The sequence below is a fragment of the Glycine soja genome, chromosome 16, assembly GCF_004193775.1.
Source record: "Glycine soja cultivar W05 chromosome 16, ASM419377v2, whole genome shotgun sequence".
NCBI classification, from domain to species: domain Eukaryota; kingdom Viridiplantae; phylum Streptophyta; class Magnoliopsida; order Fabales; family Fabaceae; genus Glycine; species Glycine soja.
The window spans coordinates 6,404,842-6,476,930 of NC_041017.1; the positions used below are offsets into that span (position 1 = coordinate 6,404,842).

At 30.9% G+C, this 72,089-nt stretch overlaps 5 protein-coding genes and 1 long non-coding RNA gene across 12 annotated transcripts; 1 reads left to right on the plus strand and 5 right to left on the minus strand.

The window, feature by feature from the left end:
* Positions 1 to 7,968: 7,968 nt before the first annotated feature.
* Positions 7,969 to 12,725, plus strand: LOC114391021. Of its 5 annotated transcripts, none has more exons than XR_003662048.1 (7): positions 7,969 to 8,062; positions 9,522 to 9,611; positions 10,867 to 11,036; positions 11,297 to 11,443; positions 11,641 to 11,729; positions 11,873 to 11,925; positions 12,548 to 12,725. It is a non-coding gene; the product is annotated as an uncharacterized LOC114391021 (long non-coding RNA). The 5 variants fall into 5 exon arrangements; XR_003662049.1 differs by having other exon boundaries at positions 11,318 to 11,443; XR_003662046.1 differs by having other exon boundaries at positions 10,867 to 11,032.
* A 268-nt stretch (positions 12,726 to 12,993) lies between these two features.
* On the minus strand, positions 12,994 to 15,067 carry LOC114391115 (cystinosin homolog). The gene is made up of 5 exons (XM_028352107.1): positions 14,932 to 15,067; positions 14,707 to 14,831; positions 13,928 to 13,970; positions 13,146 to 13,263; positions 12,994 to 13,055 (listed from the first exon to the last, which is right to left on the minus strand). Exons 1-5 carry the CDS (start codon positions 15,019 to 15,021, stop codon positions 12,994 to 12,996), a joined length of 438 nt encoding a protein of 145 aa, XP_028207908.1. The 5' UTR covers positions 15,022 to 15,067.
* A 1,087-nt stretch (positions 15,068 to 16,154) lies between these two features.
* Positions 16,155 to 21,168, minus strand: LOC114391018 (MDIS1-interacting receptor like kinase 2-like). 2 transcript variants are annotated; one of them, XM_028352008.1, is made up of 3 exons: positions 20,802 to 21,168; positions 16,818 to 17,744; positions 16,155 to 16,682 (listed from the first exon to the last, which is right to left on the minus strand). In XM_028352008.1, the coding sequence occupies exons 1-3, from the start codon at positions 21,064 to 21,066 to the stop codon at positions 16,348 to 16,350; spliced, it is 1,527 nt and encodes a 508-aa protein (XP_028207809.1). In that variant the 5' UTR covers positions 21,067 to 21,168; the 3' UTR covers positions 16,155 to 16,347. The 2 variants fall into 2 exon arrangements, with proteins under 2 accessions (XP_028207809.1, XP_028207808.1); XM_028352007.1 differs by lacking the exon at positions 20,802 to 21,168 and having other exon boundaries at positions 16,818 to 18,944.
* Positions 21,169 to 30,826: 9,658 nt separating this feature from the next.
* On the minus strand, positions 30,827 to 32,030 carry LOC114391116 (cystinosin homolog). Its single transcript, XM_028352108.1, has 3 exons — positions 31,912 to 32,030; positions 31,687 to 31,811; positions 30,827 to 30,950 (listed from the first exon to the last, which is right to left on the minus strand). Exons 1-3 carry the CDS (start codon positions 31,999 to 32,001, stop codon positions 30,827 to 30,829), a joined length of 339 nt encoding a protein of 112 aa, XP_028207909.1. The 5' UTR covers positions 32,002 to 32,030.
* Positions 32,031 to 33,097: 1,067 nt separating this feature from the next.
* LOC114391012 (MDIS1-interacting receptor like kinase 2-like) lies at positions 33,098 to 36,857 on the minus strand. The gene is made up of 2 exons (XM_028351998.1): positions 33,780 to 36,857; positions 33,098 to 33,644 (listed from the first exon to the last, which is right to left on the minus strand). Exons 1-2 carry the CDS (start codon positions 36,808 to 36,810, stop codon positions 33,310 to 33,312), a joined length of 3,366 nt encoding a protein of 1,121 aa, XP_028207799.1. The 5' UTR covers positions 36,811 to 36,857; the 3' UTR covers positions 33,098 to 33,309.
* Positions 36,858 to 59,039: 22,182 nt separating this feature from the next.
* Positions 59,040 to 62,890, minus strand: LOC114391011 (MDIS1-interacting receptor like kinase 2-like). 2 transcript variants are annotated; one of them, XM_028351997.1, is made up of 3 exons: positions 61,860 to 62,890; positions 59,741 to 61,715; positions 59,040 to 59,605 (listed from the first exon to the last, which is right to left on the minus strand). In XM_028351997.1, exons 1-3 carry the CDS (start codon positions 62,841 to 62,843, stop codon positions 59,271 to 59,273), a joined length of 3,294 nt encoding a protein of 1,097 aa, XP_028207798.1. In that variant the 5' UTR covers positions 62,844 to 62,890; the 3' UTR covers positions 59,040 to 59,270. The 2 variants fall into 2 exon arrangements, with proteins under 2 accessions (XP_028207798.1, XP_028207797.1); XM_028351996.1 differs by having other exon boundaries at positions 59,741 to 62,890.
* Between the last annotated feature and the right edge of the window lie 9,199 nt (positions 62,891 to 72,089).

Below are 72,089 nucleotides of genomic sequence, written 5' to 3' on the forward strand. Positions count from 1 at the left end.
GGTACTTTCTCTCTCCTTTTTGTTTTTTAATTTAAAATATTATAAAATATAAATATTATATTATATAATTTTTTAATTAGTTTTAAAATTATATATTTATTAAATTAAATTTTATATATTTTTAATTTTTTTAAAAGAAAATGATATTATTAAATATAATTATTTTTGTTTTATTATTTAATTTACTTAACATATTTTTTAGGTGACTATTTTTATTTAAAATCTAAATTTTCTAATATAATTATTTTTATTATTATTATATTATTAAATATAATTAGTTTGTTTATATCATTAGATTTAATTAAAAAATGAGAAGACTTTTATCCATAGAAGAATATTATATTGCATTATCAATAAAATACTTAAATAATTACATTTGACTAAGGAAAAACTAAAAAATAGAGATATATTAAGATAATTATTTCTATTATAATCATGTTGCCTTAAAATTCACATTTTTTTCTACTTTGAGTTCATATCAGACTATCCTTTGTCATCATCTTTCTTTTATTTTTCATATTTTAATCTTTTGTAAGCCATAAATAATAAAAATATTAAATTTTATCACTTAAGTCAAATATATCTACTAAATAAATATATTTATAGATATTTTTAATATATTTTGATTTAAAGATATTTTCAATAATTTTTTTAAAGATATTTTCAATATAGCAGTTATTATTCTTTTAAATTTTATGTCTATAGCATAAGATAGATGTATCAATTATTGTTTTACTGTGTTTTTTAGTTTATTTTAATACTACTAACTAATTTTCTTACTTTTTTAATTGGCAAACATAACAAAAAAAATATCAGTAACACATAAATTTAACTATAAAAGTACATATAAAGTAACTAAATGACACTTTATTTATTTTTAATTTTGCGTTAAAATTCTGTTTGTTTCCATTAAAATAAACTACATTATTAAAATATTATTTACAATACCACCTCCTGATCAAATGTGCAAAGATTTCACTGCACTCCCTTCTTGTGTTAAAATACATACTTCATCCCTTAACTAATGAGCGCATATATATATATATATATATATATATATATATATTATTTTTTTGGATATTTCGTTTTAAAATGTTTGATAATTAATTTTTTAAAACAATTATAAAATTTTAATGTCTGTATACACACAATTACACACATTTATTTGTTTGTGTTAGTACTGAATTTTGTTATAATTAAATTTTATTTAATAATAGATTTTTGCATGAATATATTCAGGTGAAAAGTTATACGTTACATTTATTAAAATTAATAAATATAGTATTTAAATTTAATAATAGAGGATATTATGAAAATTAATTATAAATTATTTTTTATTACAAATTTTTAACCATTGCCGAAGTACTAAATTTCCACCCTTAATTACAGTACACGCGTATAAATTAGTTCAAAATACTCCAATTGAAAATTTGAGTCATAACATTTCATTCACAAATTAACATAATATTGTTTGCATAATTAAGTCACTTTATTAGCTTATTTGTTTCGTGTTTTTAGTTTTACACCACGCTCTATTAAATGTTTGTAACCTAAAAAATTATCTATTTAAAGTGAGTTTTTTTTTATATAAGCAAATGTTAAGACAAAATCAAACCCGCGATTTTACAATCGTTCCTTCCTCTCTTTCCTTTTATTTAAAGTGAATGTGCTTGTAATTATAGCACATAAAACAAACATATACTATTTAGTGGGTTAAAGTTGTAATTTTTTTATTTGAAAAGAAAAAAAACAATTACTAATAATAAGTAATGTATATACATCTTTCAATTTGACAAACATTAAATTAAACTTAAAGTGAATTACTTTTGCACTTTAATTTCAAGAAATTGAGCTCAATTTCAATGAAATTTAATAATTTGATACTTTATCTTTTTAAGAGAAAATGTCCAGTATACTGACACAAACCTGAGTTGCAAATTGAGTTAGAAAAACTTTATTTTCGTTGAGTACTTAAAAAAAAAGGTGAAATATATACCGTAGTATGACTTTATACGAGTCGAGAATATGTATAATAGTTAAATCAATACTAAGGTTAGGCAGATTTCTTGTGAATGAAATCCTGCAAACATATCATTATCATCGCGAGTCGTGTTAGAATAGCCTCAAGAAGCAGAGAGATATGACACTAACCTCAGCTATCCAATGTAAGTGTTGCTGGCTGAGAGAAATCATCAACAAATGATATTAAAAATTTTGTATATGGCAGGAGCACAAAAAGAACATTAAATTTTAGTTAAACATATCCCTAAAATAATAATAAAAAAACATTTCACAATGAAAGTAATACCCCTTAGTTTGACAAAAAAAACCAATAAAATCTATAGACCTATTAATAATAAACTAACATGTCAGAAAATGGATTTAAATTTAAGTCAATCCTAAAAGTTTGACTTGTAAGATAAAGATTAATCATTACTTATATAGTTTATCTCGATAATATAAAAATACCATATCTAGTCATTCTACATCGGTTGAACTATAACCGATGTAGAAACCTTTCATTTTCTACATCGGTTGATTGATAACCGATATAGAAACTTACCCATTCAACATCGGTTTCAGTCTTAGAACCGCTGTAGAAAGTTACCCATTCTACATCGGTTGTAGCTAGACAACCGATGTAGAAAAGCTGGCCTTCAAAGACAGTCATAAAACCGATGTTGTGATTCAACGATCCCGGGTTACCACCACGCGTCATAATCGATGTAGAAAGGTCATTAGAATCGATGTAGAAGACCTTTTTTTTAGTAGTGCATTTTTCTCGTGACTATCCATCATATCAGAGTTTCATCAGGATCATGTTAATTGGGAGATTTTAAAAGAAAATTCCTTGATGTAGGACAACCTAAAGTGGACATAAAAGTTAATGGTGGGAGTAGGCCCATGTTGCAACAACTTAACAAGGAAGGACCTAAGGCAGGACCATCAAGGAAACCACAGCCTCGTGTACGTGACCCCACTATAGGGAAGAATACTCAAAAAACTACCAATAGGAAGGTTCAGAAAACCTTTATGTCAAATAATAGCAAAGGGAAGGATAAGGCTCAAGAGAGTCTGATTAAGGGCATGAATAATAAGGAAGTAGGCAACAACAGGATGACGGGCAACAGTAATGATGAAGAAAATAAAAAGAAGGATGGTAGCATGAAAAAAACGGTTCCAACAAACTATGATCCAAAAGGAAGCACGGACGAGGCGTTATTAGCGGTGATGAGAAACATGGAAGCTCTCATCTCTATGTTTGCAACTCGTTTCCATTATGATAAAATGGATATGGTTTTTAATGCAAATAAGCCTGCAAATTTGGTGGATAAGGAATCCTTGAGTAATAATACTTTTAATACTCCTAGAGAAGAAGCTATGAGTGGTGTTATACAGGAGGTTGTGAGTCCTTAGGAGATCGTGGGATAAGACCCAACACAACCAAAATTGTCTCCCAATAATATGTGTTGGAATTGTAGAGGAGTGAGGGGCAAGGGATTTCCCATTCTTATCAATGAAATAATAAGAGAGTACAATTTATCTCTTTGCTTTCTTTTAGAAACTTGTTCCTTTGTTCATACAGCGGAAAGGGTGATTGAAAGAATTGGCTTTGATACTCATTTTGTGGTACCTTCGAATGGGCAATCAGGGGGGCTTTATTGTCTTTGGAATACCATTGTTGTATACCTTTTCTATTCCAGGTGCTCAATTTGTTTACCACCACAATCTTACTGAGGTAATCCATAAATAGTTATTTGGTTGTATTTGGAACCTAATTTTTGTTCCATTTTATCTTGTTTTTACTTTATTTTGTTTGTAAAACTTAAAGGATATGTGTTAAGTGTGTACTGTTGAGCAAAGCAACTAATAAAGAGAAAAGAGCACCAAAGGAGATAAGAAAAGGAAAATTCTGAAATTTTTTATTGAGCACGGCCTATACTGAACCTATAGGCCATATTGATCCAACATAACCTATGGCGATAGAAGGTCATGCTCACCCAACACTACCCATGCAAACCCCAGCAGGACCCGTGTTGGCCTTTACATTGTAGCCTATTTTAAACATTATAAATAAAAGTGTAAAAGGTCCTTTTAGGTTTTGCTTTATTTTTATTTACGAATAGCAAGAGCTTTTGAGAAGAGAACTACATCGAAAAGAATTGGGCAGTCCGAATTTGTTTAGAGTTTTCTATCTCTTTTATTTCTAATGCAATATTATATGTTGTTTAACTATTATGTAGTCATGGTTGATCAAATCCCTTAGAACTTGGATTGTGATGTAACTATACTCATTTACTTTAATTTCTCTTTTTAATAAAGTTCTTCAAAGTTATTCAATTGATTGTATCTTTCTATTGCTTTCACTTCTATATTGGAATCATTCTGATTATTAGTTAATTGTGTTTGTGATCATCTTCTCATAATTGACCGACCTATAGAATGAAATGGTTCATAAAGCTTATATGATCAAACAATCTCATTTTTACAAAGTTATATGTTATTCATCATTAAATTTCAAATGACTAATGCATGATTAATTTAGAAAAAACAGTATTCTCATGCGAAATCATAATTTGAGTCATTCCTTTTCATACATATCTTTTATTGAAATTATTGTTTGTTTTTAATTTTATTTTCTTGAACACAACTAAACTCTAGGATACCATATCCGAATTTCATTATTGTTAGTACGTAAGATTAGTGAGTCCATATTTTGTGCATTAGTAATTAAGTATGTTTTCCTTATTCCTTTTCAATTTTAAATATTGTTATTAAAATCAGAATGGACCATTTGAATCTATTCTTCTAAGGGAACTATTATTGGCCCTTACACATTGCTTTTGGCCCTACTCCCCCCTTCAAAATATTCATATGCCCATATTAGGCATGAACTACTTTTTTTTTAATTATTATTCAATTTGATCCCTCTGTTTTGAGATATTCATTCAATATGATCTTTTCGTTTGACATCATTTGTGTCAATTTAGACAAAGGGGTAATATGAGCATTTTTTGTTTTAGAAATCAAATTCAACATTTTTAAAATAGAGAGATCAATTTGAATAATATAAATAAAAAAGACCAAAAGAATAATTTAAACTAAAAATAAGGATAAAAAGAAAGAAAGAAAAAGAATTGAAAAGAATGAAATGGACCATGCGTAAAGTTAAACATATGAATATTTACTTAAATCACATTAGTCAACATTTTAACAAAAATTTAGATAATCTAATTTGAATTCAAACACTCACATCGTGGGAAAATTTCAAACGGCCACAAACACCAGTAGGTAATTGAGTAGCTTGATAATACATGCCAGTCACTTGGTCATATACAAATTTGTAATACAAAATAGTATAAAAGAATGCTGGCCTAAAATTCTTAAAACTTATACAATATTTATTGAAGCTCCCATCAAAATGGTGCCCCTGATGTATGGGATAAGAAAAACATCCTAATTGGATTTTGATACAAATAACATACAATGGGAAGTTTAATATACATTATGAAGTAAGTCATATCTTACACATTCTCTGGTGATGATTGATCATAATGTCTGACAAGGTGCTCTCTGATTTGATCTTCTTGCTCTGTAGTGATCTCCAATTTGGAGGATTTTTTACCACGATACAGAACATAATGTTGAATAATGAAAATAATGTCAAAGAATACAAATACCTGCAGTTGTGTATTACATAAAAAACAATGTCACAAAAGCATCAAGCAGCAGTGTCTGACTAACCTAATAAACAAACCTAATTTACCAGGCACAAACTCCATCCTAGATCTATGCAAAATGCAAAATTGGATTCTCAGTAGTGCTTCTACTACTCAGTTTGAGTAGTAAGCCATCACTCTTAAATAAAACAATTCATTTTCTCGACCAAAAAACAGTAGTAAATTCTAAGATTAAAATAATGATTAAAAAATAAAACCAGAATCAGTAGTCACTACTAGAATCACAACAGCATGCAAAATATACGGAAAAGAAAAATAAGAAACAACTATTAACGTAAGAAAGAAGTAAAATATTCCTCAAGAGAGCTTCCCATTCCAAAGATACACTACAAGAAAAATAACCTATGCCTACGGACGCTTTTTTGCTACAGACATAAATTAGTGTAGGTAAATCTCAAAAATACTTTTACCTACAACTGACTAATGTAGGTAAAACTCAACCATTTGTACCAACCATTATTTGGTATAGACAAATTTATTAAAACTAAAAAAATACTTCTACCTACAATTATGTTATGTAGGTAAAACTCCAAAAAACTTGTGCCTATAGTTGATTAGTGTAGGTAAAACTCAAAAGAATTACTACCTACAGAAGCAGAGTGTAGGCAAAATTTAAAAAAATTTATACCTACAACTACGTGATGTAGATAAAACTTCACAAATTCTATGCCTATAATTGGTTGGTGTAGGTATAACCTCAAAAGTCTTATACCTACGATTGTTGGTGTAGGTAAAACTCTTTAAGACTATTTGAATTTGAATACTAGTCTCTTGTTTTTTTAGTAAATACTCAATCTCAAAAAATAATCATTCAATTTAAATTAATTTTTAGTTAATAATTATTCAAAATTTTCATTGACATTCGTCAGGACACGTGACACGTGTGTGACCAAATTTCCCATTTGAACTTTGAACCTGAGCGTTGTTTTCTCAAATCCACTTTAATCTAACCCAACACAACTTTTTCTTTATTTTGTGATTGAAGAAGAATAACAAAAATCGTGAATTGTTCGCCAAAGAGAAAAGTGTAGAAGAAGAAGTAAAACATTAATCTTTCTCAATTTTTTAAAATTCATAAACAAATATTTGATAGGTCATGATCCTTAAACTATTCTCTGATTAAGTTTTTAGTCCCATACCATATTAAGTATCACATATACTCAAACCAAATTGGATTGTATATGACTACACAAGTCTTTTCTAAGTCACAACAAGAAATGAGAAAAAAAATAAAACATAAAAAAAAGGTTAAAATATTTCTGAAGTGACGCCTACCTATAAAGCATAAAACCCAAGCGCGTTGCTTCCTCTGATCCGAAACGAACCTCAACAACGCTGAACGCAGAAAGGGGAAAAAGGAGATTAGGGTTTAGGAAGCAGCGACAACAATGGATTTCACAGCGGAGAAGAAGGAATCAGAGAGCAAAACCGAAAATGCTCATCCAACAACGTTAGATTCTTCTTCTCAATTGGCATCGGCACTTGATTCCAACAACAAAGAAATCGAAGAACGACAAGCTCGTGAACTCAAAGCCGGTCTTCACCCCCTCAAGGTTCCTCTCTCTCTCACACACACACTTCTATTTTCATTTCATCACCACTCAATCGCTCAAACACTACCAACAATTATTAGTATTGCTGTTGTTGTTAGAATAAAATTTAGATACGTTTTTGGTGCTTTTCTCCTATTAGAACTAGAGTTTCAACTTGATAATCTATAGTGGGATATGTAAACTTTTCATTACGCAGATTACTGAGATGAAACTTCAATTTTGATTAGAGAATGGGATCAAAAGTATATGAAGAACTGTATCTAAGTTTTGTCTATTATTATGTGTTTGTTCCTTACATTAGGATAATTTTGACTTTGAGCCTGGTCTATGGTTTTGTATTTGGGACGAAGTGGTTTACAATGAGAAGTTGGTGACTGATATCTAGGATTTTTATTTTTTAATTTGTTTTTTGAATTTTGGTGTTTTTATTGGAGAATGGTGATTTAAGGGCCTGACTGATGTTTGCACTAACGCATAAACATGCTGGGGGTGATTGCAGTCCCTAACTTTTGAAAACTTTAAAATATCCCCTCTTTTTTGTATGAATTTATCAATTTTTTTTCTATTAAACTTTTCTATTTTAGCTCTCTATTTCATTTCAGTTTCTGCCATTGCTTTTTGTTTGTGTCATAATGACAATTTCAGAATTTCATAATTTTATCTGATTATGATAGGGGAGGAAAGGGTGAGGGCCAGGGTGGCTCTGGAGCAAATGGGACTATAACTGGGAAGGCTTGCCCCAAAGGGTTGTACGGTACCTTTTGTGAGGTATTTTTTCTTTCCACTTTCCCCAATTCTGTTATGTGCTCTAGCTAGGCCTTTTGATCTTCGATTTCCATATTTGTTGGATGTGTGACCTCATTCTTTGTCCTGGTAGTTTGTCTAAATTTGTTACTTTTAATGGTTAAATGTATGTGGAGGGATATTAGTTTTATCATAATGGTCATCATCACTATTTAGGTGATGTGGTATCATAAGATGATGGTTGAATTATGTTTTCTTTACTTTTTTAATTTTAAAAAAGAACTAATGAAAAACGTTCATAGAATTCGCATATGTTTGGATAAGGATTTAGGGTTATATGATATGCTGCCCTTATTATCATTGTTCCATCAAAGCATAAATTTTGAGACAAAAGACACACAAGGGCACGAGGATTCCTATAATACTTACTCCTATGAGACAAAAACTTATTCCGAGCCAACTTGTACAATAATATATATGATTTTAATATGATGTGCCAACTTGTGAAAATTCAAATCAGTGACTGCAATCTGAATCTCAGTGCACCCAACATCTGCAATCACAATTTAAAATTTTGCTACTTATGATATTAATGGGTGCTTGAAGGATGTTTCTGTTTCTGGCATGTACAAAGATTGTGCTGCTATTCTGCATTTTTTTGTTTTGTACTCTGTTTTTTTTTTTTGAAGGATTTATTATCCTCCTTCAATTGTAATAGAGTTCTTTTTTAAAGCCATTGATCTCCCTTGCCCCAATTTTTCCCTGGCTTCAACTATTGCTTGATGAGCATCAGCTCTCTAAAGATTTTTTTTATAAAATTCTTTATCTTTTTCTAAAAGATTTAGACAATTTTTTTAATTAAATTATCTAAATGAAGTCAAGGGTAGGTAGCTACAAATCTCAAATATTGGAAATTATTTTAATTTATAAAATGAATGAATTTTGAGAAAATTGTGTTATGACCGTTGCAACAATTATATATACATTTTTTTGTTATTAATGATTGATTACTATCATAATGTGATTCCTTATAATTATTGCTATATCTGGTCGATGGCAAAAAGAACAAGGTTTATGGGCAGAACCTTTGTTATTTGGCTAAGTTATTTCTTGATCACAAGGCCCTCTATTATGATGTAGACATGTTTCTGTTCTATGTTTTGTGTGAATGTGATGAACGAGGATGTCACATGGTTGGCTATTTCTCCAAGGTAAAATATCACAGTGTTGTCATTAAACTCTTTAGAGTACTTGTTTTCCTGTTTTGGTAACCTTCAGAATAATTATCTCATCTACACAACTCTTTATATGAAAACCCGAGCCTGGACAAAATTGTAGTTAAGATATTTTTTGGTTCTTGCATCTGAATTAGTCTTGTGTGGAGGTGGCAATTGCCGCTATCCTTTACCAGCAAGCAACTTGTTATCCTTTTTTGTTTGATTGAATATAACTTTGAAGCAAGTGTGTTTTTCGTCTTTTTCAGTAGTACACTCTGTTTTGAAGTATTAACTCTGTAAAGCTAGTGAAGCAATTAGAGACATCTAAAGAAGCAAAAGCTAGAGGAGCTAACTCAGTAAGTTTTCTCATCCTTGCAGTTGTCTTGCCTACCTAGGTTCAGAAGGTTCATGTACATGTTTTCAAAATTTGGTTGTGCTTGATGAGTTATGCTTCAACACTCATTATTTTCTCTCTCTAAAAATATTAAATAAATGATTTTTACAGACCAAGATAAGACACAGCCTGTGATTATTTTCTCTCTCTATGAACCAAAACCTGTCAAACACATCAGGGTGGCCATAAATGCTAGTTCACGCTAACATGTCGTATATATAAGATTTGTATTACTTATATAACAAATTTTTATAAAAAATATTATAATGCAGTTAGAGGAGAGAAAGAGTGGAGTAGGAGTCAGTGATTCTAGTGGGTTGCTATCCAAATTTAATAGTTTTTTTTGGTGTTATTCATTTTATATTTATTTGAGATTATGCAATCTATGCTTATATTTATTTATAGTTACAGGATAAAAAATAGTTATTTTTTAATGGATTTATTTGTCACTACTTATAGCTTTGCTCAGTTTTTTTGATACACAAAAATAATTAGGCTTATTGAATCAAGTAGTTATAATATTCTTAAAAAAACAAGTTTTTTACAGTAAAAAAAAGTTATGATAGCCTATTTTTTCTAATTTTTTTTCATAAGTTAGAACTAATTTATATATTTAAGTTAGAAAAATTAAATGTGAAATTTTATAAAAAAAAAATGAAAGTATATAAAACACTGTAGTTTTAACTTTTGAAAAATAATTTATTTTAGTATTTTATTTTTCTCTTAAAAAATTTGATTGAATATAAGATTAAAACCAGATGGGTATTGCTAACCGTGTAGCCTTTAGGTATGGTAGTTATCATGGGTGGTCCGCAAGTTAAAGTGAAAGAAACCATGAACCACTTAAATTTGCTGCTACTTTACAGTATCACTATTTAATCGTGAATTTTTGTGCCAAAAATTACTCAATCATGTTATGAATTATTAAAAATATAGAAAAAAACCTCATAATATTTAATCGTGAATTTTTACATTCATAATATTTTCTAAACCTGCCCGTGTGTGAGCACACGTGTAGTGTGTAAATTAACTACGTTAATAGTTAAGTAATTTAAATTTTAATAATAATTAAATAAAATATACAAGTTAAAAATTAAAATATATTAGAATTTTCTCAGTGAGTTTCCATGAGGTTCTAATTATCATATATTAGAATTTTTAAAGAGTTACCTTTCTAAATCTAAATTTCTATTGGTTTTCTTGATTGCCACCGCCAGTTTCACGACTCTAAGGAGGTTTTTCTCTCCTATCACTTCAATCTTCAGAGCGCCGACACAATTGAAGCCAGATGTACGCTCCACAGCTTCAAGAGCTACACGAAGCTCGATGCTGTCGAAAATGACGATTTCTCTTCCACCGGCGCCTTCAATCCTGATAGAGTTGGTGTGTGAGTCCATCACTGCTGTACTAAATTTGAAATATAAATTGTTCCTTTTTGGTAGATTCTCTTATAATCTCTGTTGCGCTAAATTCGAAATATAAATTGTTTTTGTTTTTGGTAGAATTTGGTTTTGGAATGGAATTTGTGTCTTTATTTTATTCAGTAGCCATATATGATTAGCAATTAATTTAGAGTGTGTTTTGGTTAATGGCTCAGGTTATTGTGACTGTTCTAAAATATGTAGTGCCTAATATATATGTTATTAGGATTTTTATTTGTTTGTGAAGTTGAAGATAGTGGAAAGCAGGAATCTCTGGAGGCATTGACCTCGCAGGTAAATAAATCGGCTCACTTTGCAAGATTCGCCCCAAGCTCAAGATATTGATAAAAGAATTCGTGCTCTCAAAAAGAAGGTGCGCAATTTATGCTTTCATTCATACTTATTTGTATTACAAGTGATTGCCGACATTCAAATGAAATCTGGAGTACGCTATTAAATTGCTTTTAGAGCCATGCCAATGGTTACCTTATTTAGGGTTATTATTTTCAAATTTCTTGTTTACTTTGATCCTATGACATATATATTAGTATATTTTCCATCCAATTGCAGATAAGTGACATGGTTGCTATTGCAAAAATTATGAAAGCCACTTTGGTTTTGCCTACATTGGATCATGATTCCTTTTGGACAGATTCTAGGTATGGAATCTCATCTACTTGAGTTTTGTGTCAAAAATATGCATATCTCTGATTTCCTATTGTTCTAATTTTATTGTCTCAGTGATTTTAAGCAAATTTCCTATTGTTCTTATATGTTATACATGATGTAACTCCTTTTGCAGGTTGATAAAAGTCTGATCACAGCGGGATAAAAGTCACTGAAAAGCAGAAGAAGGTACTTATTTTTCTCAAGTTTGAATTTTCACACTCTCCTTCTCTCTGTTTCTGGATACGTATGAAGAATTAGTAAAGCTGATTCCTGCCTGATTCCTATTGTTTTTTGGTGCAAAATTGAAAAATACTTTCATATTAGTGATATTACTTTTAAGACTAGAAGTCTAGAATGAATGGCTTTGTTGTTGTTAATGATATCCTTTCATTATTTCTCCAAGTGAATTGAGTTGCAAATTTTAGCAATTAATAACTAAACTTGTAAACTTGAATGATTTCATTAACGAAGCTCTGAAATATAAATTAGTGTTTATTCATTCCTATTTGTATATACATACATGTACAAGCAAGTAGAGATTAACGTAATATATATATATATATATATATATATATATATATATATATATATATATATATATATATATATATATGCTAGTTTGTATATACTGCTACTTTTTTATTTAATATTAATTTCTGTACATGTTTTGCTTAAGCAAGCATTAAATGCTAATGATCGCACCCTTCGGCTAGATTGCTTGTTTACACAAAATGAGAATGTATATTTGAATGGAAATTGTCCACTTTCAGTTTCTCATATGTTATTCATGATGTAACTTTTTTTGCAGGTTGTTGTAACTTTTCAAAGGCCATGTTACAACAGATTTCTAACTTTGTGCAGCATAGCATAATAATAAGTTCATGTATATTTAATTAAAAATTATAATCAGCAAAGAGTGTAATTAGAAACTAGTTTTATTATTATTATATGACATTTACCTACAGAAGACTGTAAGTACAAGTAAATTGACTTTTACCTACAGTTAGAGATTATAGGTATAAATTAATTTCTTTTACCTACACATTTGAAATAATAGGTGTTACTTATAGTGATAGTTAAATTTGACGGTAGGTAAAAAATATATCCGTAGGTAAAGCTTATAGTGACAGACTATTAGTTGTCACTGTATACCCCCTTAAAGTTGACGCAAAAAATGTCTGTAGGACATAGTCCTTTATACATCTACCTACAGATTTTGGACTTCTAGTGATAGATTTTGACTGTAGGTAAAAGTCATTTTCCTTGTAGTGATAACAACACTTTTCCTATATTCCCATAGAAGTTGACCCATGAATCTGGAAAGATGGGATTTAAAATAAGTGAATGTAAAAATATATAATCAAATGATAGGAAGTATCAACAGCAGAGGTGAGGAGATGACAAACCTTGATCTGTTGATTGCACAACCATCTGTCCATAATTTGCTATTCCTCCAGAAAAATCAAGTAGAATGTTACCAATGCTGAAGCCATCAGTACTTTTTCTCAGGAAGTTCATGACTGCCTACATTCATAACACACATGATTAAATGGGCAGCGAGAAGATGTGAAATAAGCCTGGTCTGTTGAGAAATTAGAAAAAGAATGATATATAATTTCCTTTAATTTTTTTTAAGAGGTCCTTTAATTTATTATTAAAATAAACTCACATAAAAAGACAAATAAGGACCACTTCATCAACTAACAATCCATTTAAGTTTTAAGAGTTTATTATTACAGGTCTAGAACTAGATCAGTTGGGTTTTCAACTAAAATGTAATGGACTTGGATAGTATTATAGCCCACATTTCCAAACCAGAGACTTTTTTGACATGAAATTTTGAACAATGTCAACAGTAGAAAATGGTGCTTCAACTAACACTACTTTAGGAGCACTTCAAACTATTAGAGGATACCATGAATAGAGAGAAAGAATTGAGTTCCACCTTATTATATGTTTATATATTTAATAAATTGGTTTTTCTCTCACAAGTAAGAAGGTCTTCATTTTAAGTAGTAATGACTACAGAGGCTTCAAAAAAGAACTTGGAAATAGTTTCATTGGTATTTAGGACCACATACAATAAATTAGTTTCTGCAAAGAAATTTTAGTTTAAGAAAATGATATGTCAATAACCATCTAAACGAAAAAAAAAAAGACATAATTAAAATAGAAAAAAATTCCCAACCTGAGGAATGTACTTTATAGTAGTCATAACTACTTGAATTGTGCTGCAGCGTAACAATGTAAACAAAAAGTTAGAAGAGAATTAATCACATCCAAAAGACTAAGGCAACCTGATATTTTCTAATAATACACAACATAGACTGTGGCACTATAGCAAGGGTGGGTCTGAGGTAGTTCAAGACACAGAAGAAGATCCTAAGCTTTCCACTAACATAATACAATAAGCTGAGTCCATAGTGGTAAGAAGCTCATCACAGGAAAGAATGCAATTGTCCACCATCAAAGTGGTCGCAAAATAGTAAATAATAAAAGGTTCTCATATGATAGGTGATACTCAGCATCTGGTATATATAAGATCAATATTTCAGAAGGGCTCCTAAATTAGAACTGAAATACTTTCAGTCAAGGCATCAATTTCATATGCACCTTCCTACCTAAATTTAAAATAAACAGAAAATATTTGCTGAGAATGAGCACGCCATCTCCTAAATTATTGATAAAAGAGAAATAAGCTTTCTCCTGTTGTGTAAATAGCATGCCAGTTTGAGATGAATTAGGATGGTCTCAAGAAAGCACTGAGAAAATTACCACATGGGAGCTCCATAAATTACTACCATAAACAGATTAAGAATAAAAAATATCAAATCTCCAGCAGAAAAACAAATAACATCTGGTATAATACCAAAAGTACATACATGCATATATTCTATGGAATTAAATTGAAGACCAAGCAGCGTGAAACAAAAACAATTAACCAAAGAAGCAGGGACAACAGCATACTTGAAGACGGAGAGAAGCCAAAGCCAGGAATTATTCGGCAAAGCAATAAAGAAACAAACTGCTGCAACAAGCCATGCAACAGAGACAATTCCAATAGAAACCTTGGACACTTTCTGACTCCCACGCTACAACAAAACAATCACTAAGTTCAGCAAAATCGAGAATTCAGTCCACAGAACAAAAAAGAACAACATTCTCAACTAGACAAATACATATCATGCTTACTTCATAGATTGCAATCTGGAACAATGTAATTGCTGTCAGTAGAACAGCATGGATCGAGAAAGCAACATCATTTGCAGCAACAGGTATCATCTGAAACAAATGAAACTAAAACTACATTAGGGAATTCCAAATATTTATATAAATTTAAATAATAAATTTAGTGACAATTAATTTTGATCTAATTATTAATTTTTTTACATATATGAATTGTAAATGAAACCTATAATTTTTATTTAAAATTTATATATATATATATACTATTAAATCAAAATACATTAGTAGATTTATGTTAATAATGTATTTTTTACATATATGATTTTTTTATTAAATCTACGATTTTTATTTACAATTTATATAGGTAAACAAATTAATTATTAGATCAAAATTAATTGTCACAAAATTTATTATGTAAATTTATATATGCATTAAGTATACATGAAAATTTTTAGTGTTATCTATAACGACATTAATTATTTTAACATGATTGACTTATTAGCTCAATTGATTAAAGTGTCATACTAACAATGTCTGTAATATGGGAATTACAATGTTGTCTTGGATATACTAGAAAAACAAACAGTGCACGTAGCAATTCCCAAACCAATAATGTTTTTTGTTGGACTTTTATGGACTTTCGTATATTTTGGGTTTTTTTAATTGTAATCCATAGCCCAAGTATATTAACACACTTTCGTAGGAACTAGGGTTATCAGAAATTAAATGTAGAAGCAGTTTTCTTTGAGTTTTCCTTTATCGTCCCCTTGCAATTTATCTTTCTTAGTCTAGTTAGCAGCAGAGCCTATCAATCTAAATGTGGAATGCTATTCAGTTATCTAAGACTAGACCACTCTAGAGGATAAGACCCCAACATCGTAGTTCTAAAAATACATTATTATGGGTCATATGTAAAGGTGATTCTCAAAAAATGTTTCTCATGCTAGTGTTGGGAGCATAACACATTTTTCTTCTAGAACACATGATATCTAGACAATTCTATCATGAGCATAATGCTTTAATTTACGTAAAACATCCAATAAAAAACTCAAGATAAAATTGAAATAATTTCAGTTCAAGCTTCCTTATAAGTAGTTCATGCATTTTCCTTTACTTTGCTGACTTGTCGTTAATTTTAAATTAATTGAAGGAAAGAGAACAATTGATTTGAATTATTATATTTTCTGAAACAAAAAATAACATTATATTTGTTTCCTTTATTTGATAGGAAAAAAATAAGGCTTACAAATGTTATCATTAATTTGGTTAAGGTATCTAAAGTTCAGAAACCCAAAAAACTACAATAAAATTACCTACAATATAAAAAAAAAAGATACAATACAAAAATAGAAAAGAACAATTAAAACTCAAGCATGTTTATTAAGTTCAATCTTTCAGCTATATATAAGTGACAATGTAGAGCTAATCCATTGAAGATGAGCTTCCCATTACCAGCTCATTGGCAACCTGCTCCATGGTAGGGCGAGATCGTGGACTTTCAGTCAAGCAGGCCATTGCTATCTTTGCAATTGATGCCACTTCCTTACCAATTGGCTTTGTTGGATGAGGGAGACGTTGGTCCAACTTATCCATCAATGCCATGTGATCGAGTGTTGAGGCCACAAGGGTAGATGGAGATGATCCCAATAAAGAAGATATAACATCACCAGGGTGCTTCCCAATAAGTATTTCCAATGCTAGGACCCCAAAACTATACACATCACATTTCTCATTCACCTCCATTGTGTATGCAAGTTCTGTAACAAAATAAAAGTGCTATCATACGCAAAATAGGATTCTAGTGACAAAGGCAAAATGTGGACAATTGTGACTAAGAAAGGCAAACTAAAAAATATGATATCCTCAATTTAGTATAAAGAAAGGTAATTAACCTGGAGCAGCATATCCAAAGGTTCCTACGAATGAGGTCCAATTGGATGAATCGGGATTAAGAAACTTGGCTGTTCCAAAGTCTGAGACATGAGCTACATATTCGGAATCCAAAAGAACATTCTTGCTTGATATATCACGATGAACAATTCGAGGTGAGCATTCATGGTGCATATAGAACAAAGCATTTGCTACATCTTTAACGACATTCACCCTCTTATACCAATCAAATGCCCTTGCTTGTCCATCATCCTTCAGAGTCTTCTCAACACAGCCATTCTCCAGGAATTCACACACCAAAAATGAGAATTGTGAATGTGAACAAAACCCATATAACTTTACAATGTTACGATGTCGAATTTCTGTCAAAGCTTGGATCTCACATGTGAAAGCTTTCAGATTGAGCATCTCTCCATTTGGAACTGAATGGAGTTTCTTCACAGCAACAACTTGACCTGTAGGCAGCACTGCTTTGTAAACACATCCTTGCCCTCCAACACCAATGAGATGTTTGTCGTCAAAATCTTCTGTGGCTTCAATAATATTCTCGAATACCATTTTGCCATCAAAACTCCATATTGCAAATATGTTAGGAGTTTGTATACTTGTAGCCTGGTCTTCTTTGTTCGTTGAGGTTTGGCATAAATGATACGAGACTCCGAAAGCAAATAATCCCAGTATTAGAATGCCCAAAGTAAGGGGTAAAATTACTATCATTACTTTCTTCCTCATATGATTATGAGATTTCCCACTTGATGTTGAGCAAGGCTCCAAGCCAGAGACATTGCCACACAAGCCTTTATCATTTCTCAATGCTTCAATTTTAGCATTGTGGAAGGCTAGAATGTTTGGAAGTGGACCCTCAAACTGGTTGTATGATATATCAATAGATGTCAAGCTCGTCATATCATCGAAGCTAGAGAGATCACCTGAAAGATTATTGTGAGAGAGATTCAGTGTTTCTAAGCTTTTTAATTCTCCAAACATTGAAGGTATTGTTCCTCTCAATGAATTTCCACCAAGATCAAGACTCCTAAGAAATTTCAGTTTGCCAAGCTCTGAAGGAATATTTCCCTGAAAATTATTTTGGCTCAGACTCATGTTCAATAAATTGAGTAAATTTCCTAGTTGTTTTGGGATTAAGCCAGACAACTTATTTGATCCAAGCTTCAAAATTTGAAGTTTCTGCATTGATGCTATTTCTTTGGGAACGTTTCCTGTAAGATTATTGTTGTCGAGTGAGAGATCAAACAAGGGCAAGTTACATAAATCATGTGGAATGTTTCCTGTAAGATGGTTTGAGGACAGGTGAAGTCGTTGTAATTTGGTTGCCCCAGCTAGTTCTGGTGGTATCACACCTGATAAATTATTGTTGGAGATCATGAGGCTTGTGAGGCTACGAAACTTTCCCCAGTTAGGTGAAAGTTGACCATAAAAGTTATTGTCACTCAATTCGATGTGGTCCAAATTTGGAAGTACACCAAAAGCATCTGTTATATCCCCAGTTAGCTGGTTTCTCTGAAGCCTGACTCTTATAAGGCTGGAGCAATTCTTCAAACTCACTGGAATTGGGCCTATGAAGTTGTTATTACCAGCGGTAAAATTTTTCAACGTTCCACCAATGCAAATGTTTTGAGGTAAATGGCCTACAAAATTATTGTCAGCTAGCTGCAAATTTTTGAGAGCAGTAAGCATGCTCATTTCTATTGGAATCTTGCCACCAAGTTCATTTCCAAAAAAAAATAATTTCCTGACATTTGATAAATTTCCAATAGTTGAAGGAATTGATCCAGTGAGTTCATTTAAGGATATAAATAATTCACTAAGCTTTGACAAATTTTCAATGGTGAAAGGAATGGACCCAGAGAGTTTATTTTCATGAAGGCAAATGTAGTCCAAATTGACCAAGTTGCATATGGAAGCTGGGATTGGTCCAGTGAGTTCATTAAAGGATATAGATAATACACTAAGCTTTGACAAATTTCCAATGGTGAAAAGATATGGACCCAGAGAGTTTATTTTCATAAAGGAACAAGGAGTCCAACTGGACCAAGTTGCCTATGGAAGCTGGGATTGGTCCAGTGAGTTCATTAGAGGATATAGCTAATACACTAAGCTTTGACAAATTTCCAATGCTTAAAGGTATGGACCCAGAGAGTTTATTTTCATAAAGGTCAATGTAGTCCAAATTGACCAAGTTCCCTATGTAAGCTGTTAACTCGTTAGCAAGTGTACCAAATTTGTCATAAGTAGTAAAGTACTCGGAAGTCCGAGTGTCGAATCTACAGGGACTTTGTTTGTACTTAGATTAATGCAAACTCAATCTAAAAGCAATAGATAAAGAATTTCAAATAAAGATAAGAAAATATAGTAGATAAGATAAAGATTTAAAAGAAAGGATAAAAGATTTAAAGATAAAAATAGAAGATAGAGAACATAAAATATTTAAATTAAGATATGATAAAGAAAATAGAGGATAAAAGATAAGATAAGAAAAGTAGAAGATAAAAATAAAATAAAATCAGAATATGATAAGGTTGGGGTCTGACCTGCCTTGTTTGCGTAGGATGTATGAGTTTATGATTTTTCTTTATCAATTTAGGTTACTCTGTTCTACCCACATCTGTTCAATTACTTGCCCTTGATTCCTCAAAGCCTATTTTATTTATCTATCTTCCAAATTCCTTTGCAAAGACTCAACAAATAAAATGCATGAAGTATGAATTCTAGATGTTCGCAAGAATGCATGGGCATAAAATAATCATTCTATTCCTAGCAATGACTTTCTTATGAAATCCTTTCTTTTTGTTCTATTAGAAGTTATCCTCTTCCGAGTGTCTAACCCCTAAAACCAATGCATGCATACCTTCTTTAAATCTCATTTAGAAGTTACCCTTTCCCGAGCATCTAACCCCTAACAGAATATAAAGATGAATAATGCAAGATAAAAGCAGAAAAGATAATAGAATAGAAAACACCTTTGCATTGATAAAATAGTGAGTACATCATACATTGCTTGGCTTTTAGGCCTGTCAAGCCCTAACAAGAGGCTTAGCCACTCATGGCCATTGAAGGCTTTACAATGAGAAGGGGTGAAAGAAAGAGAAGGAGTAAATGAAACCCATAGGAGAGGGGGTTGTTGTGTGTTCCTCTTTTCTGCTTAACTTGACTCCCTTTTTGTAGTTGTTGTAGTGGACTTGAACTTGATGTTAAAATTCTTTTTTGATATTTTTGATATCTTTTGGATTTGTTTTGCATGTAATCATATCTTCTTGAGATTTCTTGATATTTTGGATATTTTTTAGATCTTTTTCTCCTTTAATCTCTCCTTTTCATATCTAGACATAAATAAGAAAAATATCAAATCTTAATATTTAAGCCAAAGATAACTGCTAAATAAATATTTTTAAAGATATTTTCAATATATTTTTACTATCAAAATAACTCATATTTAGCAGTTATCAAAAGCTGGGATTGGTCCAGTGAGTTCATTAGAGTATATAGATAATACACTAAGCTTTGACAAATTTCCAATGGTGAAAGGAATGGACCCAAAGAGTTTATTTTTCCGAAGGAGCATGGAGTCCAAATTGACCAAGTGGCCTATGGAAGCTGGGATTGGTCCAGTGAGTTCATTTAAGGATATAGATAATACAGCAAGCTTTGACAAATTTCCAATGGTGAAAGGAATGGACCCATAGAGTTTATTTTCTCGAAGGAGCATGGAGTCCAAATTGACCAAATTGCCTATGCAAGCAGGGATTGGTCCAATGAGTTCATTAGAGGATATAAATAATACACTAAGCCTTGACAAATTTCCAATGGTGAAAGGAATGGACCAGAGAGTTTATTAGTGGACAAGTCAAGAGTGTTGAGATTGGATAAGGAACCAATTTGAGGAGGAATAGTTCCATTCAAGGAGTTGTGACTCATATTTAGAGTGAGAATGTTTGGAAGTAATGAGAAGTTGAGACTTTGAAGCGTACCTCTTAATCCAACATTTGTAAGATTTATGTTGGAAACAGAATTGAACTCATCACATGCAATTCCGAGCCAATTGCAAGGATTATTGCCCCTCCATGAAGAGAGAGAAGCATGACTTTGGTTGTCAAGGCTGGATTTCCACTTCAACAAAGCATTTGCTTCTGAAGCAATGTCAGAAGAAGCAGCAAATGCACAGAAGTACATCACAAGAAGCAGCAAAAGTGGTTGGAGCTTCATGGACAGAAGCGTTGGAAATATGAACACCATGAGGAAATTTTGAGGAAGGATTCAATCACAGATTGTCTGATACAATCAAATGCAGGAGAAGTACTTACAAGCAATTCATGGGATATGCACACTTATATGCAAAACATCGTGAAACACGAACCAGAGTCAAGAGATATGCACATCAAACAAGACAGCCGATCAGTGGGGTCAATATAAGTCTAGCTTGGTATGTTGCACGCGTTTACTTTACAACACTGTTTCTGTTAGCAAGCAGAAATTTCCATAGTGTTATGCATGGGTAAATTTCAAACTTCCACATAACGATTTCTGTAACACTGTATTTTTTTAACAACTGTTTTAATTAGAATATAAAAGAAATTTAATTTAATTTATGCTATAAATCATTGAATTTTAAAAATATAATAAGTTTAATTATGTGTTTTAGATGAGCTTAGTTGTTTCTTTTTTAGATGAGTGTAATTAAGAGTTGCACTTTTGATACAAGGGGAGGGGAGTTATTATATATCCCATGTAAATTGTTATTGGTTCCTAGCTATCAAGAGGTTGAGAGTTTTTTTATTTATTTTAAAATTACTCTCGTTGAATAAAATATACATGATGATTGCATTATGCATTGTTTTCACACCATTTTGTTGCAACGGATATGTTGTACAATAATTTTTATATGTCTATTATGATTGTGAAGTTCTTGTGATCGATCTTTTTGAATTTTACTAATAAAAAAAATACGACTTCACACTATCGTTATTTCAGCACCAATCAAGAAATTTATAACATATTATAAAAATATATTAATAATATTTATTTATATTTGATGATATTTTTTAAATGTTACCAAAAAAATTTAGTAATATTTTACTAAATGTTAAATAAAAAATATTACTAACTTTCACTGTGTAGTAGTGAATTATATTTTAGATTATTATAATTAACAGTATAACTTATACAATTAATTATTATGATTATAAATAAATATTATATATTTAAAATATATTTTAATTATTATTTTAGCAAATTAGTATTCTAAAAGAATAATTACAAATGATATACATATATAAGTAAAATCAAATTAAATACAAATATTAAGGTAGTATTTTGTTAGTGTTATTAATCATATTTATATAAATATTTAAATAATCTAGTATTTTCTAATATAATATTCATTATTATATTTGTTAAAAATCATACATGATAAATTTTAATAACATTATTAAATATAATATGTTGATTGAATTTAATAAATGTAATGCTAATATATGGATATTAGACATTCAAATTTTTAAATGAATTTATTTATACAAAAATTATTATTAAATAAAATGAAATCACTAAAATATACATTTTAAAATCTTATAAAGAATATTTTTTTAGTAAGTTGCATTAATCCTAACGTTTATATCTAGGAGAATGATTTATTTAATAGAAAAACTCATATTTGATTTTTTTCATGTGTAAATTTTTTTATTTCAATGACAAACACCAATAATAAATAAAACTAGTCTCGGACGGAGTAGGTAGAGGAAATCCGTGTGTAAATTTATATATTTTATCATAAGGGATGAGTAGCGAAAGTGCAATATTTTCGATCTATTAAAAGAGAAAAGTATAATGGATATGTTGGGATGCAGTTCAAAACATCTTTTATTATTTTATGGACTGAAAAAATATCTTTTTTATTTTTTAAGAGTCTTTAGTTATTAATTTTTTTTAAAATTTTTATAAAAGTAAAAGTTGTCAACAGATTCTTTTTTTGAAGTTCAAATTTTCAGCTTGAAATTTTCTTTGAGAATGTATTTCCTAAATAATGATTGGACAATTATATTTTCAAAAAATTTCAAAATAACGAATGACTTCTTCATTTTTTAAACCCTCAAAATTTTTCTCTCTTATTCCTCGAAACGTGCCGTGCCTTCCTCAAAAATTCTGTGTATAGTGTATAGTGTAATATTTACATAAGAAGAAAGAATGAAGTATAATACCTGCCTTTGTAAAGGGAAAGATACAAAAAAAAAAAAAAAAAAAAAAGACAAAACAAAGGAAGATTACCAACGCGGATATAAGAAAACCCATGGATGTGCACTGCATTCAGGACCAGCTCCTAATAAGTAATAACCCTTAGGGAGGGTTACATGATCACGATTTGATTTGATATGCTTCTAAATTAACGACTCAAATGAAAAATATTGAATTTCCTTCCTATTTTTTAAAATGTATATCAATGCATTTACTATTCAATAAAAGAATTAAAAACGCTATTAAAACCCTAGATTTTATAGATATTAATGTAAAACAGCAAACACGTTAGAGTAAAATATCCTTTTTTATCTCTTAAAAAATGCGAATATCACACTATCATCTCCTCTTATATTAAAAACTTTACTCTCTTTTCCTAACACATTTTAATACATGACACTTTATTTCTTTTTAATTTTGCGTTAAAATTCTGTTTGTTAAAATACATACTTCATCCCTTAACTAATGTGCGCTTATATATATATATATATATATATATATATTTTGGATATTTCGTTTTTAAAATGTTTAATTAATTAATTTAAAACAATTATAAAATTTTAATGTCTGAATACACACACTTAGTAAATCAACGTTCTAAATCCGTAGAAGGTCATGCTCACCCAATACTACCCATGCTGATCCAGCATGGTCCGTGTTGGCCTTTACATTGTAGCTTATTTTAAACATTATAAATAGAAGTGTAAAAGGTGTTTTTAGGTTATGTTTTATTTTTATTTACAAACAGAAACAGCTTTTGAGAAGAGAATTACACCAGAAGCAATTGGGTGGTTCAAATCTGTTAGTATTTTTAATCTCTTTTATTTTTAATGCAATATTATATGTTGTTTAATAATTATGTGGTCATAATTGGCCAAACCCCTTAGAATTCGAATTCTGATGTGGCTATACTCATTTGCTTTAATTCCTCTTTTTATTAAAGTTCTTTGAAATTATTCAATTAACTGTATCTTTCTATTACTTTCATCTATATTGAAATCACGTTCATTATGTGTTTATGGTCATCTTTTCATAATTAACTGACCTATAGAATGAAATGGTTCATAAAGCTTGCATGATCAAACTTGTGACATGAATCCCTTTTTTTTACAAACTTCTATATTATTTATCTTTAACCATAAATTAAATTCAAAATGACTAATGTATGATTAATTTTGGGGAGAGAGTATTCTCAAACCTTAACCATAGGTTGACAATTAAAATAAGAGATATTAGACGATTAATCGGTAACTTAGAGTTCTTAATTAAAATAAGAATTAAGGAAAAATGGTACATACGAAATCATAATATGAGTCACTTCTTTTCATACATATCTTTTCTTCAAATTATTGTTTGTTTCTAATTTTATTTTCTTGAATGCAAATACAAATCATCCCCAACTTAAGATAAAAACTCAAAATTATTTATTTTATCCGATTTAAATCATTTGAAAACACAACTACACTTTAGGAAATCCAAACTTTCAGTTTATGGTACACTTAGCATTAGTAAATCCATATTTTACGCATTAGTAATTAAATATGTTTTCATTATTACTTTTCAATTTTAATTATTGTTATTAAGATCAGAATGGACCATTTGAATCTATTTTTCTAAGGGAACTACTATTGGCCCTTACACATTGCTTTTGGACCCTACTCCCCCCTTCAAAATACTCATATGCCCATATTGGACATTAACTATTTTTTTTAATTATTGTTCAATTTGATCCCTCTGTTTTGTGATATTCATTCATTATGATCTTTTTGTTTGACATCATTTGTGTCAATTTAGACAAAGGAGTAATATGAGCATTTTTGTTTTAGAAATCAAATTCAACATTTTAAAAATAGATAGATCATTATGAATAATATAAATAAAAAAAGACCAAAAGAATAATTTAAACTAAAAATAAAGATAAAAAGAAAAAAAAATTGAAATGAATGAAATGGATCATGCGTAAAATTAAACATATGAATATTTACTTAAATCACATTAGTCAACATTTAAAATATCATATATGTTTCTCATTTAAAATAAATTATTTCTCTTAAAATTTATTTTAGATCTCACTTATTATTGGACCGACTCATATCTCTATATTTTTTACCACGGCAAAGCTAGCTCCAGCCATTGCCAAATGATTTGAAGTCTCACCTCTTAAATGAATAGAAACTTTTCGCCAGAATTAAACTCCACATACTTTCTGGAAGTCTTTTGTACAGAGTCAATTTCCAAAATGGTGATGTCTAGTTAAAGGCTAATAGTAGTACTATGTATGCTGTGGATCCTGTCATGTATGTCACATTCATTGACTTTGCATAAAAAAGAGAGAGAGCAAGTTAATTAACATTATTTTACTGTCTTTTATTATATATTACATCTGGAGAATTTGCTGGTGGATGCTGATGGAGAGGTTAAAGTATCATACTCTGCATTGAGTGTTCTGCCTCAACAATAATTTGGATCTTCCAAATTATTCCTGCAAGAGGTCTACACCTATTTTTTTATGATCTTTCGATAAAAAGATTCATTCTCTTCATAAAAAAGAGGAGGTAGAACCAATAAAAAGTGATTTTTTGATTCATCCCTCGAGTTGAATAATTCATCCAAAAAATGTTTTTGATCCCATCCGGAGGAATCAATAAAGAAAGCAAATTCCTTATGATACACCAGATTCGACTGGATTATTGATAGAGTAAATAGATCTGTCATTTCTTGAAATATCTCTTCTAAAATGATGGAGTAACGTGTATCTCCCACTGTTCCGGTCATGAAATAGATGAAATAAACCCCAAAATAAATTTTTGTTCAAGAATGAAATTTTATTGGAACTGTCCAGTTCACCCTTTGAAACCAGCATGCGGGCTAATTTTTTAAAAAATTAAAAGGACATTTGTGTCCAATTTGGCAAGTTAGAGGCTGCTTCTCACAAGATATGTTTCGCTATGGCCTGAGGTATTTTAGCATTTGCTGCTGCTATAATCATATCTTTTATCTCTCACACTCCAATAAGATTACTGCTTTCATTTATCATATATATAGGTGATACTACGAGGGTGCAAGGACTGATCTATTCTATGGTCTTGTAGTGTTTTTCTTTTTGTTCTAATGGCTGGTTATTTGCATTTCAATGACAATAACATAAAGAAGAGTGGGGTATTTTATGAGTATTCTAGCTCTCTTAATATATGGAGTGGTCTTTCTTCCTAGCATGATTGACTGGATTGATCTCACATTAGTTGATGCATTCTTAGTCTATTATTATCGACCGGAAAGTCATGTGATTGCTTAAGAGTAACACAAATATCAAATTGAAATAGATAAAATCATATCAACTTTAAACAGTAATGAATTAATAATATATGAGCGAAGGTCTAAAATTCAATTATTTAAGATCATACCACTTTAGAAGATAAGACCCCAACATCGTAGTTCTAAAAATGCATTATTATGGCGTCATATGTAAAGGTGATTCTCGCAAAATGTTTCTCATGCTGGTGTTGGTTGTAACATCCTATTTTTCATAAACTAATTTAAAAAAGATTGTTATTTGTAAATAAATAGAGTTTTATAAAAAATGATAAGATTTTTATAATTAAATAAATAAGGAGAAATAACTTTATTAATTAAAATAATGGTTTAGAGAAAATAAAAAGGATATTTTATTTATTCATTTGATAGTGAATAAAATAGAGTTTATTTTTATAAAATAATAAACATAAATAAATAAAGTAAATAATAGGTTGTGAGTACCCTAACTATAAATAGAGAAATGTTAAGACAGTTTTCAGACTGACGATAGCTTTTCAACATCCTTTTTCTCTCAATTTCGTTTTCCCTTCTCTTTCTCATAAAATTCTCTCTTTTCCCGCATACCACCAAACCTATCTCAGAAAAATGATGATTTTAGACTCATTCACCGTTGGATCGTCGTGAAATTTAAGAACCAGGTTTGCAACTCAATTCTGAATTCTCACAGTTGGGAATTACGAAAACATATCGGAGCTGAGAGTAATACCCTTCACATTGTAACTTTTCTTTTCCCGCAGAAACCCAGAGCTATCTCGATAAAACTACGATCCCGAACTTGTTAACCCTTGGGTTGTTGTTAGATTTTTATATGTGGTTCGCGATTCATTTCTGCATGTTTTCACCGTTGGGATTTGCAAAATAATGTCTATTGAGGGAGAAAGATGCATCGCATGTAGGACCATAGAATGGAGGCTTCAAACCCTTCTCCTTCTCTCCAACGTTTGGGAACCCTAACAGAGAAATCGGAGGAAGAGTTCTAGAGAGCACTAGAAACACCACAATTGATAACTGAGAACGCTTGAGCGACTACATCGAGATAAGGGATGAGTTATTTACAAATGGAGATTAGTGAGAACATGTGTAGGAATCCTTAGAGTATCAATTAGAATGGGTTTTGGGGTGTTTCTACAATTTTTATTTTATCCTTATAATTATAACTGTGAATTATATATGTTTGATGAACTAGTTGATGTCCCAATGAAAAACTACTGTGAAATTGATGTGTTCTTGTGTTGAGTGTGAACCCTATAAATTGAACCTTTGTCTAATTAGCGTGAATTGATAAAATTAAGTAAGTAAAGGTTTAGCGTAAGAGGGAGTGAGATATTGATTTTGTATTTTCTGTTTTTCATGCTTTTTAGTTTTTTTTTTTATAGTTTAAAATTAATATTATATTTGAAATTGACCAAAGATTTCTAGTAGACTGTGTGTTGTATTCTTAGATAATAATATAAATTCAAGTAAACTTATATAAACGGGAAAGTGTTCATATAATTATTTAGAATTGGTACATTGAAAGCTTACTTTGAAATTCATGATCCAATATGATGTATGTTGCTGGTTCTATATATATAAGTGTTAAATTGTAGCACAATGTGTTAAACACGTTTGAAACACGAGTGTGAGGTCGTGGATATTATATAATTCATGAGCAGTGTTTATAAATGGAATATGTGATGAATTGTGGAATAACATGTTGCTTTGAGATTATAATATTGTTATTGAGATTGAGTATAAGTATAAAGTTGAACATGTGTTAATTTGTGAGATACGTGTAAACATGTGATGGTGGATTGTGACACTATGATATGTAAAATTGTGAATGAGTTTTGGTTGTGAATAAGTGTGTGGTTAACACTTGATGTGACATTACTTGTATTGTAAGCTGTGAATTGTACAATAATCTGACTAGGGTTATCTTAAGAAAAGTGTTGATGCACAGTGTTAAAGAGAAAGTATAGGTTTCTTATTTAGGAACCAGTGTTAAATTATAGCGCAATTGTGTTAAACATGTTTAAAACATGAATGTGAGGTCGTGGGTATTATATAATTAATGAGCAGTGTCTGCATACAAAAAATTATTTTAGGGGTTAGACCTGAATCAGGAGGGAGAGGCCCTGACGGACTCTTTGGAGTGTAGGCCTTGGGGGTCACCCGGTTTGAGTGCTCCTTTAAGCCTGTGCCGATCCCGTATGGTTGGAGCATTCTCACAAAACAGTGTGACCCTGACTAGTCTTCCTATGATTTTACTTAGTGAGAGTGACCTGACATACCCATTGTGTGGTGTGTCTTGTTATGTACTCCTAAGCGTCTTAGGGTGGTTTTTCACTAACATGCTACCACATTGCATATTGGTTTGAGTCTTAGCATAACTGTTGCATACGCTTGCTAATTATTTATTATGAAATTGATGTGTTATTATGTCTTGATCGGAGTGTGTGATTCTTGTGTAATGTGGTTGATGATTGAAAAGTGTAATTGATGATTGAAAAGTGAATTTTGAATGACAAAGTGATTGAATTACGTGAGTTATGTTTAAGTAAGTTTTATTTTATTTATATGATATGTATATCTAGTTGTCTTGCTTCTCTATTAGTTAGGAAAGTGATAACTCACTCTCCGTGTTGTTTGTATTTGGATCCTGTGATGATCTTGAACTTTGTGTTCGAGGAAACATATCACTAGATGAATTGCTTTAAGAAACCTTGTGCTGAATGACGTCAGGACACAATGCTCTGATAGGATGTGACATTGAGGCATAATAGTCTATTTTATTTTACCTCACTAATTTAACAAAATATTTTTTTTATAAATTTTGACGGCCTTATTTTGAGTCGAATATATTTTTAATAAGTTTTATTTGGTAATAATGAAGTGAATATGAACCTTTTACCCACGTGAATTTGTTTACTAATATTTTTATATGTTTTATTTATTTATACATATGTCGAGGTAGAGGGTGTCACATTGGTCAGCATACCACATTTTTCTTCTAGAACACATGATATCTAGGCAATTCTAAAAGTATGAAACAATTTAAAATAGACTTTTGAAGAATCTTATAGTTAAATACACTTTGACCAATTTTAAAGAATAAAAGTATGACACAATATATAAACTCGAGAATGTCATTCTGTTAGCCTATTTTAATTCCAAATTATAATATTAATTTCAAACTATATATAAAAAAATCCTAAAAAGCAAGAAAAGGGAAAAATTACAAAATCAATATCTCAATCCCTCTTATAGTAAATATTTCCTTATTTAATTTCATCAATTCACACTAATTAGAAAAATACTCACTTTCTAGGGTTTATACTCAATACAAGAACACATCAATTTCATAGCAATTTCACATCGGAACACCAATTAGTCTGTCAAACATATATAATTCACAGTTATAGTTGTAAACATAGAATCAAAATTTCATAAACACCCCAAAATTCATCTTAATTGATCTTCTAAGGATCCCTACACATGTTCTCACTACTCTCAATGGTTAACAAGTCATGGATCATAGTTTTACTAGAAAAGGGAACGATTTAGAAGGAAGAGAAAGCGTAGAAACATCTTAATATAAGTACTGACCTAATAAGTTTTTATTTATAGCTATGATGCTCTGATCATATTATTTACTCTATTTTTCTTTATTTTATTATTTTATAAAAATAAACTATATTTTCTTATTATGAAATGAATAAATATAATATTCTTTTTATTTTCTAAAAACATATTTATTTTATTTAACTTAAAACCATTATTTTAATTAATAAAACTATTTCTCCTTATTTATTAAATTAAAAATTTCATTATTTTTCTAAAACTTTATTTATTTTTAAATAAAAGACTTTTTAATTTATTTTAAAAAATGGAATGTTAATGTGACTTTTGAGTAGTTAGTACAAGGCTCTATCCAACTAAGTTAATAGGCTAATTATGTTATAAAATAATTAATGTCGCTACATATAACACTAAAATTTCTAATATATATTTAATGCACATATAAATTTAAATAATAAATTTAGTGACAATTAATTTTGATCTAATAATTAATTTTTTTACATATATGAATTGTAAATGAAAACTATGATTTCTATTTAAAATTTATATATATATATATATATATATATATATATATATATATATACTATTAGATCAAAATACATTAGTAGATTTATGTTAATAATGTATTTTTTACATATATAATTTTTTTTATTAAACCTACGATTTTTATTTACAATTTATATATGTAAACAAATTAATTATTAGATGAAAATTAATTGTCACACAATTTATTATGTAAATTTATATATGCATTAAGTATACATGAAATTTTTTAGTGTTATTTAACGACATTAATTATTTTAACATAATTGACTTATTAGCTCAGTTGGTTAGACCTATTAGTTCACTTGGTTATAACGTCATACTAACAATGTATTTAAACCAATTACGGAGAGGCAATATGAGAATTACAATGTTGTGTTGGATATACTAAAAAAGCAAATGGTGCACGTAGCAATTCCCAAACCTGAGGAATGCACTTTATAGTAGTCATAACTACTTGAATTGTGCTGCAGCGTAACAATGTAAACAAAAAGTTAGAAGAGAATTAATCACATCCAAAAGACTAAGGCAACCTGATATTTTCAAATAATACACAACATAGACTGTGGCACTATAGCAAGGGTGGGTCTGAGGTAGTTCAAGACACAGAAGAAGATCCTAAGCTTTTCACTAACATAATACAATAAGCTGAGTCCATAGTGGTAAGAAGCTCATCAAAGGAAAGAATGCAATTGTCCACCATCAAAGTGGTCGCAAAATAGTAAATAATAAAAGGTTCTCATATGATAGGTGATACTCAGCATCTGATATATATAAGATCAATATTTCAGAAGGGCTCCTAAATTAGAACTGAAATACTTTCAGTCAAAGCATCAATTGCATATGCACCTTCCTACCTAAATTTAAAATAAACTGAAAATATTTGCTGAGAATGAGCACGTCATCTCCTAAATTATTGATAAAAGAGAAATAAGCTTTCTCCTGTTGTGTAAATAGCATGCCAGTTTGAGATGAATTAGGATGGTCTCAAGAAAGCACTGAGAAAATTACCACATGGGAGCTCCATAAATTAGTACCATAAACAGATTAAGAATAAAAAATATCAAATCTCCAGCAGAAAAACAAATAACATATGGTATAATACCAAAAGTACATACATGCATATATTCTATGGAATTAAATTGAAGACCAAGCAGCATGAAACAAAAACAATTAACCAAAGAAGCAGGGACAACAACATACTTGAAGACGGAGAGAAGCCAAAGCCAGGAATTATTCGGCAAAGCAATAAAGAAACAAACTGCTGCAACAAGCCATGCAACAGAGACAATTCCAATAGAAACCTTGGACACTTTCTGACTCCCACGCTACAACAAAACAATCACTAAGTTCAGCAAAATCGAGAATTCAGTCCACAGAACAAAAAAGAACAACATTCTCAACTAGAGAAATACATATCATGCTTACTTCATAGATTGCAATCTGGAACAATGTAATTGCTGTCAGCAGAACAGCATGGATCGAGAAAGCAACATCATTTGCAGCAACAGGTATCATCTGAAACAAATGAAACTAAAACTACATAAGGGAATTCCAAATATTTATATAAATTTAAATAATAAATTTAGTGACAATTAATTTTGATCTAATAATTAATTTTTTTACATATATGAATTGTAAATGAAATCTATGATTTTTATTTAAAATTTATATATATATATATATACTATTAGATCAAAATACATTATTAGATTTATGTTAATAATGTATTTTTTACATATATAATTTTTTTTATCAAACCTATGATTTTTATTTACAATTTATATATATAAACAAATTAATTATGAGATCAAAATTAATTATGACAAAATTTATTATGTAAATTTATATATGCATTAAGTATACATGAAAATTTTTAGTGTTATCTATAACAACATTAATTATTTTAACATAATTGACTTATTAACTCAGTTGGTTAGAGCGTCGTACTAATGTGAGAATTACAATGTTATGTTGGGTATACTAGAAAAACAAATGGTGCACGTAGCAATTCCCAAACCAATAATGTTTTGTGTTGAACTTTTATGGACTTTTGTATATTTTGGGTTTTTTAATTGTAATCCATAGCCCAAGTATATCAACACACTTTCGTAGGAATTAGGGTTATAAGAAATTAAATGTAGAAGCAGTTTTCTTTGAGTTTTCCTTTATCGTCCCCTTGCAATTTATCTTTCTTAGTCTAGTTAGCAGCAGAGTCTATCAATCTAAATGTGGAATGCTATTTAGTTATCTAAGACTAGACCACTCTAGAGGATAAGACCCCAATATCGTAGTTCTAAAAATACATTATTATGGGTCATATGTAAAGGTGATTCTCACAAAATGTTTCTCATGCGGGTGTTGGGAGCATAACACATTTTTCTTCTAGAACACATGATATCTAGGCAATTCTATCATGAGCATAATGCTTTACGTAAAACATCCAAACAAAAACTCAAGATAAAATTGAAATAATTTCAGTTCAAGCTTCCTTATAAGTAGTTCATGCATTTTCCTTTACTTTGCTGACTTGTCGTTAATTTTAAATTAATTGAAGGAAAGGGAACAATTGATTTGAATTATTATATTTTCTGAAACAAAAAATAACACTATATTTGTTTCCTTTATTTTGATAGGAAAAAAATAAGGCTTACAAATGTTATCATTAATTTGGTTAAGGTATCTAAAGTTCAGAAACCCAAAAAACTAAAATAAAATGACCTACAATATAAAAAAAAGATACAATACAAAAATAGGAAAGAACAATTAAAACTCAAGCATGTTTATTAAGTTCAATCTTTCAGCTATATAAGTGACAATGTAGAGCTAATCCATTAAAGATGAGCTTGACATTTCCAGCTCATTGGCAACCTGCTCCATGGTAGGGCGAGATCGTGGACTTTCAGTCAAGCAGGCCATTGCTATCTTTGCAATTGATGCCACTTCCTTACCAATTGGCTTTGTTGGATGAGGGAGACGTTGGTCCAACTTATCCATCAATGCCATGTGATCGAGTGTTGAGGCCACAAGAGTAGATGGAGATGATCCCAATAAAGAAGATATAACATCACCAGGGTGCTTCCCAAAAAGTATTTCCCATGCTAGGACCCCAAAACTATACACGTCACATTTCTCATTCACCTCCATTGTGTATGCAAGTTCTGTAACAAAATAAAAGTGCTATCATACGCAAAATAGGATTCTAGTGACAAAGGCAAAATGTGGATAATTGTGACTAAGAAAGGCAAACTAAAAAATATGATATCCTCAATTTAGTATAAAGAAAGGTAATTAACCTGGAGCAGCATATCCAAAGGTTCCTACGAATGAGGTCCAATTGGATGAATCTGGATTAAGAAACTTGGCTGTTCCAAAGTCTGAGACATGAGCTACATATTCGGAATCCAAAAGAACATTCTTGCTTGATACATCACGATGAACAATTCGAGGTGAGCATTCATGGTGCATATAGCACAAAGCATTTGCTACATCTTTAACAACATTCACCCTCTTATACCAATCAAATGCCATTGCTTGTCCATCATCCTTCAGAGTCTTCTCAACACTGCCATTCTCCAGGAATTCACACACCAAAAATGAGAATTGTGAATGTGAACAAAACCCATATAACTTTACAATGTTACGATGTCGAATTTCTGTCAAAGCTTGGATCTCACATGTGAAAGCTTTCAGATTGAGCATCTTTCCATTTGGAACTGAATGGAGTTTCTTCACGGCAACAACTTGACCTGTAGGAAGCACTGCTTTGTAAACACATCCTTGCCCTCCAACACCAATGAGATGTTTGTCGTCAAAATCTTCTGTGGCTTCAATAATATTCTCGAATACCATTTTGCCATCAAAACTCCATATTGCAAATATGTTAGGAGTTTGTATACTTGTAGCCTGGTCTTCTTTGTTCGTTGAGGTTTGGCATAAATGATACGAGACTCCGAAAGCAAATAATGCCAGTATTAGAATGCCCAAAGTAAGAGGTAATATTACTATCATTACATTCTTCCTCATATGATTATGAGATTTCCCACTTGATGTTGAGCAACGCTCCAAGCCAGTGACATTGCCACACAAGCCTTTATTATTTCTCAATGCTTCAATTTTAGCGTTGTGGAAGGCTAGAATGTTTGGAAGTGGACCCTCAAACTGGTTGTATGATATATCAATAGATGTCAAGCTCGTCATATCATCGAAGCTAGAGAGATCACCTGAAAGATTATTGCGAGAGAGATTCAGTGTTTCTAAGCTTTTTAATTCTCCAAACATTGAAGGTATTGTTCCTCTCAAAGAATTTCCACCAAGATCAAGACTCGTAAGAAATTTCAGTTTGCCAAGCTCTGAAGGAATATTTCCCTGAAATTTATTTTGGCTCAGACTCATGTTCAATAAATTGAGCAAATTTCCTAGTTGTTTTGGGATTAAGCCAGACAACTTATTTGATCCAAGCTTCAAAATTTGAAGTTTCTGCATTGATGCTATTTCTTTGGGAACATTTCCTGTAAGATTATTGTTGTCGAGTGAGAGATCAAACAAGGGCAAGTTACATAAATCATGTGGAATGTTTCCTGTAAGATGGTTTGAGGACAGGTGAAGTTGTTGTAATTTGGTTGCCCCAGCTAGTTCTGGTGGTATGACACCTGATAAATTATTGTTGGAGATCTTGAGGCTTGTGAGGCTACGAAACTTTCCCCAGTTAGGTGAAAGTTGACCATAAAAGTTATTGTCACTCAATTCGATGTAGTCCAAATTTGGAAGTACACCAAAAGCATCTGTTATATCCCCAGTTAGCTGGTTTCTCTGAAGCCTGACTCTTATAAGGCTGGAGCAATTCTTCAAACTCACTGGAATTGGGCCTATGAAGTTGTTATTTTCAGCAGAAATTTTTTTGAACGTTCCACCAATGCAAATGTTTTGAGGTAAATGGCCTATAAAATCATTGTCAGCTAGCTGCAAACTTTCCAGAGCAGTAAGCATGCTCATTTCTATTGGAATCTTGCCACCAAGTTCATTTCCAATAAATACTAATTCCCTGACATTTGACAAATTTCCAATGGTGAAAGGAATGGACCCAGAGAGTTTATTATAGGATATAGATAATGTACTAAGCTTTGACAAATTTCCAATGGTGAAAGGAATGGACCCAGAGAGTTTATTTACATTAAGGATCATGGAGTCCAAATTCACCAAGTTGCCTATGGAAGCTGGGATTGGTCCAGTGAGTTCATTAGAGTGTATAAATAATTCACCAAGCTTTGACAAATTTCCAATGGTGAAAGGAATGGACCCAGAGAGTTCATTTCCATCAAGGAACAAGGAGTCCAAATGGACCAAATTGCCTATGGAAGCTGGGATTGCTCCAGAGAGGCTGTTGCCCGACAGTTGGATAGTGGAAAGTGAATGGAGATTTCCCACTCCATCAGGAATAGAACCATATAAACTGTTTTTATAAAGGTAAAGATAATATAAATTGCTCAAGTTTCCAATTGTAGAGGGGATTTCACCAGAGAGAAAGTTATCAGACAAATCAAGTTGACCAAGTTGTTTCAAAAAACCAATTTCAGGAGGAATGAAGCCAGAAAGATTATTCCTTCCGAGATATAGAATTTGGAGGTTAACCAACTTCCCAATTTCTTCGGGTATGGAGCCAGACAAGCCACTTTTCGACATACGAAGAATCTTTAGGTTCCTTAACTTCCCAATATCACGAGGAATAGACCCGCTGAAACTGGATTGCCTCATGTCAAGCCATGTTAGATTCCTCAGCATCCAAATTTCTTTGGGAATGGAGCCAGAAAGCCCACTTTTCCAAAGCCAGAGAGTCTCGATGCTCCTCAAATTCGCAATTTCTTTGGGGATGGAACCGTTGAAGTTATTATCAGCAAATGACAAATGCTTTAGGTTCATATGCCAAATTCTCAGTGGAATGTTGCCAGAAAGGTCGTTGCTTTCGACATCTAGATGAGACAAATTGCATAACTTTTCTATTGAGATAGGGATAGTCCCTGAGATATTGGACCGAGGAATATCAAGTATTCTCAGATTCATCAATCTACCTATTTCTTGAGGAAGGGATCCAGTGAAATTATTATCACCTATGCGCAATGTATGAAGACCAACCAAGTGTACTATTTCAGAAGGAATAGTACCAGAGAGATCATTGTCAGAAAGATTAAGAAACAAGAGTTTGGAGAGATTACCAATGGTATTGGGAATGCTACCAAAGAGGTTATTAGTGGACAAGTCAAGAGTGTTGAGATTGGATAAGGAACCAATTTGAGGAGGAATAGTTCCATTCAAGGAGTTGTGACTCATATTTAGAGTGAGAATGTTTGGAAGTAATGAGAAGTTGAGACTTTGAAGCGTACCTCTTAATCCAACATATGTAAGACTGATGTTGGAAACAGAATTGAACTCATCACATGCAATTCCGAGCCAAATGCAAGGATTGTTGCCACTCCATGAAGAGAGAGAAGCATGACTTTGGTTGTCAAGGCTGGATTTCCACTTCAACAAAGCATTTGCTTCTGAAGCAATCTCAGAAGAAGCAGCAAATGCACAGAAGTACATCACAAGAAGCAGCAAAAGTGGTTGGAGCTTCATGGACAGAAGCGTTGGAAATATGAACACCATGAGGAAATTTTGAGGAAGGATTCAATCACAGATTGTCTGATACAATCAAATGCAAGAGAAGTACTTACAAGCAATTCATGGGATATGCATACTTATATGCAAAACATCATGAAACACGAACCAGAGTCAAGAAATATTGTACTTTTCTTTCGTTGAAGTCTAGAGATATTTTACTGTATCTACATAAATATATGTTACAGCTTGGTTCAAAAGGTTCAAAATAGAAAAGTTTTACACCTTTAATCTCCAACCTTTTGCAACTGTGCTTTCGAAGCTATCCTTTTTATTTTAAGCTTTTGACGTTTTTTAAAACATAATTCAATAATTATAATTTTTTATAAAACATTTATTTTGAGTTAAAAATAAACCCGTGTTTTTTGTTATAGATTTTTTTGTCTAACTATAGATATTGTTTGATGAAAGTTATGTTGTTCAACTCAAATACCATAATTATGAATAATCTGAAGTCAAACTTGAAACTACTACTTAAGCTTGAACAACTCACATTAATTGATTCACATATTCACTCACTATTTTTTTTGGGTACTATGAACATTAAATTATCATGATAATTTTTTTACTAAAAAGTTGAAGATCTGACATCAATTAAAAATATAATCAAAATATAATATATAACTGAAAAATAATCATAATCTTATAAGTTGGCTTTATAAAATTAAGTTAGACTTATATTCAAATTGTAAGAGTAAATTAGAATTTTTGTCCATTATCTATATTTTAGGTTTTAATTTAATTAGTCCATTAAATTTAATTTTTTTTACTTTAGTTAGACTATTAAAATTTCTCTTTGTTAAACAAGTTTGGTGACATGAATAAATTGTAAGAGATATCATATGGGCTAAAATTGACATTGTTAGTGTAAAAAACAAATTTGGTCTAACCCATGTGATAGACTAAAAGGAAACTTTTGAAAAAAAAATATTAATTTGTTGCAGTCCCTTACACATTTTAATTATATTAAATCATTTAAATGTTATAATATTGAAAACTAATTAGGATGAAGACTGAAGAGAAGCGATAAATTCATAATATGGAAGTAATTAAAGTGATTATATCAAACAAGACAGCCGATCAGTGGGGTCAATATAAGTCTAGCTTGGTATGTTTGCACGCGTTTACTTTACAAAACTACAAAACTGTCAATGCAAGTCTTGACAGAACAAAGGGAAAGATAAAAAAAAAAGGACAAAACAAAGGAAGACTACGAACACGGATATAAGAAAACCCAAGCATGTGCACTGCATCCAGGACCAGCCCTACTAAGTAATAACCCTTAGGGAGGGTTACATGATCACGATTTGATTTGACATGCTTCTAGATTAATGACTCAAATGAAAAATATTAAATTTCCTTCCTTATTTTTAATATATATATATATATATATATATATATATATATATATATATATATATATATATATATGAATGAATTTATTATTCAATAAAAGAATGAAAAGCGTCATTAAAACCCTAAATTTTATAGAAATTAATGTAAAATAGCAAACACGTTAGAGTAAAATATTCTTTTTTACTTCATTCACGCTCTATCATCCTATTTAGTTAAGGTACTAAAAGGCAAGGGTTGAAATTAATATATAATTTAATTAATTTATTAAAACGACTCATACAAAAAATTTTGATGTTCTATCATTGCATTAGATTTTACTAAAAGCCAATTTAGTCTTCTTAATTTTTTTGTTATCATTATCAATTAAGTATTAAAATATTTATTAATAGCAATATTACTAGAATAAATTACACTTTCCTCTCTTAAAAAATACGAATATCACACTATCATCTCCTCTTATATTAAAAATTTTACTCTCTTTACCTAACAAATTTGAATACATGACACTTTATTTCTTTTTAATTTTGTGTTAAAATTCTGTTTGTTTCCATTAAAATAAACTACATTATTAAAATATTCTTTATAATACCACCTCCTCAAAGGTGCAAATATTTCACTGCACTCCCTTCTTGTGTTAAAATACATACTTCATCCCTTAATTAATGAGCGCGCGCGTGTGTATATATATATATATATATATATATATTATTTTTTTGGATATTTCGTTTTAAAATGTTTGATAATTAATTTTTTAAAACAATTATAAAATTTTAATGTCTGTATACACACACTTAACACATTTATTTGTTTATGTTAGCACTGAATTTTGTTATAATTAAATTTTATTTAATAATAGATTTTTACATGAATATATTCAGGTGAAAAGTTATACGTTACATTTATTAAAATTAATAAATATAGTATTTAAATTTAATAATAGAGGATATTATGAAAATTAATTATAAATTATTTTTATGACAAATTTTTAACCATTGCTGAAGTACTAGATTTCCACCCTTAATTACAGTACACGCGTATAAATTAGTTCAAAATACTCCAATTGAAAATTTGAGTCATAACATTTCATTTCCAAATTAACATAATATTGTTTGCATAATTAAGTCACTTTATTAGCTTATTTGTTTCGTGTTTTTAGTTTTACACCACGCTCTATTAAATGTTTGTAACCTAAAAAATTATCTATTTAAAGTGAGTTTTTTTTGGTGGGTATGAAACCCAAGTTAGAATTCTAAACAGAAAAAATTATTCCCTACTATAACGCTAACGCTGTATGATTTGGTTTTAGCCTTGAGCGTTTGGAACGGGGGAAAATGATGTTGGCATTTGATTAGAGAATTATTGTGTTGAATGATGTACGTACATGTATATATCATTCGCACTGCGTCAGGATGCCCTTCGAAGCACGTATTATTAATTACTCTATAAAATATATTAAGAAGACATAATATATTAATTACTCTATAAAATATATTAAGAAGACAGTTCCTATTGAAAATAGAAAGTGTGTGACGAGTAAATCATTATTTTGTTAAATATTTATTTTTGTAAATCCTGAATCATCATCATCATCATCATCATCGACTTAGTCTTGCTTGTGTAGTGACACTTTTAATTTCAACATGAAAGGGACAGTATGAATGTAACGTCTTGCAAGTCCACCACGTATAATTATGTTTCGTTATTATCCATTAGACCATTTTCCAAGCAACTGTACTTAAACAATATATATATATATATATGTAACGTCTTGCTTGTGATAGTTTGTAATTTCCTCTCGAAGAATACGATACCAATTATGAAGTTAATGCAAGTCTTGACGGGTTGTACGTCTTGCATAATGCATACGTTGGTAAATTTCAAACTTCTTTTGGTATTTGAAAGGAAACATACAAAAAAAAAAAGGATCAAACAAAGGAAGACTACGACGCGCATATAAGAAAACCCAAGCACGTCCACTGCATCCAGGAACAGCCCTAATAAGTAATAACCCTTAGGGAGGGTTACATGATAACGATTTGATTTGATATGTTTCTAGACTAACGACTCAAATGAAAAATATTGAATTTTCTTCTTATTTTTTAAAATATATATAAATGTATTTATTATTCAATAAAAGAATCAAAAACGTCATTAAAACCCTACATTTTATAGAAATTAATGTAAAACAGCAAACACGTTAGAGTAAAATATCCTTTTGTACTTCATTCACGCTCTATCATCCTATTTAGTTAAAGTACTAAAAGGCAAGGGTTAAAATTAATATATAATTTAATTAATTTATTAAAACGACTCATACAAATTTTACTAAAAGCAAATTTAGTCTTCTTAATTTTTTTGTTAACATTATTAATTAAGTATTAAAATATTTATTAATAGCATTATTACTGGAATAAATTACACTTCCCTCTCTTAAAAAATACGAATAACACACTATCATCTCCCCTTATATTAAAAATTTTACTCTCTTTACCTAACAAATTTGAATACATTACACTTTATTTCTTTTTAATTTTGTGTTAAAATTCTGTTTGTTTCTTTTAAAATAAACTAGATTATTAAAATATTCTTTACACTATCACCTCCTCAAAGGTGCAAATATTTCACTCCACTCTCCTCTTGTGTTAAAATATATACTTCATCTCTTAACTAACGCGTGCGCGCGCGATATATATATATATATATATATATATATATATATATATATATATATATATATATATATATATATATATATAATGTTTGATAATTAATTTTTTTAAACAATTATAAAATTTTAATGTCTGTATACACACACATTTTATTAGTTTGTTAGGTAGTGAATTTTATTATAATTAAATTTTATTTAATAATAGATTTTTAAATATATATTCATGTGAAAAGTTATGCGCGCGTTACATTTATCAAAATTAATAAATATAGTATTTAGATTTAATAATAGAGGATATTATGAAAATTAGTCATATATTATTTTTTCACGACAAATTTTTTAGCCATTGCTGAAGTACTAGATTTCCACCCTTAATTACAATGTACGGGTATAAATGAGTTCAAAATACTCCAATTCAAAATTTGAGCCATAACATTTCATTTCCAAATTAACATAATATTGTTTGCATAATTAAGTCACTTTATTAGCTTATTTATTTTCGTATTTTTAGTTCTACACCACTCTCTATTTAATGTTTGTAACCTAAAAAATTATCTATTTAAAGTGAGTTTTTTTTATCGGCAATATTAAGACAAAATCAAAACCGCGATTTTTATCATGGTTCCTTTCTCTCTTCCCTTCTATTTAAGGTGGGTATGTTTAGTAATTATTGAACATAAAACAAACATATACTATTTAGTGGGTTAAAGTTGTTATTTTTTATTTTAAAAGAAAAAAGCAATTACTAATAATAAGTAATGTATATACATCTTTCAATTTGACAAACATTAAATTAAACTTAAAGTGAATTACTACTTATGCACTTTAATTTCAAGAAATTAAGCTCAATTTCAATGAAATTTAATAATTTGATACTTTGTCTTTTTAAGAGAAAATGTCCATGACACAAACCTGAGTTGCAAATTAAGTTATAGAAACTTTATTTTCGATGGGTACTTAAAAAAAAACAGGTGAAATATATACCGTAGTATAACTTCAAGAATATGTATAATAGTTAAATCGATACCAAGGTTAGGTAGATTTCTTGTGAATGAATCCTGCTAACATATCATTATCAACGCGAGTCGTGTTAGAATAGCCTCAAAATTCAATCATCCACTTGAAAATTTGACCACTAAGGCAAATTCTCACTTCTCTGCGTATTTTTTTTCCTAACCTAACATTTTTTGCTAATCTAACATGATGTTAGAATGTGTAACGCGAATAATATTAAAGATAAATAAAATAAATAAATACATAAATATGTAAAAGCATACACATTATTACATCAGAAGCTTTATAGGAGTACATAGTATACAACAATATACATATTGGATCAAGCTCCATGCGTCCTTAATTTGCGCGGTTAAAAGTTTACAATGTGAAAAGAATCCATACCTTGTAATATAATAAGGAATAAATAACACAAAATATATAAGGAAAAACATACAAAGTATATAAATTAACAAATATTATATTAATTTTTTAAAAAATAATTCTTCATAGAAAGTTAATTTTTATATTTAAATTTTAATTTTTCTTCATTACACTTGAAATGAATGCAAATAACTTCCGATTCTAAACAAATATTAAATATAAGATGTAACGTGAATAATATTAAAGATGATTAAAGAAAATAAATATGTAAAAGTATACATTATTACATGGAATTGAGCAAATTAAAGCAATTCAAATATTTTTCACTAATCAGTAAAATGGTACTTAAACTGAAGTTCCGTAATGCAAAGAATTATTCATTTTAAATACACACTTAAATCAGTTTTCCTTGTAAGGTAGTGCATGCAATTCAAAAGGATTCTAATGTTCTATAACATTTTTTCTGTCCTTTTCTATCTACGTACTCTCCTGGATAGTTGGTAAAAAATATATATTTTAATTAGCTACAAAATATCATCTTCGGTCTCTTTTACAAGCCTTTCTACATCTTTACCTGCAACATAAAATTCCAAAAGTTTTGTTGTTAAAAGTAGAACGGAGAAACTATTAATAACATAATAATAATCTTGAGCTTTCTTTAAAGGCAGCATTAAGGTTGAGAATGTGGCAGCAGATATACTATTACAATCTGTGCTTATAGAGTTTCAATGCACTCAATTTCAATCTTGGCATCCAATGGCAATGTAGCCACTTCTTAAATTGAACCGTTGGAAAAGCAGCTAAATAAAATTGTTGGAGTAAGTATAGGCATTAATTATGAGTGAAAATTAAATAATACCAACTCAAGGGGAAAATCTTATGATTTTCAGCATGGTACTCGTAGTTTCTCTAGCATTAATTAATCACCCTAATTATATATTAAATATGACAAGTTGACAAAATAACCGATTATGTGTGACAAGATGAATCTTTAAGAGTTAAACCATAATAAAGCATGAAGGTTTTAAATCTAACAGCTGCTCACTCTTCTTCCATGGTACGTGTAGGTTACCTACAAGCTAACACATTTCTCAGCCCACAAATGTAACAGGATAAATTTTTACAGCACAGAATAAACTAGGCCATAAGTGAAATTCATCAGTAAACACACTACCCACTCTTTTAAATGCACTCTTTACTATTAGTTGAAATCAGTTAGAAATTGCTAAGTCTATTCCCAGAGGATCCTATGTCAGTGGTGAAACAATCAAAATGCTAATTCCTAAACACACATAAAACTCGGATCCCAATTTCCTAGAGACCCATGCTACGGGCAAATCTGTCAAGTCTAAACTCTATTACATACTTACGTAGAATATAAAGTACAAAGATTTATGAGTATGAGTTAAATATACAACATCAAAGAGAACCAACCAGACTTTCCAATATTTCCAAATTTGAAATGCAACTCTAGGATTGTGTGGTAGCCTACTTGTTAACTATGCAGTAATATCCTAGTAAAAACTTAAAACGCTAAAGTTTCAGAATTTCGGTGCTGAATCACATGCTTTTTGCTTTATATGCAGCAGCAAATTAGAGTACAAAAAAACCAATGACAATGACAAAGGTTTATATGTAGGTCAGTGTAGCACAGGTTTTGGTTCGCATACCTTGAGTGAAAAACCGCACACAGTTTTTGATGGTACACAAAACCTAACAGTAGTAAAAGCTAAATAAATTACCAAGAAATCTAAAAGCAAGTAATAAAGTCAAAATCATTTTACATACAAAGAGAATGGCGTGAGAGAAAGGTTCACCAACAATGGCAGAACCAGACCGCAAGAGGAAACCTCAAAAAGGAGAAAGAGCGAGGCAGAGACAAACAATTACGAGAGCGAGAGAGACGACTCCAACGATGGCAATGTGATAGGTAGGGTTTATGAAAGGGAGGGAAATAATGGCGAGGGTCAAGGAATAGAGCTTCGTGAGGGAAACAGTGGTGAAGGCACGGATGCAAACCCTACATTGTTCCCCATAACCCTAATGCGCAGATACAAACAATTAAATATTATATTATAATTTTTAAACCCTACCGCGTAAAACAAAATCACTAAATCCTAACACTAACTAAAATTTATTAACAAAAACACTTTAAACAGGAGAAGCCTTTCAGGGTAACATCTTCAAGGTGAAGCAGATCAGGCTAGTTTCACCAAGTCCAAAAAGCACTTTAAACAAAAGAAAGTTTTCAGGGTAGCACCTCCTACGTGAAGCAGACCAGAATGACACCTCCTCTTGTACTGACATCCACCTAAACAAATGACAGAGATCAGGGTAGCATCATTATAGGAGGAGGCTTACTGATGCTTCTCATTATCAACGTGCTAAAAAAAATTAATCTTGATAAATAATTTGTTGACCAACTCATATAGGTAAATAGCTTTTATTTTTCACCCATATTGATAAAAAAGTTGACAAATGACATTAATTTCAAAATCAGGGACAAAATCATTTGGTACCTACATTTTTCAGTGGTAAAAATCTGGGACAAAAGACAAAATGGGAAAAACTCTACGCACACAAATTGCATTTGGCCTCCTCTAAGCTTATGAGTGTAAAACTCTTTTTTAATTAATATTCCAAGAGGCTCATTTCTTTTAAATGCATGTCATATAATTTGCCAAGAAAGAAAAAATGGCATAAAAAAATTAACATATGCCAAAGCTTAAACAAATAGACTATGTGATTAAAAGGAACCGGTGATATACAATTGCTTTGAAATCCCTGTGAAAGCTTCACTGTTAGGTTGATTAGTTGCTCTCACTTAGTTGACATAATTTAAAGAAAACAAAATCAATTTCAAGGTTTATGAATTTCAGTTTGACCACAATCAAACCGTATAACAAAAATCTAATGAGACAACAATATTTTAAAGAAGAAAAAAATGCATGTTATTACCACTAATAATGGATGTAGCAGTACTTACTAGAAACTAGAAAATAGATCATTAATATTTATTCTAAAGACATTCAACATCGGTTTTGAACTGATGTTGAAACTATCATTATTAAAAATATGTCATTTTTTACATTGATTATAAAATTGATGCTCAAAATCACTTCCAAAATTAATGTGATATAGTAGCAAAAAATATCGGTTTTAATCAAAACTAATATTGTAAGTACTATAAAATATTGATTTCGTTAAAATCGATGTTGTATAGTGCATACATCATTTGTTTTGACGGAACCAATGTTTTACACTACTTACAACATTAATTTTTGTTAAAATCGATGTTATTTTTGTTATTATACTACATTAATTTTGATCAAAATTAATATTGTACAATATCATTTAAGATATAATCGATATTGATTTTGCAAAAAAATAAATATATTTTATCTATTTGTTTAATAAAATCAAACCTGCAAATTAAAAATAAAACCAATCTAAACATATTATTATATATATATATATATATATATATATATTAAATAAAGAAATACTTAAAGAATATCAAACAATGATCTCAATACATAAATATCTTCCATAAGCTATGTTAAACAATGATTTTTAGACCTCTAGTAAAGTACACTTAAAAAAATTTCCTCTTTTTTTTACTACATTAAAAAATGCTTCAAAACATAACATCGAAGTTAATAAAAGATAAATATAACTCAGAATATAATTCCAAATATAAAATATTTTATTCTCTTTTTTAATTACATTCTTTTTTTTTTCAGTTCATGAATCTTGTCAAACACGTATAGTGTTGCTCTCTGTAATGAAAGGGATAAATATAACTCCAAATATAACTCAGAATAGAGATGAGATAAAAGATGACTTGTGAGACTTACCTCATGAGTATCCCTTTAGAGACAGCTTCAAATATAACTCCAGTATAATAGTCAAGACCTCGGGTCAGACATAAGTCGAAAAACCACGTTATCAAGGCGTTTTGATTTATCCATAAGTTTAAATAAAATTTATAGGTCATTCAATGCATCAACGGATCCATCATCTTTTAAGAAAGCACTGCCTTCTCTAAATTTAGACAACAATGCTAGAGGAGGTCCTTTTTCTTTGATATAAGTTTCAATTTTGTCAGCAATCTCAGCAATTAATCCTTTCTCTTCCACCTACTGCATGGCAGTACAAAAACACATCATTAAACATAACATATATATCATGATTACAAGACAACAACTTTCCGATATTACAGTAATAGGGAATATTATTGTCTCAAATTTTAATTGGTCATACACATAGAAAGAAACAAAATCATAAGTCTCAAAGACCTAAGGCAATGAATGTAGTGGAATATACTTGAACAGTTTTACGAATATTTAAATCATGAAATGCAATTTCTTTTTTATTTTATCAAACAATGTCTAAGTTTTGAAGCACCAAGTCTAATCTAATGTTATTAAATAAAATAATCCTTTGCATTGAAGCACCAGATCTTACCACATACAAACAAATGAATTATAAGAAAGAAAGTCACAATGGTGTCCTAGAAACCATTAGAATGATATGAAGAGTTCCTCATTCTAGCTAACAGCAAGAGTCCAACGAATAATTTAAAGGCAATAATTACAGAGAACTTCACAAAAATATAAATGTACAAGCATCTTGCTTGGATGCTAATAAATGATAAAACACAACTTACACTAGTTTCTACAGTACATAGAACATTTTGCAGCCTCAGATAACTGCATCAAGACAAATGATATAAGGTGCAAAATAATTGGTCAAGATAAAATGCAGAAATATATAACATTTACTAGCATGGTTATAGTCATCACTCAACACATTGTTAATATAGACCAAAGACAACATTAAACTTTGAACTAATGAAAACAGTGGTAAAAATAGTTCATTTGGTCATCTAGGCAGGGCAGAAAAGAGACACACTGCCTGAGAAAACCCGAGGGAAGTAAGCCTGATGATGTGCCTAATGGGACCAGATCCTGTAATTTCAGATAACATGCCAATTTACTTTGGCTTAAAATACCCATGGTATCTAATATAAAGGAGTATTCTTGATAGTATAGAAAATGCAGAGGAAGAAATTAACGAAGTCACAGAGGACCCAAGCACACAAGCCAACACAGAGGAGTCAAACATACAAGTAGATACAGGGGAGCCTAATACAAAGGTGCAAATAGCAAGTAAATCCAAGAGGAAGGTTGTGAGGCCAGCTTACCTCAAGGATTTTGTGTGAAATCCTTCATCACCGTACGGGAATATAGCTCTTAGTGCTGCCACGTAGGATGATCAGAATAACAATAAAGATATTCTTGATATTCTGTAAATGCAAAATGACAAAATCTGTTACATAGAATTCAGTATAAATCATCATGTAATCAATGAATGAAAAGCTAAATTCCCTTCTTTTCTTGTCTTTCTGGAGGTGCTGGAACCCTCGAAACCAGTCTTCTATTCTATCCCTTATCATCTTGGTGCTCTCGTTGATTCCTCCTCCATGGCTGACTCTCCCCTTACTCTCGAAGAAGCCATCCGCAAACTCACGACCCACCAAATTTCCCTTGCTGAGACCCTTCAGACCATGGCTCTGAAACTTGACGAGCTTCTCCACCGTCTTCCCCCTGTGCTCCCTGACCCCGTAGCTTCATCTTCCCCAACCCCTGTTTCTCCCCCTGCCATCACCCACAAAATCAAAATCGATGTTCCTCGTTTCGATGGTAATGACCCCATGGGTTGGATCTTTAAGATCACCCAGTTTTTTGAATATCATCAAACCCCAGAAAATGAGAGACTTACCGTTGCTTCCTTTTACATGGATGGCCAAGCTTTGTCTTGGTTCCAATGGATGAACGGTAACCACCAGTTTACTTCATGGCAAGGCTTCCTCCAGGCGCTTCAAACTCATTTTGCTCCATCGCAGTATGAGGATCCAACGGGGACCCTTTTCAAATTAACACAGCATGGCATGGTGGCTGAATACCTCGCCGTCTTCGAAGAACTTGCAAATCGTACGATTGGCCTTCCATCTCCCTTTTTACTTAGCTGCTTTGTTTCGGGCCTCACCCCCGAAATCCGCCGCGAGGTCCAGGCCCACCAGCCTCTTACCCTCGTTCAGGCGGCGGGCCTGGCTCGCCTGCAGGAGGAAAAGATTATGGACGCACGGCCCCAGCAACGCCCCAAACCACCTCCACCTTTACACTCTCCCTCCTTAACACAGCCCCTTCCTCTCAGAACTCTTAACCCTAACCCCACCCCTCTCTTACCTAGCCCTCCCCGTCCCACACCACCCGCCGTCAAGCGGTTGACCCCGAAAGAGATTGCAACCCGCAGGGAGCGCGGGCTGTGTTTCAATTGCGACGAGCGCTACCACCGGGGGCACCGCTGTTCCTCTCGTTTTTTTCTCCTCATCTCTGAGGATGATGACCCTCCACCCCTTCAAATACCCCAGCCCAACCTGCAACCCGAACCCGAAACACCCACACCCGACCCGATAGACCCGTACCCGACCCAAATCAGCTTTAACTCTTTAGCTGGAAATGTTGCACCTGAAACGCTGCGTTTCATGGGGACCATCGGAAACCGCCATGTGGTACAACTGGTTGACGGCGGCAGTACTCACAATTTCATTCAACATCAACTCGTCTCTCAATTAAGCTTGACCCTTCGCACAACCACCCCTTTGCGCGTTATGGTGGGGAACGGACAACAATTAGAGTGCACCAGCATCTGTGAATCCGTTCCGGTCACCATTCAAGCTACTGAATTCATCGTTGACCTCCATGTTCTTCCTATTGCAGGGGCTAATGTGGTTTTGGGCGTCCAATGGTTGAAATCATTGGGCCCTGTGCTCACGGATTATAACTCATTGCGCATGAAATTTTTCCATGCAGGTACTTTTGTTGAGCTTCAAGGGGACACAGAGACAACTTTGAACTCCTTATCATCCTCCCAGTTCCATCGTCTTCTCCAGCACCAACCAGAGAGTTTATACTTTCATATTGCTGTCCTCCATGACGACAATTCTATGGCCAATTCCGATATTGACCCCGTCATTCAGAACCTCATTAATCGCTTTCAACCTCTCTTTCAGGTCCCTGAGAAGCTTCCGCCGGCGCGACCCACAGATCATCGTATTCATCTAATTCCTAATGCCACCCCGGTGAATGTTCGACCATACCGATACCCACATTTTCAAAAGCAGGAGATTGAAAATCAGGTTGAGCTCATGCTCCAAAAGGGCTTAATTCAACCCAGCAATAGCCCTTTTTCCTCACCTGTTTTACTCGTGAAGAAACACGATGGTACATGGCATTTCTGTGTGGATTATCGGGCCTTAAATTCTCTCACAATGAAGGATCGATTTTCGCTACCCACCATTGATGAACTCTTGGATGAGCTTGGAGATGCACGCTACTTTTCTAAATTGGATTTACTTCAGGGGTATCACCAAATTAGAATGCATTCTGGCGATATATCCAAAACGGCGTTCAGAACTCATCATGGTCATTATGAGTTTCGTGTTATGCCATTTGGGCTCTGCAATGCCCCTTCTTCATTCCAGGCAACCATGAATTCTTTGTTCCGGCCGTATCTTCGTCGATTCATTATAGTTTTCTTCGACGACATTCTTATATATAGCGCCACTTTTGCAGAGCATCTCACTCACCTCGAGGTCGCCTTTCAGGTATTGCTAAGCCATCATTTTGTTCTGAAGCTTTCCAAATGTTCCTTTGCACAGGCCCAGGTAGAGTACTTGGGACACATGGTGTCCTTCGCCGGAGTTCAACCCGTCCCTTCCAAAATTTCAGCAATTCAGCAATGGCCAATTCCTCAGACGACTCGTGCTGTCCGAAGTTTCTTAGGCCTCGTAGGCTTTTATAGGCGCTTCATCAAGGGTTATGCTTCTCTCGCAGCTCCCTTAGTTGCCCTCACCACTTCAGACAAGTTTCAATGGTCAGCAGAGGCTCAAGCTGCTTTTGATAATTTGAAATGCGCTTTATCAAAGGCCCCTGTTCTTGCATTGCCGGATTTTAGCTTACCTTTTCAGGTGGAGACTAACACTTCTGGGGTTGGAATGGGGGCGGTACTTTCCCAACAAGGCCACCCCATTGCTTTTTATAGCAAACCATTTACTGCTAAGCTTTTAAGGGCATCTACGTATGTGCGTGAGCTATTCGCCATCACGACGGCCGTAAAACGATGGCGGCAATATCTCCTTGGTCATCGTTTTATCATTGTCACAGATCATAAGAGCCTCAAGGAATTGCTTACTCAAGCTGTTCAAACCCCGGAACAACATACTTATCTAGCTCGATTAATGGGGTATGATTATCAAATTGTGTATCGCTCCGGCAGTCATAATCAGGCCGTCGATGCCTTGTCTCGCCTCCCGGAGCAAGGATCCTCCTCTTTGATGATACTCTCAGTGCCCTGTCTCACGTTTATCTCAGAGCTTCATCAACAGTTGGATTCACTACCTGAGTATGTAGCCCAAAGGAACGCGATTCTGCAACATCCCCTGAGTCATCCTCATTTCTCCATTACCAATAACTTAATCCTTCATAAAAATCGGATTTGGGTACCCCGAGGATTTCCGATGATACCTACTTTAATCACAGAGTATCATTGCACTCCGACTGGAGGACATATGGGCGTTGCCAAGACTCTTGCTCGTATCACGAAAAACTTTTATTTGCAGGGCCTTCGAGATGACGTAACTCGATTTGTTTCTCAGTGTCTTCCCTGTCAACAAACAAAGTATGAAACAAAGAAAAGCGCGGGTTTATTATGCCCCTTGCCGGTACCCCACCGTCCTTGGGAAGACCTTTCTCTTGATTTCATTGTCAGACTTCCTCCATACCATGGCAATACTATGATTCTGATTGTTGTCGATCGTTTTTCTAAAGGGCTTCACTTGGGGATACTTCCATCGTCTCACACAGCTCACGCGGTGGCCACTTTATTCATGGAAATAGTTGGCAAAATCCATGGGCTTCCCCGGAGCTTGGTCTCCGATAGGGATCCCTCTTTGTCAGCCAATTCTGGCAGGAGTTATTCCGGTATAGTGGGACGCAGCTCCGAATGAGCTCCGCTTACCATCCACAGAGTGATGGTCAAACGGAGGTCATGAACAGGGTAATTGAGCAATATTTAACGGCTTTCGTGCACAGCAGACCGCGGACTTGGGGAAAACTCCTCCTGTGGGTTGAATGGTGTCATAACACCGCATGGAATGCCGCCACTGGTTCGACCCCGTATGAGATCACATTCGGGCGAAAACCGTTCAATTTTCCTGATTATCTGATGGGATCCTCTAAGATAGTCGCGGTGGAAGACATGATCAAGGAGAGGGAAGAAACGTTTCGTGTCATCAGGAAGAAGCTTCTAAAAGCTTAGGGAGCTATGAAAAAGTCCGCCGACAACAAGCGCCGGAAAGTGGTCTACCGACAGGGAGATTGGGTCCTTCTTCGACTTCGTCCACATCGTCAAGCTTCAGCTAAGGGAGCTTTTGAAACAAAAGGAAAATTAGCTAAACGTTTTTATGGGCCCTTCAAGGTTATTGAAAGGATTGGGCCTGTGGCCTATCGTCTGAAATTGCCGGAGCAAGCTCGCATTCATCCTGTTTTTCACTGCTCCCTCCTGAAGCCATTTCACGGCGACCCAACCTCTCCAGGGACCAATGAAGTCACTCAATTACCTAGTCAATGCTACCAGAATCAACCCCTCATAATTCCGTTAGCTATTCTGGGTCATAGAAGGCATCCTCAGACAGGAGCATGGGAAGTCTTGGTGCAATGGGAAGGACTTTCGCCGGACGAGACTTCGTGGGAAGATTGGAATTCTCTGCAGCAGGATTATCACCTTGAGGACAAGGTGACTCTGCAAGGGCCACCGGATGATAGTATAGAAAATGCAGAGGAAGAAATTAACAAAGTCACAGAGGACCCAAGCACACAAGCCAACACAGAGGAGTCAAACATACAAGTAGATACAGGGGAGCCTAATACAAAGGTGCAAATAGCAAGTAAATCCAAGAGGAAGGTTGTGAGGCCAGCTTACCTCAAGGATTTTGTGTGAAATCCTTCATCACCGTACGGGAATATAGTTGTTGCTCTGCATAGAATCTTAGTGCTGCCACGTAGGATGATCAGAATAACAATAAAGATATTCTTGATATTCTGTAAATGCAAAATGACAAAATCTGTTACATAGAATTCAGTATAAATCATCATGTAATCAATGAATGAAAAGCCAAATTCCCTTCTTTTCTTGTCTTTCTGGAGGTGCTGGAACCCTCGAAACCAGTCTTCTATTCTATCCCTTATCAATTCTACTTTACTAACACCATCTGAACTTAAAATTACCTAGAAATCCAAGAAAATGCCCTTAAAATAGAATTTGAATTTATCAGTTGTGTGCGACTTGTAATCCAGAAGTCAAAGCTCCCTTTATCTTGTAATTTCCAAGATCTTTATTGCTAGCCACATTTGTTTTGGACTAAAACTACTGATTTTCCTAGCCACAATATTCATAAATATACCAAAAGTCGAAAATCATTGTGATTAGTGGCAATCCCTACAACATTTTCTTGTGCATGATATGCTTAACTGAAGCACTGGCTCTGGCAAATATTAGTTAGTTGAAATTCATGTAACATAAATTTATGAAAATAATCATTAGAAAAAAAATAAAAGAATAGAAAAAAAAAAAAAACCGTCTCTAGATCTGCCTTTGCTTGTTCACGATCACAGTACTCGGCCCATTCTCATACACATATGCATTGTTTTTTTTTTCATATAAGAGGCAACCTTATAAGGTTAATTGTAGTCTATACTTATCACTAGCTACTTTGCCACCAACATTTCCAGTAGTTTTGCTAAGCTCATGACCAACTACACATGATAAGGAAGAAAAATAACATGCAATAACCTGAAAATGTTATGTCCTAGTATTCGAGAACTAGGAAGAACTCCAAAAGAGGGATTAGAGGAGAGGAAATTTCTGTTTTATTGCTTGCATTTCATTTCAATGACTATCATATTTATAAGCACTGAAATGCTAATTCTGTTATTGCATTTCCTCTACAGGTCCTAAGGTGCACAAAAAGCAAAATAACAGAATGGTAGTGAATATTTTCCTCTGGAACGAGCACAACATTTCTCACATCCTTTTTCTTTCGGTATATGAATATTTTCCTCCCCTTTAAGTATACACCCAAAATTGGAGTGGACCTGTTAACATTTTCCTTTTGTTTCTTTTCTCAATCATGCTCATGCATTTATGTATACCAGCATGTACGAAGCTTTTCTTCCCGAGATTATAAAAAGAGCATTTTTCTGTTGACTTTGTTAATTACTACACGGATCCCCCACACCTGGATAAACAATAAGAGGAATGCAGCTTCATCTTTCACCAAGTATATATTTTTATCATTATATTTTTCTATCAACATTATGTAAGTAAAATATAAATCAATGGCTGAGACGCATGCTGTTCAAAAAATAACAGCAGGAGATCTTGATCCTAATTATCTCAAGCACCGTTTCAATATTCTAGCAAATTTCGTTTGTATAAAATATGTTGTCATCAGAGAGCAAATCGCAGTATAGTACTCTAAGAAACACTGATAAATAGAGATAATATATGAATAGAATAATATACAATATATAAGAGAGAAAAAATTATGATCCATATCGATCATATATATGTGCTATGATCAGATCATAGGCAGACATGTTTGGTGTAATTTAATTTATTTTATGAAATCTGACAAAGGAAAGCAAGTGACAACGCGTATTTATAAACAATTGACCAAGTTGTAAGTTGGACGTTGCTGTTTGAAAAGAATACGATGCGCGCAATTACACTGTACTATAAACCCTACTTTGCCGTTTCAAGGATAACAGTAAATTCTTATAAAATGTTGGAAATTTAATGCATGTTTGTTGTGGCAAGTTGCAGCTGTAGTAGCTGCCCATTTGTTGCTTGCTGGGGTCCATCACATGGCTTTTCCTTATGTACGTGAATGTTTCCATAACATCAACTCAAAACCCAATTCATGATGAAACATAGTGTGTGCTTTGCTCAAGTTCTCAACTCTTCACCGGTTTCAGTTTCATTACCGGTGATGGGTAAATCCGTTTCAAATACCTGCTTTTATGGCAATTCAGCGATTGTACGCTAGTAACATTAAATTGGTGACCCATTGTTCATTGTGGTCCGGCTATTTCACTTGGCATATTACAAGTTATAAACACTTTAATTTATGCATTTTTCCATATTCATCCTATAACTTCTAAGAAATTAATTGATTTGAATTCTTCACAAGCAGGTTTGGATAACCACTATAAGTTTATCAATAAGAAAGAAATAAAATAAATTAAACTGTTAACATTAAAGTAAAAAATATGAAAAACTATATATATATATATATATATATATATATATATATATATATGAAAAGTTGACTTTTTCAATTCAAGATTTAAAATTTTCCGTCCTCCGTTTGTTTTTTCAGCATTGTAAAGGGAGGGTAAATCTTGTCATTTCCAATCCTTGGATGTCCCTATGCCTGACATATTGAGTTATTTATTAATGGAAGTAACGAATGGCCCAGAAATTGCACCCCTAAAACCCAGTACCGACGAACCAATGCTTGAAGCCTTCACAAATTGTGCTTGGTTTAGTTTCAGTGAAGCATGATTCCTAGCCAGCAACAGGATCTCCTTCGACCAATGAGAGGCTGCCAGCTCAGCGTTTGTTGTTGGCACTGGTCACGTAGTCCTCCAGGTAGTGTGGCTTGCATATTCTCCTTTTGTTTCATGTCTGCTCCTTGTCTGATCCTAATTCCCCTGTGTTGGTTTGCCCTGTGCTGAGTTTATTTATAACATAAGAACAATAAAAAGTTCTTTATCTCGCAATAAACACCTGATTGAACAAATGATTCATCAAATTCTTGGCTTCAAGAACGGAATGCACTTGGTTCCAACGTCCCTTGCCACTGAAAACCCGTTCCGGCTCTTCTGCCTTTGGTAAATGAGATGCCATTGACAGCAATGTTGTAGAAGAAGTAGCAATGATTTTTTCAAGGGCAAATATCCTTGAATTTCTTGCACCCAAAGACATTGATGCGAGGCCAGCACTAGATTATCAATTAGGCAAGAAGACGTTGTCAATTATAGATTTCCAAATACAAGGTTATAATTGAATCTAAAGAAGAAAAATTGTCCCTCATGACTCTAAAGGGAAAGAAAAACAAAACACAGCTTTCTGCTTCAAACTGAGTATTAGAAGTTCCATTAGTAGGATCGTTTCACCTTATGAGATTTAATTCTCTGGATCTCATCCTGTAGTCGTTTTGCAGCCTCGTCACTTTTGGTTTTGTCTCAATAGTTGAGACTGAGATTCTCTTTTCTAAAGATGTGTTATCAATCAAGAAAACAAAAATAATATTTGCATTTCAATTTTTTTTATCATGTTCATACTTCTAGAAAAAAAGCATATTTTTTATCTTACCATCTAAAATTATAAAATAATGAATATTTTTTTATTGTAAAAATATATCGTTACTAAATATATACAATGTATATTTTATTTTATATTAAAAAATCTTTCACTTTTCACATGACACATACTTTTATATATATATATATATATATATATATATATATATATATATATATATATATATATATATATATTCCATAAGAATCAAAGACAAGTACTTAAAATTTATAATAACTCATACAATATATTTAATTAACTGAATTATACTCATTGATATAGTTACACATATACATACATGAATGTTAAATTTATAATTTAATTAATTAAAATCTCTCTAATATATTTCCATTGTTAAAGAAAAAAGTGTTTTGTATAAGAGTAATATATCAACAAACTTATAGGTTCCTACCACAAGCATATAACGAAATAAGAATCAAACTGTCATTAATGGTGTATTACTAAATCACAAGGTTTAAAAACTTTATTCATGACTAGACACAAAAGACGGGAGTTAAGTAGTCATGTGTTTACACATTAAGAGAGACATACTCATCCAAGGCAATTAAACAGTAGAATAAAATAAAATAAAATAACATGTTAAGAACATCATGCAATTAAAATAAAAACTCATGTCCTCAATGTCACGTCCTATTAGAGCATTGTGTCTTGACGTCCTCCTGCACAAGATTTCTTAAGGCAATCCACTTACTCATATTTTCTCACGAACACAAAGTTTAAGATCATCATAGGATACAAATACAAACAACACATAGGAAGTGAGTTATCACATTCTTAAACATGTAGAGATAAATAAAAACACATATATACATATAATATAAGTATAAGAAGCTCAATTTAACACAACTCGCATCATTTTTTCACTCATTATATAATGTCACTTGTCCCCAAGGATTTAATCACAAATCACATTCCACACTTTCACATTAATCACATGTTTAGAACGACACATCTCTAGTACAACACAACATCTCAAACTCACACAATTCATTATCCACTATTACGTAACAAGTTATAATGATCATTACATAAGCGTTATGTAACAGATACACTAAGACTTAATCATATATGCAATGTGGTACCATATCAGTGAAAAACAACAGCAAGGTGCCTAGAAGTACATAACAAGAGACACCACACAATGAGTTTGTCAAGTAACTCTCACTAAGTGAAATCATAAGGTGACCAATCAAGGTCCCTCTGTTTTGCGAGAATGCTCCAATCATATAGGATTAATATAGGCTTAAAGAAGCACTCAAATCGAGTGTATTTACCCTCAAGATTTAGACTCCAAAGAATTCATTAGGGTCTTACCTTTCTAATTTAGGTCCAACTCCTAAAATAAGTTTTGCATGCAAATACTACTCATGAATTATGCAATACCCACGGTCTCACACTTATTTTCAAAACACATTTAACACAATGCATTACAATTTAACTCCTCAGGTTCTTAACTTGGAACCGTACACTTTTCCTTTAACACCTCACGCATTGCACTACAATTTAACACCTCAAGTTCCTAACTTGAAATCCCTATACTTCCCTTTTAACACCCTTCACATTACGCTACAATTTAACATATCAAGTTCCTAACTTGGAATCCTACACTTTCCTTTTAAAACCTTGCGCATAAATATTTTTCTCAAGGTAAACACCAATTAGGTGATTGTATAATCCACAACTCAAAACACAACTAATATCACATTAAGTAATTATGTTATAAAATAATTAATGTCGCCATATATAACACTAAAATGTATAATGAATATTTAATGCATATATAAATTTAAGTAATAAATTTAGTGATAATTAAATTTGATCTAACAATTGATTTTTTTACATATATGAATTATTGTAAATAAGACCTGTGATTTTTATTTAAAATTTATATATATATATATATATATATATATATATATATATAAATACATTAGTATATTTATGTTAATAATGTATTTTTTACATATATAAAATTTTATTAAACCTACGATTTTTATTTACAATTTATATATATAAATAAATTAATTATTAGATCAAAATTAATTATCACAAAATTTATTATGTAAATTTAGATGTGTATTAAATATATATTAAAAAATTTAGTGTTATATATAACGATATTAATTATTTTATAATATAATTGACTTATTAACTCAGTTGGTTAAAGTGTCGTGCTAATAACATGAAAATCATATGTTCAATTTCTGTCCAGACAATTAATTTTAAATTAATTCGTAAAATATATCTTTTAAAAAATTAATAAAAAATTATATGAACCACTTAGGGACTGGGCAATCCATAAGCCAATTACGGATCTGTAATTGATTTATGAATTGTGAATCCGTAAACCAATTACGGATGTACCAAAAAAACAAATGGTGTGCGTAGCAAATCTGAAACCAATAATGTTTTGTGTTGGACTTTTATGGACTTTCTTATATTTAGGGTTTTTAAATTGTAATCCATAGCCCTAGTATATCAACACACTTTCGTATGAACTAGGGTTATCAGAAATTAAACGTAGAAGCAGTTCTCTTTAAGCTTTCCTTTATCATCCACTTGCAATTTATCTTTCTTAGTCTAGTTAGCAGAAGAGTCTATCAATCTAAATGTGAAATGCTATTCAGTTATCTAAGACGGGACCACTTTAGAAGATAAGAACGAAACATCGTAGTTCTAAAAATGCATTATTATGGCGTCATATGTAAAGGTGATTCTCACAAAATGTTTCTCATGCGGGTGTTGGTCAGCATAACACATTTTTCTTCTAGAACACATGATATCTAGGCAATTCTATCATGAGCATAATGCTTTACGTAAAACAGCCAATCAAAAACTCAAGATAAAATTGAAATAATTTCAGTTCAAGCTTCCTTCTAAGTAGTTCATGCATTTTCCTTTTCTTTGCTGACTTGTCGTTAATTTTTAATTAATTGAAGGAAAGGGAACAATTGATTTAAATTATTATATTATCTGAAACAAAAAATAACACTATATTTAATTTGTTTCCTTTATTTTAATAGGAAAAAAAATAAAGCTTACAAATGTTATCATTAATTTGGTTAAGGTATCTAAAGTTCAGAAACCCAGAAAACTAAAATAAAATGACCTACAATATAAAAAAAAAAGATACAATACAAAAATAGAAAAGAACAATTAAACTCAAGCATGTTTATTAAGTTCAATCTTTCAGCTATATGTAAGTGACAATGTAGAGCTAATCCATTGAAGATGAGCTTCCCATTACCAACTCATTGGCAACCTGCTCCATGGTAGGGCGAGATCGTGGACTTTCAGTCAAGCAGGCCATTGCTATCTTTGCAATTGATGCCACTTCCTTACCAATTGGCTTTGTTGGATGAGGGAGACGTGGGTCCAACTTATCCATCAATGCCATGTGATCGAGTGTTGAGGCCACAAGAGTAGATGGAGATGATCCCAATAAAGAAGATATAACATCACCAGGGTGCTTCCCAAAAAGTATTTCCCATGCTAGGACCCCAAAACTATACACGTCACATTTCTCATTCACCTCCATTGTGTATGCAAGTTCTGTAACAAAATAAAAGTGCTATCATACGCAAAATAGGATTCTAGTGACAAAGGCAAAATGTGGATAATTGTGACTAAGAAAGGCAAACTAAAAAATATGATATCCTCAATTTAGTATAAAGAAAGGTAATTAACCTGGAGCAGCATATCCAAAGGTTCCTACGAATGAGGTCCAATTGGATGAATCTGGATTAAGAAACTTGGCTGTTCCAAAGTCTGAGACATGAGCTACATATTCGGAATCCAAAAGAACATTCTTGCTTGATACATCACGATGAACAATTCGAGGTGAGCATTCATGGTGCATATAGCACAAAGCATTTGCTACATCTTTAACAACATTCACCCTCTTATACCAATCAAATGCCATTGCTTGTCCATCATCCTTCAGAGTCTTCTCAACACTGCCATTCTCCAGGAATTCACACACCAAAAATGAGAATTGTGAATGTGAACAAAACCCATATAACTTTACAATGTTACGATGTCGAATTTCTGTCAAAGCTTGGATCTCACATGTGAAAGCTTTCAGATTGAGCATCTCTCCATTTGGAACTGAATGGAGTTTCTTCACAGCAACAACTTGACCTGCAGGGAGCACTGCTTTGTAAACACATCCTTGCCCTCCAACACCAATGAGATGTTTGTCGTCAAAATCTTCTGTGGCTTCAATAATATTCTCGAACACCATTTTGCCATCAAAATTCCATATTGCAAATATGTCTGGAGTTTGTATATTTGTAGCCTGGTCTTCTTTTTTCGTTGAGGTTTGGCATAAATGATACGAGACTCCGAAAGCAAATAATGCCAGTATTAGAATACCCAAAGTAAGGGGTAAAATTACTATTATTATTTTCTTCCTCATATGATTATGAGATTTCCCACTTGATGTTGAGCAAGGCTCCAAGCCAGTGACATTGCCACACAAGCCTTTATTATTTCTCAATGCTTCAATTTTAGCATTGTGGAAGGCTAGAATGTTTGGAAGTGGACCCTCAAACTGGTTGTATGATATATCAATAGATGTCAAGCTCGTCATATCATCGAAGCTAGAGAGATTACCTGAAAGATTATTGTGAGAGAGATTCAGTGTTTCTAAGCTTTTTAATTCTCCAAACATTGAAGGTATTGCTCCTCTCAAAGAATTTCCACCAAGATCAAGACTCGTGAGAATTTTCAGTTTGCCAAGCTCTGAAGGAATATTTCCCTGAAAATTATTTTGGCTCAGACTCATGTTCAATAAATTGAGCAAATTTCCTAGTTGTTTTGGGATTAAGCCAGACAACTTATTTGATCCAAGCTTCAAAATTTGAAGTTTCTGCATTGATGCTATTTCTTTGGGAACATTTCCTGTAAGATTATTGTTGTCGAGTGAGAGATCAAACAAGGGCAAGTTACATAAATCATGTGGAATGTTTCCTGTAAGATGGTTTGAAGACAGCTGAAGTCGTTGTAATTTGGTTGCCCCAGCTAGCTCTGGTGGTATCACACCTGATAAATTATTGTTGGAGATCGTGAGGCTTGTGAGGCTACGAAACTTTCCCCAGTTAGGTGAAAGTTGACCATAAAAGTTATTGTCGCTCAATTCGAGGTAGTCCAAATTTGGAAGTACACCAAAAGCATCTGTTATATCCCCAGTTAGCTGGTTTCGCTGAAGCCTGACTCTTATAAGGCTGGAGCAATTCTTCCAACTCACTGGAATTGGGCCTATGAAGTTGTTATTTTCAGCGGAAAAATATTTCAACGTTCCACCAATGCAAATGTTTTGAGGTAAATGGCCTATAAAATTATTGTCAGCTAGCTGCAAATTTTCCAGAGCAGTAAGCATGTTCATTTCTATTGGAATCTTGCCACCAAGTTCATTTCCAATAATTATTAATTCCCTGACATTTGATAAATTTCCAATAGTGGAAGGAATTGATCCAGTGAGTTTATTTTCAAGAAGGGCCATGTAGTCCAAATTGACCAAGTTGCCTATGGAAGCTGGGATTGGTCCAGTGAGTTCATTAAAGGATATATCTAAGTCACCAAGCTTTGACAAATTTCCAATGGTGAAAGGAATGGACCCAGAGAGTTTATTTTCATAAAGGAGCATGGAGTCCAAATTGACCAAGTTGCGTATGGAAGCTGGGATTGGTCCAGTGAGTTCATTCAAGTATATAGATAATTTACTAAGCTTTGACAAATTTCCAATGGTGAAAGGAATGGACCCAGAGAGTTTATTTTCATGAAGGAGCATGGAGTCCAAATTGACCAAGTTGCCTATGGAAGCTGGGATTGCTCCAGAGAGGCTGTTGCCCGACAGTTGGATAGTGGAAAGTGAATGGAGATTTCCCACTCCATCAGGAATAGAACCATATAAACTGTTATGATAAAAGTAAAGATAATATAAATTGCTCAAGTTTCCAATTGTAGAGGGGATTTCACCAGAGAGAAAGTTATGAGACAAATCAAGTTGAGCAAGTTGTTTCAAAAAACCAATTTCAGGAGGAATGAAGCCAGAAAGATTATTATATCCGAGATCTAGAATCTGGAGGTTAACCAACTTCCCAATTTCTTCGGGCATGGAGCCAGACAAGCCACTTTTCGACATACGAAGAATCTTTAGGTTCCTTAACTTCCCAATATCACGAGGAATAGACCCGCTGAAACTGGATTGGCTCATGTCGAGCCATGTTAGATTCCTCAGCATCCAAATTTCTTTGGGAATGGAGCCAGAAAGCCCACTTTTCCAAAGCCAGAGAGTCTCGATGCTCCTCAAATTCACAATTTCTTCGGGGATGGAACCGTTGAAGTTATTACCAGCAAATGACAAATGCTTTAGGTTCATGTGCCAAATTCTCAGTGGAATGTTGCCAGAAAGGTTGTTGCTTTCGACATCTAGATGAGACAAAATGCTTAACTTTTCTATTGAGATTGGGATAGTCCCTGAGATATTGGACCGAGGAATATCAAGTATTCTCAGATTCATCAATCTACCTATTTCTTGAGGAAGGGATCCAGTGAAATTATTATCACCTATGCGCAATGTATGAAGACCAACCAAGTGTACTATTTCAGAAGGAATAGTACCAGAGAGATCATTGTCAGAAAGATTAAGAAACAAGAGTTTGGAGAGATTACCAATGGTATTGGGAATGCTACCAAAGAGGTTATTAGTGGACAAGTCAAGAGTGTTGAGATTGGATAAGGAACCAATTTGAGGAGGAATAGTTCCATTCAAGGAGTTGTGACTCATATTTAGAGTGAGAATGTTTGGAAGTAATGAGAAGTTGAGACTGTGAAGCGTACCTCTTAATCCAACATTTGTAAGATTGATGTTGGAAACAGAATTGAACTCATCACATGCAATTCCGAACCAAATGCAAGGATTATCGCCACTCCATGAAGAGAGAGAAGCATGACTTTGGTTGTCAAGGCTGGATTTCCACTTCAACAAAGCATTTGCTTCTGAAGCAATCTCAGAAGAAGCAGCAAATGCACAGAAGTACATCACAAGAAGCAGCAAAAGTGGTTGGAGCTTCATGGACAGAAGCGTTGGAATTATGAACACCATGAGGAAATTTTGAGGAAGGATTCAATCACAGATTGTCTGATACAATCAAATGCAGGAGAAGTACTTACAAGCAATTCATGGGATATGCATACTTATATGCAAAACATCATGAAACACGAACCAGAGTCAAGAAATATTGTACTTTTCTTTCGTTGAAGTCAAGAGATATTTTACTGTATCTACATAAATATATGTTACAGCTTGGTTCAAAATAGAAAAGTTTTACACCTTTAATCTCCAACCTTTTGCAACTGTGCTTTCGAAGCTATCCTTTTTATTTTAAGCTTTTGACGTTTTTTAAAACATAATTCAATAATTATAATTTTTTATAAAACATTTATTTTGAGTTAAAAATAAGCCCGTGTTTTTTGGTATAGATTTTTTTTGTCTAAAAACTATAGATATTCTTTAATGAAAGTTATGTTGTTCAAGTCAAATACCATAATTATGAATAATCAGAAGTCAAACTTGAAACTACTACTTAAGCTTGAACAACTCACATTAATTGATTCACATATTCACTCACTATTTTTTTTGGTAATATGAACATTAAATTATCATGATAATTTTTTTACTAAAAAGTTGAAGATCTAGCATCAACTAAAAATATAATCAAAATATAATATATAACTGAAAAGTAATCATAATCTTATAAGTTCACTTTATAAGATTAAGATAGGCTTATATTCAAATTGTAAGAGTAAATTAGAATTTTTGTCCATTATCTTTATTTTAGGTTTTAATTTAATTAGTCCATTAAATTTAAAATTTTTTACTTTAGTTTAGACCATTAAAATTTCTCTTTGTTAAACAAGTTTGGTGACATGAGTAAATTATAAGAGATATCATATGGGCTAAAATTGACATTGTTAGTGTAAAAAACAAATTTGGTCTAACCCATGTGATAGACTAAAAAGAAACTTTTGAAGTACAAAATCCCAAACTAAAACTTAAAATATAGATAAGAATCCAATTTTTTTTATAAAAAAAACCTATTTTGCTTCTCTATCTTGGTTGAGAATTATTTTGGTTGGTTATTTTTTGTGGTTTTTCTTGTCCTAATTATATTTTTTATCCATAAAACTCAAATGTAAGACATTAATTATTTAAGGGAATAAGAGAAATAGTGTAATACCACTTAAATCAATAACTTATAGGTAAGTGAAACATTTTCTATATTACTTTTTTATATTTTCCATTTATATTTCTATTCCAGATTAATTACAATTTGATTTCAGTTATCACATATATGATTATCGTACTTCACAAAATCAAAATTAAAATTTACTTTTAAATCATTATCTTTTAATTATGACCAATTAATTTAGGAAATAAATGTTAGGAAACATTAATCAATAATATTTACATTCCAAATGGTTTTTTTCTTATTTAAAATAATTAAATTTCAAATTATCCTTGAGAAACTTTAAATAAAATATTTATAACTAATTTTTATTTCTAATGAACACAATAGAACCTTTTTCAGGGCAACATAATAGAACTTTAAATTAAATATAATTATTATTTTCTGGTATTGTGATTATATGATCTTAATAAATAGCTTTATATATTATATAAGTCTTAAAAAATGCTGCTAAATATATATATATATATATATATATATATATATATAAGTTTTATAAAAAAAAATTACTGTAATAAAGTTAGGTATTGTTAAATATATAATTTAGATAAAAAATATTAATTTGTTGCAGTCCCTTATACATTTTAATTATATTAAATCATTTAAATGTTATAATATTGAAAACTAATTAGGATGAAGACTGAAGAGAAGCGATAAATTCATAATATGGAAGTAATTAACGTGAGAAAGAAAATATCAAACAAGACAGCCGATCAGTGGGGTCAATAGAAGTCTAGCTTGGTATGTTGTACGCGTTTACTTTACAAAACTACAAAACTGTTACTGTTAGCAAGCAGAAATTTCCGTACTGTAATAATGCATGAGCAAATTTCAAACTTCCACATAACTATGTAACAGTGTACTTTTTAAAGGTAAAATTATAAAATTGGTATTTTATTTTATCTCTAGTTTCATATTTGATTTCTCAATTTTTTAATTCACGAATTTAGTTTTTTTTTAAATCGTATAATGTTGATTCGTAGGTCATAATTAGACGTTTACGATTATAAAAAAATATTAACGATTACGTGTCATGTTCTTGTTGGATAATAATTGTCATCTATCATGTTCTGATTGGTCAATGAAAACAACAATATATTTCATCTTTCACGGAGTTTACATCTAATAAGAACGTGACACGTGGCAGTCATCATCCAATAGTAACGTGACATATGGCAATCAAAGTCACCAGTTAACGGTCAACATTCAATTGTGCCATGAGTGACCAACATTACACGATTTTACAAAATAAGAAGATCAAATTCATAAATTAAAAAATTAGGAGACCAAATCCGAAACGAGGGATAAAGTGAGATACCAATTTTATAATTTTGCTTTTTTTTACAACTTTTCTAATTAAAATATAAAAGAAATTTAATTTAATTTATGCTATAAATCATTGAGTTTAAAAAATATAATAAGTTTAATTCTGTGTTTTAAGTGTAATTAAGAGTTGCACTTTTGATACAAGTGGAGGGGAGTTATTATAGACCTCATGTAAATTGTTATAGATTCCTAACTATTAAAGTGGTTGAGAATTTTTTATTTATTTTAGAATTACTCTCATTGAATAAAATATACATGATGATTCCATTATATATTATTTTTCACATCCTTTTGTTGCAAGAGAAGCGTGATTCTATTATTATATTTTTTGGCACTTCCATTAATATAGTCTTTCCTCTTAATTATGTTTGTTCTAACTTTAGAACTATTATTGGTTAAACAAAATAATACCCAAGCTAATTAATTCAAGCACTTGACGCTAGTAATCATTAATTTTACTAATAATTTTTTGAAAAAAAATTATTAGTCACATATGATGCTCTTACAAAAAATAATAAAATAATACAGTAATGACATTTTACTAAAGATTTTAGTTTATATATTCATAAAATATCATAAAAATATATTAATAATATTTATTTATATTTTGTGATATTTTTTAAATGTTACTAAATTTTTTTAGTAATATTTTACTAAATGTTAAATAGAAAATATTACTAATTGTCACTGTGTAGTAGTGAATTATATTTTAGATTATTAAAATTAACAGTATAACTTATAAAATTGATTATGATTATAAATAAATTATTATATATTTAAAATATATTTTAATTATTATTTTAGCAAATTAGTATTCTAAAATAATAATTACAAATGATATACGTATATATTAGTAAAATCAAATTAAATACAAATATTAATGTAGTATTTAGTTAGTGTTATTAATCATATTTATATAAATATTTAAATAATCTAGCATTTTTCTTATATAATATTCATTATTATATTTGTTAAAATCATACATGATAAATTTTAATAATATTATTAAATATAATGTGCTGATTGAATTTAATAAATATAATGTTAATATATGGATAATAGACATTCAAATTTGTAAATGAATTTATTTATATAAAAATTATTATTAAATAAAATGCAATTACTAAAATATATATTTTAAAGAATATTTGTTTAGTAAGATTTGTTAATCCTAAATGTTTATATGTAGGAGAACGATTTATTTTGTAGCGAAACTCATATTTAATTTTTTTATGTGTAAATTTTTTTTATTTCAATGATAGACAATGGATAATGCATAAAATTAATTTTTGGATTAGCAGTTAGAAGAAATCCATATTCTTTGAACCGATAAAAAAAAAGTATATTAAATTATATATTTTATCATAAGGGATGAGGAGCAAAAGTGAGTTTTTTTTCCTCTAAATACATCTTTTTTTTTGTTTTTTTTTCCTGTAAAAAAAAGTATATTAAATTATATATTTTATCATAATTTAATTCTTAATATACATTACTTGGTACTTTCTCTCTCCTTTTTGTTTTTTAATTTAAAATATTATAAAATATAAATATTATATTATATAATTCTTTTAATTGGTTTTAAAATTACTTATTTATTAAATTAAATTTTATATATTTTTTTAATTTTTTTAAAGAAAATGATATTATTAAATATAATTATTTTTGTTTTATTATTTAATTTACTTAACATATTTTTTAGGTGACTATTTTTATTTAAAATCTGAATTTTCTAATATAATTATATTATTAAATATAATTAGTTTGTTTATGTCATTAGATTTAATTAAAAAATAAGAAGACTTTTTGTTTAACAGTTTATCCATAGAAGAACATTATATTGCATTATCAATAAAAATACATAAACAATTACATTTGACTAAGAAAAAATTAAAAAATAGAGATATGTTAGGATAATTATTTCTGTTATAATCATATTGCCTTAAAATTCACATTTTTTTATACTTTCTCATTCAAAGTTAAAACTGGACTACCCTTTGTTGTCATCTTTCTTTTATTTTTCATATTTTAATCTTTTGTAAGTCATAAATAATAAAAATATTAATTCTTATCACTTAAGTCAAAGATATCTGTTAAATAAATATTTTTAAAGATATTTTCAATATAGTAGTTATTACTCTTTGAAATTTGATATCTATAATATAAGATAGATGTATCAATTATTTTTTTATTATGTTTTTAGTTTATTTTAATACTACTAACTAATTTTTTTTTAATTAACAAATATAACAAAAAATATCAATAATGCATAAATTTAACTACAAAAATACATATAAAGTAACTAAAAATTTGTACTCTAATTTTATTCAATTTTTTTTTATTTTTCTTTATCTGTATATTTTTTCTTTAAAAAAATAAGAAACAAAATTGTAAAATTTAATGTAATAAATAAATAATTTTAAAACCAATTAAAAAATTATATAATATAATATTTATATAATAATATTTTAAATTAAAAAAAATAAAAAGAAGAGAAAAAATCTCAAGTAATGTATATTGGAAAAAAAATAAGAAAAAAAGGTGTATTTACTATAAAAAAAAAAAAACCTGCACAAAAGTGCAATACTTAGACGATCTCTTAATTGAGAATAGTATAATATATTTTATATTTTACATAAGTTGGGAGAATGAAGTATAATACCTGCCTTTGTAAGGGAAAAGAGAGTGTAATTTCCTCTGGAAGAATATGATACTATTTATGAAGTCAATGCAAGTCTTGACAGGTTGTCTTGCATGATGCATACGTTGGTAAATTTCTAACTTCTTTTGGTATTTGAAGGGAAACATACAAAAAAAAAAAGGACAAAACAAAGAAAGACTACGAACGCGGATATAAGAAAACCCAAGCATGTGCACTGCATCCAGGACCAGCCCTAATAAGTAATAACCCTTAGGGAGGGTAATTACATGATCACGATATTGACATGCTTTTAGATTAACGACTCAAATGAAAAATATTGAATTTCCTTCCTTTTTTAATATATATATATATATATATATATATATATATATATATAAATGAATTTATTATTCAATAAAAGAATTAAAAATGTCATTAAAACCCTAAATTTTATAGAAATTAATGTAAAATAGCAAACACGTTAGAGTAAAATATCCTTTTTTACTTCTTTCACGCTCTATCATCCTATTTAGTTAAGGTACTAAAAGGCAAGGGTTGAAATTAATATATAATTTAATTAATTTATTAAAACAACTCATACAAAAATTTTTAATGTTCTATCATTGCATTAGATTTTACTAAAAGCCAATTTAGTCTTCTTAATTTTTTTGTCATCATTATCAATTAAGTATTAAAATTTTTATTAATAGCAATATTACTAGAATAAATTACACTTTCCTCTCTTAAAAAATACGAATATCACACTATCATCTCCTCTTATATTAAAAATTTTACTCTCTTTACCTAACAAATTTAAATACATTACACTTTATTTCTTTTTAATTTTGCGTTAAAATTCTGTTTGTTTCCATTAAAATAAACTACATTATTAAAATATTCTTTACAATACCACCTCCTCAAAGGTGCAAATATTTCACTGCACTCCCTTCTTGTGTTAAAATACATACTTCATCCCTTAACTAATGAGCGCGCGTGTATATATATATATATATTTTGGATATTTCGTTTTAAAATGTTTGATAATTAATTTTTTTAAACAATTATAAAATTTTAATGTCTGTATACACACATTTATTTGTTTATGTTAGTACTGAATTTTGTTATAATTAAATGTTATTTAATAATAGATTTTTACATGAATATATTCAGGTGAAAAATTATACGTTACATTTATTAAAATTAATAAATATAGTATTTAAATTTAATAATAGAGGATATTATGAAAATTAATTATAAATTATTTTTTATGACAAATTTTTAACCACCCTTAAGTACAGTACACGCGTATAAATTATTTGATAATTAATTTTTTTAAACAATTATAAAATTTTAATGTCTGTATACACACACATTTTATTTGTTTGTTAGTAGTGAATTTTATTATAATTAAATTTTATTTAATAATAGATTTTTACATATATATTCATGTGAAAAGTTATGCGCGCGTTACATTTATCAAAATTAATAAATATAGTATTTAGATTTAATAATAGAGGATATTATGAAAATTAATCATATATTATTTTTTCATGACAAATTTTTACCCATTGCTGAAGTACTAGATTTCCACCCTTAATTACAATGTACGGGTATAAATGAGTTCAAAATACTCCAATTCAAAATTTGAGTCCTGACATTTCATTTCCAAATTAACATAATATTGTTTGCATAATTAAGTCACTTTATTAGCTTATTTATTTTCGTGTTTTTAGCTCTACACCACTCTCTATTTAATGTTTGTAACCTAAAAAATTATCTATTTAAAGTGAGTTTTTTTTATCGGCAATATTAAGACAAAATCAAAACCGCGATTTTTATCATGGTTCCTTTCTCTCTTCCCTTCTATTTAAGGTGGGTATGCTTAGTAATTATAGAACATAAAACAAACATATACTATTTAGTGGGTTAAAGTTGTTATTTTTTATTTGAAAATAAAAAAATAATTACTAATAATAAGTAATGTATATACATCTTTCAATTTGACAAACATTAAATTAAACTTAAAGTGAATTACTTATGCACTTTAATTTCAAGAAATTAAGCTCAATTTCAATGAAATTTAATAATTTGATACTTTGTCTTTTTAAGAGAAAATGTCCAGTATACTGACACAAACCTGAGTTACAAATTAAGTTATAAAAACTTTATTTTCGATAGGTACTTAAAAAAAAAAAACAGGTGAAATATATACCGTAGTATGACTTCAAGAATATGTATAATAATTAAATCGATACCAAGGTTAGGTAGATTCTCTTGTGAATGAATCCTGCAAACATATCATTATCAACCCGAGTCGTGTTAGAATAGCCTCAAAATTCAATCATCCACTTGAAAATTTGACCACTAAGACAAATTCTCACTTCTCTGTGTATTTTTTTTCCTAACCTAACATTTTTTCCTAATCTAACATGATGTTAGAATATGTAACGCGAATGATATTAAAGATGATTAAAATAAATAAATACATAAATATGTAAAAGCATACATATTATTACATCAGAAGTTTTATAGGAGTACATAGTATACAACAATATACATATTGGATCAAGCTCCATGCGTCCTTAATTTGCACGGTTAAAAGTTTACAATGTGAAAAGAATCCATACCTTGTAATATAATAAAGAATAAATAACACAAAATATATAAGGAAAAACATACAAAGTATATAAATTAACAAATATTATATTAATTTTTTAAAAAATAATTCTTCATAGAAAGTTAATTTTTATATTTAAATAATTTAATTTTTTTTCATTACACTTGAAATGAATGCAAATAACTTCCGATCCTAAACAAGTATTAAATATAAGATGTAACGTGAATGATATTAAAGATGATTAAAGAAAATAAATATGTAAAAGTATACATTATTACATGGAATTGAGCAAATTAAAGCAATCTAAATATTTTTCACTAATCAGTAAAATGGTACTTAAACTGAAGTTCCGTAATGCAAAGAATTATTCATTTTAAATCCACACTTAAATCAGTTTTCCTTGTAAGGTAGTGCATGCAATTCAAATATTATAGAATTCTACTTTTAGTTTGCTAACTATAAAAGGATGCTAATGTTCTATAACATTTTTTCTGTCCTTTTCTATCTACTTACTCTCCTGGATAGTTGGTAAAAAATATGTATTTTAATTAACTACAAAATATCATCTTCGGTCTCTTTTACAAGCCTTTCTACATCTTTACCTGCAACATAAAATTCCAAAAGTTTTTTAGTTAAAAGTAGAACGGGGAAACTAATAATAACATAATAATAATCTTGAGCTTTCTTTAAAGGCAGCATTATAGTTGAGAATGTGGCAGCAGATATACTGTTACAATCTGTGCTTATAGAGTTTCAATGAACTCAATTTCAATCTTGGCATCCAATGGCAATGTAGCCACTTCTTAAATTGAACCGTTGGAAAAGCAGCTAAATAAAATTGTTATCTTTTAATTATGACCAATTAATTTGGGAAATAAATGTTAGGAAACATTAATCAATAATATTTACATTCCAAATGGTTTTTCTAATTAAAAATAATTAAATTTCAAATTATCCTTGAGAAACTTTAAATAAAATATTTATAACTAATTTTTATTTCTAATGAACACAATAGAACCTTTTTCAGGGCAACATAATAGAACTTTAAATTAAATATAATTATTATTTTCTGGTATATATTGTGATTATATGATCTTAATAATAAGCTTTATATATTATATAAGTCTTAAAAAATGCTGCTAAAAATATATATATAAGTTTTATAAAAAAAATTGCTGTAATAAAGTTATGTATTATTAAATA

Bases quoted from the DNA above. Each gene is read 5' to 3' on its own strand.
- LOC114391115 (XM_028352107.1), bottom strand. From the start codon at position 15,021: ATGATACCTGTTGCTGCAAATGATGTTGCTTTCTCGATCCATGCTGTT. The intron at 13,264-13,927 runs GTTGGGAATTTT...TTATGAATGTAG, and splicing joins CTATAAAGTACATTCCTCAG to GCAGTCATGAACTTCCTGAG. The intron at 13,056-13,145 runs GTTTGTCATCTC...CCATCTTTCCAG, and splicing joins TGTGCAATCAACAGATCAAG to ATTCATGGGTCAACTTCTAT.
- LOC114391018 (XM_028352007.1), bottom strand. From the start codon at position 18,840: ATGAAAATAAACTCTCTGGGTCCATATCTTTTCACCATTGGAAATTTG. The intron at 16,683-16,817 runs GTTAATTACCTT...ATTTTGTTACAG, and splicing joins CTTTGGATATGCTGCTCCAG to AACTTGCATACACAATGGAG.
- LOC114391116 (XM_028352108.1), bottom strand. From the start codon at position 32,001: ATGATACCTGTTGCTGCAAATGATGTTGCTTTCTCGATCCATGCTGTT. The intron at 31,812-31,911 runs GTAAGCATGATA...GTTTTGTTGTAG, and splicing joins TCCAGATTGCAATCTATGAA to CGTGGGAGTCAGAAAGTGTC. The intron at 30,951-31,686 runs GTATGTTGTTGT...GTTACGCTGCAG, and splicing joins TGGCTTCTCTCCGTCTTCAA to CACAATTCAAGTAGTTATGA.
- LOC114391012 (XM_028351998.1), bottom strand. From the start codon at position 36,810: ATGAGTCACAACTCCTTGAATGGAACTATTCCTCCTCAAATTGGTTCC. The intron at 33,645-33,779 runs GTTAATTACCTT...ATTTTGTTACAG, and splicing joins CTTTGGATATGCTGCTCCAG to AACTTGCATACACAATGGAG.
- LOC114391011 (XM_028351996.1), bottom strand. From the start codon at position 62,843: ATGAGTCACAACTCCTTGAATGGAACTATTCCTCCTCAAATTGGTTCC. The intron at 59,606-59,740 runs GTTAATTACCTT...ATTTTGTTACAG, and splicing joins CTTTGGATATGCTGCTCCAG to AACTTGCATACACAATGGAG.